The 54783-nt window shown below is 43.3% G+C and overlaps 1 long non-coding RNA gene across 1 annotated transcript; it reads right to left on the reverse strand.

Moving 5' to 3' along the window:
• Positions 1–23826: 23826 nt before the first annotated feature.
• On the reverse strand, positions 23827–28769 carry LOC106148640. The gene is made up of 3 exons (XR_001234285.1): positions 28719–28769; positions 26514–26758; positions 23827–24037 (listed from the first exon to the last, which is right to left on the reverse strand). It is a non-coding gene; the product is annotated as an uncharacterized LOC106148640 (long non-coding RNA).
• Between the last annotated feature and the right edge of the window lie 26014 nt (positions 28770–54783).

Genomic DNA, 54783 nt, shown 5'->3' on the forward strand with positions numbered 1-54783 from the left:
TTTATTCGCAGATGACATGATACTCTACATAGAACACCCCCAAAACTCCACCAAAAGACTCCTAGAATTAATCAGCAAATTCAGTAGTATAGCTGGTTACAAAGTTAACCCTCAAAAATCAATAGCATTCCTATACACAAACTATAAACATAGGGAGAGAGAAAAAGGGAAACCATACTTTTCACAATAGCATCCAAAAAACTTAAATACTTAGGAATCAATCTAACAAAAGTAAAAGATCTATACAGTGAAAATTACACTACTCTGTCACCAACTTTTACTGGATAGTTTAGCTGGATATAGAATTCTGAAAGCCATTCTCCCTCAGCCTCTGACATTGAGAAAGAAGAGATAATGTAGGGGACAGCAAATGTTAGCTTAGATAGTTTTAGTAAAAACCTAAGCCATGACTTGGGAAGCCTCCCGGAAGATTCTAAGGGCTCAAACTCTACCCGGGAATGTCTCCCTGAGATAAGGTACACCTAGGCCTAGATAACCCTCTGTGACCCTGCCTGGGTAGTTTCATCACTTTCCCTTGCCCTAGGTAAACATTGCAACCCTAAAGGAATGTACAGGTTGTAAAAAGGGAAACAAACGGAACATAATGGCAGAAGCATCTATCATGGTTAGACATGCAACTGGCAACTGACCCAGGGTCCCTCAGGATAAGAGAAAAACCATATGGCCACCTGGGTCAGCAAATGTAACATCCCAATTTGACAAACCAAACCTATTTGGAAACCCAAAACCTATTTAAGATCTGAATCAGAACTAGCAGGTGCTAACGTTTTTCCGACTTGTTAGTTGGGAGTTGCTCGGTGGCCAGTCTAAATTCAATAAACTCTGTTCTAAATAGAGTCCTTCATTCTCTTGTGGAATATAGCCTGATTTTTGCTGTTACAATAATGCTGGCTTGAAAAGTGAGGAGAGCAAGGAAGGCTTCATGAGGGGAGGCAGTAAGTAAAGAATAGGAATATGCAGAAACTGGGTTGGTGGGAGGAGATTCTGGGCATATGGAAAACAAAGGTGCCCATGGGGAGAAAAGAAGTATCTGCAGAAGCTCTACTACAGCACACAAGAGGGAGAGTGGGGAGGCTGGGGTCAGGTCCTTGGAGGGTGCTGGGGAGAGCTCCCCTTTCAGTCATTGCATGGCAGGGTTCTGAGCAAAGGGTTAACATGATCAGATCTGTGACTTGAGAAAACCAAACATTTGGTTTTACTGCTTTCAGAATAAACAATAACAGAGATGTAGCAAAAACAAAGCAAATAAAAAAACTTCTGTGAGTAGGAATCACAACAGTGAAAAGCAAGTGGGGAAATATATTGCTATGATAGAGGAAAAAAATGACAGGAACAAAGAGCCCAAGTCTCCAACAGAGAGGGTACCCCAAGAGGTGGCCCAGCAGGGACAGGCCACACAGGCAAAGTAGGAGAGGAAGCAAGCTAGTACAGGCTGGTCAATTCACCTGTCACAGTGCCACATTCTCTAGAGGTGACGGCCATAGCTCTTGACAGTTTCCGCTTCGAGAATCTTGTTAAGATTGAGTTTCCTGAGGACACTGGTTTTTTTTTTTTTTTTGTCTTTTTTCAGTACAGGGGATGATGGAACCTACAGTCTTTGCACTGAGCCTGATCCTCAGCCCTTTAGATTTTTTTTTTTAATATAGTCTCTTTAAGTCACTAAGTTGCCCAGACTGGGTCTTGAACTTGTGATCCTCCTGCCTCAGCCTCCCAGAGCACAAGAGGTGCCACCATGCCCACCTCACCTCTGTTTTTTTCCCAGTCTTTTCTCCAGTGTCTGGAAGGTGCTTAGGAAGTGTTTGTGAACCTGGGTAAGGTGCCTAAGGTGATACAGATTTTCAGTAAGGGAGTCAAAGACATCACCCTTCCTAACTTACAAGGCCCTGCCCTTTCACCATGCTCCAAAATTTGAAGCATTACAGTGGTACCTCAGTTCACAAACAATTCTTTCCCCAGTTCTGGTCATAAACCAAACTGAGTGAAAACTGACTCAAACTTTCCTATGAGATCAAGATTGAACCTAACCACTGAAGTTGTTTCAGGTCTTGTCCAATTCTGTTTGCAACCAGATTCGCGGAAAGAATTAAGTTTGTGAACCGAGGTACCACTGTGACTCTAACAGCACCATACACCTTGCTAGTAAGGCTTTCTGAATGCCATTCTGATTCTGAAAGACAGATGCTCCAGCACCTGTTGACCCCTGCTCAGGCCCCTGCAGTGTCAATAGGGCTGCCAGCAGCAACAAGAAGGAAGAGTGTGTGAATGGGAGGCAAGAGCGTGTGTGTGTGTGTGTGTGTGTGTGTGTGTGTGTGTGTGCGCGCACGCATATATGTGTGCATGTCTCAGAGTGGGGTTGGGGTTTCCATAACTTCGACTTTCCAAAATTCAGCTCACAGCCTGAACCTCTCCTGCTTCAGCAACTTCTCCTTTGGCTCTCTCTTCCTCCTGCCATCTGCAGTACTGAGGGTCACACACAGGCACACAAGGTGCATGCGCATGTGTGCACACATGGCTTAGGACAACCTGTCCACCTTGTGAGAGGCTGCATGGTGAGGCTCACTATTCATTCTGCAAAGGGACTGGTCTGGACATGGGAACAGGCATTTAAATGCCTTTTATCTACTCTGCGTGCTGCCCCTTTGACTCTGGTTTTAAAATAGCATTTAATTACCTCAAGAGGTCCCCTGTCCACCCTCCACGCTCAGCAACTTAGTTCTGTATTCTTCTGAGCTCTGAGTAAACAAAGGCTGCATTTGGCATCTTCCTTTGGAATCAGCTCCATCTGCCCCAGTGTTCAGCCCGGAAGGCTGGCACTGCAGCCCGCGGCAGCCGCCTCTCAAACTCACAGCCTGCCCCAGGCACCAAACCCTGCGTCGCGATGGACAGCAGCTGTACTCAACTCTGAGGACACTCTCCACTGCCTCCTGTCCCCTGGGCCATGGCCCAGCTTTGACCCAACCACTCCCTAGGACCTCCCAGCAACTTTGCACTTTTGGCCCCTTTGGGCCAAAGAGGGCAAAGTGTGCCCACACTCCTCTCTCACTTGCCGCTTCCACCTCTGCTCCAGGCATCTCCACCTGGGCATCCTTGGAAATACCTGGGGGACTTTCAAAATTCATCAGTACCTGGTCTGACTCTGCAACAAGAGAATGGGGATCTCCAAGGATGGGATCTGCCTGCATCAGCTTTCCAGCATGCTGGTATTGTCACCAAGCCAGCTCCAGGCATCATCCTTTTAAAATCAGGGGTTGAGCGCACCGCTCTGTGTGTGAGCAGATGTGTCTGTGGTCCACAGCAGGCTCTGTCTCTGCACAGCCCCTCCCATGGTCTCCAACACGGTTACTCAGCAAGGCCCATGGGCTGCACCTGTGCGGAAGCCTGCCCCAGACTCTGCTGCATCCACACACCCAGGGACACCCAGGAGCCTGCCTAAGACAGAAGATCAGCACCCGGGCTGGAGGAAGAGAGTATTTCACAAGTGAATCATTCTGTAAAACAATATCTGCAAGTTACAGTCAAAATAAAAAAGAACTTCTCTTGTCTACTTTTGGTTATATACATATAGGCAGAAGAGGGGTCAGTATCACAAGACACAGTCAGGGACAGTCTGTTTCATGCCCTGCTGTTTCCGAACACTGCATTACATTAATTTGGCAGCACGAGGTTTTGTGACATAAACATAGATATACAGATATCTGGTCATGAAAAGATAAGGTTAATCCACTGGACTTTAAAATTATAACTTCTGTTCATTAAAACCAAAAACAAATAACAGTTTAATAAAAGAAACAAAAGATATTATAGTTAGAGAGATATCATCTAAAATATAGAAAACCTATATATTTTAGTAATCAGAACATATAATAATAAAATTTAAAACATCAATAAAAAGACAACCAGAAGAAAGTCAGGCAAAAGATGTGAAACTTACAAGGGAGGAGGTATGAAGAGGTGCTAGCAATCCCTCACCTCCTCACTAATTCAATCCTGAATTCTAGGAGACTGAGGCAGGAGGATTGCAAGTTTGAGCTCTGCCTGGGTAATTTAATGTAAATCAAGCTAAACGCAAGACCTGACTCAAAATAATAAGCAAGTAAAAGTCTTGGGAGGTAGCACAATACGAAGGCTCTGGGTTCAAATAAAAATAAAAAGAGGTGCTGTTAGTAGTCAAGGAAAAGAAAAACTTTAAATTATAATGTGATACTATGTTACACTCATACATTTTAAAAATCAACAGAAGGCCACAGTTATGAAGACAGACTCTACCTAGCATGAATAAGAAGGCAAACGGTGGTGTGGGAGAGTATCTATCTATCTATCTATCTATCTATCTATCTATTATCTATCTATCTCATAATCCAAGTTCTACATGACTACGTGACTATTCTCTAGGAGCTACAAAAAGCCATTCATAAGAATCAACATTACTCATATATTATTTATCATAACAAAATTTAAGACAGCCTAACTCACAATTCACTAGCATCTACCACCACATAAGGCTGCTAACATACTAAGAAGCTGTCTTAGTTACTTGTTGCTGAGACAAAATACCTGATGCCCAGAATTAAGGAAGGAAAGATTTATTTAGCTCACAGTTTGTGGAGGTTTCAGGCCATACTTGGTTGGCCCTAAGGCAGGGTGGCACATGGCAAAGGGCAACATTTCTTGGCTGTGGAAAACAGCAAAAGCAACAAGAGCAAAAAGGGAGGAGAGGAGAAAGCAAGCCTCCTTCCCTCCCTTACATTGTATGTAGGCTGCTCACCCCAGGGCGGGTGTAGCACTCACACCCAAAATCCCAGTAGTGGACCATGGATCAGTCATAAACTCTAGAAGCCCACCCCATGACTGCATGAGGCTCTGGGGAGACATCCAGACACAAACCATAACAGGAGCATCCATACAGACAAAATATTACACAGTTATGAAAATGAACCAACTCTAGAGTCCCCAATTCAAAATATATGAATCTTACAAACACTGAATAAAAACAACGAAAATTCAAGCTTTAGAAGAATACACAATCAGAGTACCACTGAGATAAATACTTTAAATACTAAAACAATACCAAATACAGGTTAGGAATATTCTGTAAAGGTACAAGGAAAGGCTGACAACTTCCCAGTTGAGGCAGGTGGTGCTATGGGGGAGTGGGGAACATACCAGGACATCAACTGTATCATTAATCATCTATTTTTTTTGAAGGAGTAGTGAATATTCCAACCAGGAGAAGTTGTTTATTGAATTATAGTTTATCTTAAGTACTGAAAAATAAACTTAAAATATATTAGATATTGGAAAAGTCTATTTTCTCTTGTGGGATTAATAATAATTGAGCAATTGAGACTATATGTTGTTTTCTAGTAAAGCCTCTATTTGATAAAATAAGATGCTATATTTAAACATATATATAATACAGTCAGAATTTCCCTGAAACTTGGTAAATAAAACTCTTGAAAACTGGGTGGATGCTACGGTAGTATGGGCCTGTAATCCCAAAGTTCTGGGAGGCTGAGGCAGGAAGAAGGCCACAAATTCAAGTCCAGCCTGGACAACTTAGCAACTTAGTGAAACCCTGCCTCAAAATAAAAAAACAAACAAAGGTCTGGGGATGTTGTCCAGTATAAAGGTTCTGGGTTCAATTCCCAGAATCCCCTGCAAAAAAATTGGCTGAGACTATCAGGCTTTTGCTCAAAACCAGTGACTGCGCCATGCCTCCAAGCAACAAGAGGGCTGACGTGTTTCCCAGGGGCATCATCTGAAAGGTGCCGTCAGCCCACGGGCACCAGGGATCCCTCACCTGGCTGAAGGGTTTCAAGCTGCAAAAAGGGGAAGCAGCTTCCCTGAGGATGGGGCCAAAGTACAGCCCAGGCTGCCTCACTGGGAAGGCCTTGCCTCGTCGTGTGTCCACTCAGACCCCAGTGTGCTCCAGAGAGGCCTGCAGACAGAGTACGAAGAGACCTGAAACGAAGCAAGGGTATGAAGATGGCTTGGACATAGGCTGCGAAGATCTGGCTAAGAAACAGCAAGAGGGAGAGACAGCGCGAGCTGGGAGGTCAGTGGCATGTCTGCCATGGAGCAAACAGCCGTCCGTCCCCCTAGGAGGTGAGGGTTGGTGGATGAGGGAGGGGCATCCCACCCCACGGATGAGCCTGCCGCCTGCACCTCACATTGGCTCCCGAGCCTCCCTCTATCCCCTCACTGCGGGGACAAGGCATTCTTCCCCTGAAATGCCCTTCTGGGCACGGGGAGGTGACGGGGCTGCATCTTGCCCTGCCTGGAAATCGTGAGGAAAGATAAAGAGGCCATCTTCTTCTTAGCCCTGAAGCGGGAACTTCTGAAAATAAAAACAGAAGCCTTGCAGATGGCCATCAGATCCAAAGAAAAAATGTGGCTGGGGTAACCTGAAGAAGCCATCCCCCTGTCACTATCAGCTGAGAGAGAAATTATTTATACAACATGGTCATGTCATTTACAGCCACAAGAAAACAGTTCAGTCTGTAATCAATTATGCATTCAAATGAAAGGAAAAAATGGTGTCGACCAGTGGTGGGTGGCGAACCTATGCACACACGTAACAGCGGACACGCAGAGCCCTCTCTGTCAGCACACAAGCCAAGTCTCCCCAGCAGCCAAGCATCAGATATTCAGGTTTAATTGCAGTGCCAACACTTTGTATTAAGTGGGTTGGTATTTAAAAGGTACAGCATCACTGTTCTACACTCTAACCCATGAGATACCAGTATCCAAACAAACACGGGCCAAGGGTGCCTTAGGGAGTTCACTGTGGAAGAGAACAGGCTCACGGGCACTGTGACCCAAGATTCTGCCCAAAGGCTTTCTACCACCCACACAGTCCAAAAATCAATGCATCGAGCTTTTGTAAATACAATAATTCGACCCCAGCACCACTAGCCTGAGTGTGTAAACACAGCACAGTTCCCAGATCCAGAGATCAAACCCAGCTCTGACCGGGAGAGCAGAGGAATTTGAAGGCAATGGCAAAAACGTGACATCTCCCAACTGACTTCCTTCCTTTGATTAGGGGCACTGCTGCTAACAGACACTGCGGGATGACTTCGAGCATGTAAAATTACACTGTGGCACCTACAGCAAGCAAAACAGTCCACCTCTGGTGATTCAGGAGCAGTAATCCAGGCGGTGGAAAATCCGAGCATTCATTTCTGATCCTCATTCGACCTGCTCTGCGCCTGCTCATGCATCCCTTTCCTCCTGAATGTTAAATAAGACAGGAGAAGATGGGGAGGGTGACTTCCAATCGGTTGATTCTGCTCCCTGGCCAGTGGTTCTGGTAAACAGATTTAATGGTCAAGGAAACAAACTGTGTGCTAAATATGAGTTTTAGAGACTTCCCGTGGATTTCAATTAGCCATGTGGCCCCTGTCCTCAAGTTTACCACTGATAAGCCAGGGCTGCCTTAGAGTGAAACATTTTCCCTGCGAGGTTCTCCTGTGACCCTCCCCTAGTGAACTCAACCACATCTGATACCCCAAGAACTCCACCATGCTCATTCCTGACTCTGGTGTCCCTCAGCCTTTGTTGTGGGGCTTCTTAGAGGTGGCTGGACCTAGAGCATGTGATGCTGGGATTAAAGGTGTGTGATTACTAAATCAGTCTAGATTACTTTGGCATAGCTCTAGTTAGGATTAAGGGTGCCTCACCCTAGACAAAATATAAGGGACAGAAAAAGGGTCCTCATGGTTTGCCTGTTGCTTCCTTGCAGTTTGCTGCCTTCTGCCTGCCCTACTTTGCCATAGACTGTTTTTCCTCTGCACTGCCCCTGTGCCATGCCACCTTGCACTGGAGCCAGCCAACTATGAACTGAAACCTCTACAAACGATGAGCTAAATAAACCTTTCCTCCCTTAACTTGTGCCTACTGGGTATTTTATCTCAGCAACAGAAAAAGTAACAAGGCCCGCCTGCACTGGGATGACGTGTGACCTTCAATCATCATGCCCATGGGTCACAAGGTCCTCAAGGACAAGTGTGTGTTGGACACTGATGCCCTCTGAAAAACTAATCTTACTGAAATGAATCCCATTAAAAAGTTACCCATGTGACATCAGCTACAAAAGGAAAATGCCCCCTCTTTTGAAAACAAATTTTAGCCAGGCATGGTGCTGCTTAGCTATAGTCCCAGCACTTGAGAGGCTGAGGCAGGACAACTGCTGTGAGACTCAGGCCAGCCTGGGCTAAAACATGAGTTCAAGGCCAGCCTGAACTACATAGGAAACCCTGTCTCAAAAGGAGACAAAAAAATTAAAAATCAAAATTTAAAAAAGAAAACAAATTTTACTTGGCAAAAACATTATTTGTGACAGTTATTCACAAAAAGCACTGTTCTCATCTTAAAGACATAACACCTGAGTAAAAATTAACACTTGAACATTTTTAGAAGTGTAGCAAGGCTCCTTCTGTAAAGGTCCCCAAGCATTGAGGCCCAGCCTAAGTCCCCCTCTTGAGCTAATATGTGTAGAAGAGGAGCCCCCAACATACCTTGACTCTCTGAGGCCCGTGAGACCACATCCATGTTCCCACTTCTCCCTTAATATCATTTTTAAGACGCAGGAGCAGGGCATGGGATGGAGGAAAGCACATGGTTTACAGTCAGGGCACCAAGCTGAGGAAGGATTCCCATGGTGATACCTGGCTAGTTTGAAGGGATACAGAACAAATTTGTTCACTGGTGGAAAAAAATATATAAAACTCCCAAAGCATGGGGAAGAGTTAAAGTTAGTCTCATCTCGAAAGACCACTTCATGTTCAACCAAAATGCATTTGAAAAGTGGTTCAAGTTCACAGCCCGTCATGCTTGGATCCAGACACCTCTCTGGAAACCAGGCTGGCTACCGCACTTTGGACTAAGACAGGAAGGAGGATCAGTAGGTCCCGTTTGTTCCTGCTCCAAACCTCTGCCTACTTGCTCGTTCTGATGAGCTTCGCCTCTTACCTTTTTCTACTCAAGGCACTAAAATGCCTTCATCAGAGAGAGCACAGCTCTAAGCCAGCTCCAGGGCTCGATCCTGCTCAAGCACTGGGTAATGCAGCTTCTCACCTCCCCATCAGACACTGAGGGAGGCCCCCTCTCTACTCACATGCAACTCTCATCCCCAACATCCCCACAATGCTGTAGGAGGGGCAGAGGGTCGATGTGCTGAGAAACCCGGGCTTCTCTAGGCAGATGAAGTGTAGCACTGTTGGGTTTGTGGTCAGCTGGGCGGCCACTTCTGGTGGAAGTATGAAGGCTAAAGGAGCCAGGATTTGGAGGGGAGATCAGAAAGGAGCTGCTGTCATGATACAAGCTGTGCTTCTCAAAGCGTGGGCTCTGCAGCATCTGCACCACCTGGGCCTTACAGGGGGAAACCCTCACGCCCCGCTCCAGATGCACTGAATGAGAAACCCTGGCATGGGCCCAGCAACGTGCCCTCAGCGGTGCTTCAGGTGACAGTGACACTCACTGCAGCTCGAGAACCGTGGGTGTAGGGAAGAGATGCCCAACATCTGTACTTGTAGCAGGTATCTGAGCAGAAACAAGGGGATGAGTTAGACAAAGGGAAGACAGGAGAGAAAAAGCAACATTCAAGGATTCCAGCCGCAGTGACTGTGCAGCGATCATGAGTATCAGCTAAAGCAGGTTACAAGAGCTGATGAGCTGAGCGCTGGGTGTGCTTTGGTGGAGATGCCCCGGGCCGTCCAGGAAGCAATGAGTGTGACATTCAGGGAGAACAACACCAGCATGCAAAAAAGGCAGGTCCAACCCGGCCCTCACTCACAGGAGAAGACCACTATCAGAGTACTGAGGCCGGACAGAGAAGTCCACCAGAGCTGGAAAGAGGAAAATACGAGCAAAAGGAAAACAAGCCAGCTTGGTCACTTTCCCACTGCTAGGACAAAACAGCGACTCCCACAACTTCAAGGAGCATTTGTCTTGGCTCATGGCTCCAGTCCTGCATCTGCCAGCTCCCAGGCAGCAATGGCACGGCGGGCGTGGTGGAGGAAAGCTGTTCAAACTCTGGAACCAGGAAGCAGAAAGAAAAGAGAAGAGGCAGGGACAAGAATCCACCCTTTCAGGTCTCCCCTGCTGACCACCTCCGACCACATCCCACCACCTAACAGCATATTCAGCGACCGAGCTCACTGGAGGATGAGCCCAGCAGAGTACAGTCGTGCCAGCCCCATGACCCGGTCACATTTTAATACGTGGGGTGGGGGCGTTTTAGACCTGCATTATGACAGACTCTCCCACAACCTGCTACTCTCACAGCGTAGCTAAGTAGACTGTGTCCCTTGCTCAGAGCATCTATTTCTGTAACTTGCCACAATCACCTCGAGAGACGTTGAGACAGCATTTTCTTAAGTCAACGTTCCTTTAAAGCTTCCAGCTGCCCTCACATCTCTTCCCTCTTCCCTCGGCCCAGGCTTCCTGCCTTCTGCTTGGGGGCACCGGAATATGTACCAAGACGGCTAAGGACTGATTACCTCACTACAGCAACTGGTCAGGAAGAATCACGAGACTTAGGTTGGCCCAATACGTTTCTTTCAGGACTGTGTTAGCAATGCTGAGGAAAACCATTTTTAAAGACTTTTTCAGAAGGAAACGTAGCCAGGCCCTTGCTCACAACTTCTTTTTTCCCCATGAGAAGGGGAGCAACACCTGCTGGCTGCCGCACAAACTAGTGAATGGCTGGATCTGCTGCTGAACCAGACTCCCCACGGCCAGACCCTGTGACTTCACAGGTTCCTTTGCTCCCCAGACTACCTGGGTACCAGCAGGGCAGACAGAAAGAAAACGGAATGAGGCTTTCTCCCGGGTGGGGCACCAACACTGAAAAGATGCCAAGTCTCCCCTAAGTCGACCTGTATACTAGTTACTATAAATACTCTGGCACAACTGTTTTTTTCTACTTTTTAATTTTTAACAGGCACATAGTTGAACATATCCATGGGGTGTAGTGTAATATTCCAACACATGTACACAATGTGTAATGATCAGATCAGGGTAACAGGCACATCCATCACCTCAACATTTATCATTTCTTTATGCTGGGAATATTCAACATGCTCTTTGTTATCTATTTTGAAATATGCAACTGATCGTCAACCATAGTTACTCATCTGTGCTACAGGACGTCAGACGTTCATCCTCCTATTGGAAAGCTCCCTCAGCTGTTACCCATGCTCCACCCTCCGGCCCACGCCCTCCCCAGCACCTCTCCACTCTCTGTTTCTAGGGTGCCACATTTTTAGCTTCCACAGGTAAGTGAGAACATGCAATATCTGTCTGTGTTCAGCTTACTTCATTTACTATGATGCCTAGGCCCAATGCATGTCTTTGCACAACTTCTTGAACTTATGATTCTGAAATCTTTGCAGGAGAATAAACACCAACAATTAGAAGGAAGAATAATGAATATTTTGCTCTGCTCAAATATAAAATATCAAAACAATGTGGTTCTGGCAAAAAAATCAGGGAAGGACAACAGGAATTTGGATTATCCAAGTTGTACGTAGAGGATATTTTGTGATACACAGGACTTCAGTAAACAATGAAAGTGTCATCTCCTATAAGTGGGGAAGAAGAAGATAATTCACTGACAATGGGGAAAGAAGTGATTAACTACATGGAGAAAAATTAAGTCAGCTTCATGTATAATGACATATGCCCAAAATATTTCCAGATAAGATTAAAAATTTTATTGGGAAAAATTCATGAAAATATTGAAAAAACATAGATAAATACTTGTAACCTTCAAGCTTTTGCTAAAAGTAACATCAAAAACATAAACCTTGAAAGAGAAGGTAACTAGATTTTTTACTATTAAAAACATTAAAAGTATAGTAAATATTAAAATACAAAATAATCTGAGAAAAATATTAATAAAATATGACAGAAAAAGGATTAGCATAGTTGTTAGAATGCCTTAAAGCTCTAATAAGACAATTAAAAAGGACAAAGACCCAAGTTAAAAGTAGGTCAAGAAAAGGACAGACAATTCAGAAACAAACACATAAACAGGCTGCAAAAATTATGCAACAAGCTTGGCTTCTCTGGCAACCTAAATATGCAAATCAAAACAACGAGAGTCTACTTCCTGCTCATCAACTTCTAAAGACTCACACTGCTGATCACTGGTGCTGGGCACAACTGGGGCCTGCAGTGTTTGCCCTTAGCACACCCTACAGGTCTTCCTGTAGGCTACTGAACCATTTTGTGAATGAATCATTTGTCCATTTACAAAATCCTTACTGAACCCCATGGTGAGCCAGAAATGAAAGAGGTGCCTAACATTTTGTTATCTCATCTAGTAGGCTGGGTCATCACAGCATAAATTCTTTCTTTAGTCTGTGGCAAAATGTAATCTCAGAACATTTGACTTGCTCACCAGAAACACACATGGCAACTTCTAGATTACAGAAAATCATCATTTTATACCCTCACTTTACTACAAAATGCCCTTGTAGACACTAACTTCATGGCAAAGGATGTTTCACAATAATTTGAGAATTGGAAGGTTCCCAAGTGGTCCTCTTGTCCAACCGTTCGCTTTACTGACCGTAAAGGCCTAAGAAAGACCTCAGAAAGTGCAAGCAGCGGGGTATACCTGAAGTTGCTGCAAGCTAGGTCAGATATTCTTCTACCCTCCCCAGCTCTTTCATTCTGGTAGCTACCAAAATGCTCTTCCTCCAAAACCAGAAGCACAGGATTGCACATCTTCAAGGCTTGCAAAGAGTGTGGCTTTTGGTGTCCATCTTTCCTTTAAGGCCACTGACTATTCTGAAAGCAGCAGCCAAGAGGCTGAGCAGAGCTGCCAACCACCACAAACAGAGGGAAGGACAAAGCTAGGGACTGTGGCTCATCACAGGTGAAGGACATGCGAACTGTGTACAAGCAACAGTAAGATGCCTGGAGAAATATGTCATCATCTTGAGTATGACATTCTTTTTCTAAAATTGCTCAAATTTAATACCCAGCACTCAGTTAAAACATATGTATATGAAAAAAGTGACCAAAAGCCAAGAGTAAAAAATTAAGTGGAAGATTTAGATAATGGGTTATCATACACAGACTTTGTGGTTAACAGAGTCAAAGAATTAACAGAAGATATGAAATATGTGTAAAAAAATACCTAAACACTATTAAAAGTTCAAGTAGAAATATTAGTATTAAAAATATGACAGTTAAAATCAATCACTAAATGGGTAGGTTTATAAGGACATTACACACAGCAAAGAATTGGGGAACTAGAATTGATGTCAGCAAAAAGATCCACAGAAACAAAAGGATGGTATCTTAGTCACTTTTCTTGTTGCTGAGATAAAATACTCACTACCCACAAGTTAAGGGAGGAAAGGTTTATTTAGCTCAAAGTTTGTTTTGGTCCATACTTCAGTCCACAATTGGCTGGTTCCAAGGCAGAGTGGCTTCACAGAGGGGCATTACAGAGAAGAAACAGTTCATGGCAGGTAGAAGACAGCAAAAGCAAGTAAGCAAGAGACTTTAGTAGCTTTTTTCTGCCGCTTTTATATTATATCTAGGCTACTGGGATTAGGGTGATGCCGAATCAATCAATGGGATGATTTAGTAATCACACACCCGTAATCCTAGCATCCTTAATCCTAGCATTGCAGCAAGAAACAATCACACACTCTAGATTCAGCCACCTCTGAAAAAGCACCACCTATGACAGCATGAAGCCTTGGGGAGATATCTAAACACAAGCCATGACGGATGGGAAATATAAGAAGAAAGGTAAGGGACATTTGGGACATAGAAAAAAAGATGTCATACACATGTAATTTCACTCCTTGGTGAATTACAGTCAGAGGGGCAGAAATAATATTTGAAGAGAAAAAAATAGCAAGGCATGTTCTAATACTGAAGCAAGCCATAAAATTGGGAAGCACTATGAACTCTAAGATGAAAGAATATGAAGGAAACAGTACCTAAGTGCATTATGGAAAACCACTGAAAGCAAAACACAAGCAAAGATGCTCGAGGGAAAAGAGAAAAGAAAGAAAGAAAGGGAAAAATATGTATATATGTATACACAGGATAGCTAAGATAGTTGTACTATTGATTTTTATTGCTTTATTGACAGGAACAGTTAATGTTTAATTGTTTGAGCAATCTCACATGTCTATATTTGTTTATCTGAGCAATCAATTTGAAGATGTCAATGTGTAATACAACAACCATTATTAATTTCCTATCACCTTATCTGAAATTCTGTATTGCTTGTATTGTTTTTGTGTTATTTTGTAAATGTAAGTGTGTTCATTAATATATCTTCATTCTTTTATCTTTAAAAAAAAAAAAAAAGCCAAGGACTTTCCACGTGCCAAAGGCTAACACTAGACTTATGTCTACCACCAAGCACTAACGTCAAAATGGATCAAACAACTAAATATTAAAACAAAAACATTAAATCTACTGGAAGAGAAAGAAGGTAGAATTCCTGAAAACCTAGGGGTAGGCAGAGAGTTCATGAACAAAAACCAAACTGCGTGGGAAATACTTCAAAGAATCAACAACTGGGATCTCATCTTATTGAAAAGATTTGCACATCAAAAGAAATCACCAACAGAGTGAAAAGAAAACCCAGGAATTGGGAAAAAATTTAGCTAACTGTCCCTCAGACAAGGGACTTCTATCTAGAATATATAAAGAATTTTAAAAAAATCAAGCCCCCCCAAATTCAAAGACCCACTCCAAAAATGGGCATCTGAGATGAATACACACTTCTCAGATGAAGAAATACAAATGGCAAATAAATATATGAAAAAATGTTCAACATCATTAGTCATTCAAGAAATGCAAATTAAAATAACACTGAGTTTCCATCTCACCCTAGAAAGAATGGCTAGCATCAAGAAATCAACTAACAACAAATGCTGGTGAGGCTGTGGGGAGAAAGGAACCCTTCTCCACTGTTGGGAACATAGCCTGGTGCAATCACTGTGGAAATCAGCATGAAGATTCCTCAAAAAACTAGGATTAGAAGTCCCATTCGACTCTGCTATTCCCCTCCTGAGTATTTTTCCAGAAGAACTGAAAACACTATGCCACAGCAATGTATGTGCATCCATGCTTATAGTGGCACAATTTGTCATAGCTAAATCCTGGAAAAACCCAAATGCCCATCAGCTGAGGATTAGATAAAAAAGATGTGGCATTTTTACACAATGGAGTATTACTCAGCTATAAAGAAAGAGGTGGTATTTTTATACAACAGGGTATTACTCAGCTATAAAGGAAAATAAACTCAAGGCTTTTATAGGTAAATGGATGCAACTAGAGACCATACTCACAACCGAAATAAATCAGACTCACATGACATCATATTGTTTCCTTAGCATAAGAAACTGAAAGAGTAAACAAGGTCCCAAAAGTACAATAGATATTGTGAAAGGGAAAGAAACTGCTCAAAAAGAAATAACAAATGGGATGAGGGAAAGGAGAAAAGAAAGAAACAAGGAAGTGAAAAAAAATATATGTATGTACACAAGATAGGTAAAATAATTGTACTACTAATTTCTGTTGGTTTATTGAAAGGAACAGTTAATGCTTAGTTTTTTCTTAATTTTTTGACCAATTTTGCACACTTATATCTGGTAATCTGAACAACTACTTTGAAGATAACAATATGCAACATAACAACCATTGTTATTTCCTATCATCTTGTTTTCAAATTCTGTATAATTTTTAATTTTTTTAAAATTTTTATTTTCTTTTAAAATAAAAAAAATAGCCAAGGACAAAGACATGTTATTTTAAAGGAGCAATACAGTAGAACCTTGTTTCACAAGCTTAATTCTTTCCATGATTCTGTTCACAGAAACTAGAATTGTGGAATGAATTCTGCAACCAAAAACTTCATAAACTGAGGTACAGTGTAGCAAGACTGACTGCTGACTTTTTAACAAAAATAATGGGAGGCAGGACACAATGAAATGTCATCTTGAAAGTGCCAAAATAAAATAAAGGTTGACCTGGAATTCTACATTTATTGAAAATATACTTAAAAGATTATAAAATTTAAAATTTCAGACAAACAAAAACTGAGTTTGTCACTAGGAGATTATCCCTAAAGAGAATACTAAAGAGAGATCTTTCCTTTGACAGCAAGTGATCTCAGCTAGAGGTTCACAGATGAGAAAATTGTGAAGGTCCCTGGGAAAAGGTTAATTTGTGAGTAAACTTAAATGAATACTGAATGTAGAAAACAATAGTAATATCTTCTAAAACTTAGAAATACATAGAATTAAAATGCATGACAAGGAGAACATAAAACCAGGAGGAGAATAATTTGAATTTAAGTTTTCTAAGGTCCTTCTATTATCTAGGAGTAGGATAGAGATGTTAACATTTTGCTAATAATAGTAACTTTGTAATTTCTATTAATTACAAAGAGAATATCAACAGTATTGTTAAGCCAATAGAAGGGGGAAATAAAATATTTAAACTAATGAAACCAAGATAAGGAAAAATACAGAATCTAGAATAAGTGCAGAAAATAAAAAAAAAAAAAAACAAATAGTAGCTTAATACCATTAAATACAAATACGTATACAATACTGGAAACAAATATTCCCTGGATGGGATTAACAGCAAGATAGAGATGACAGAGGAAAAAGACCATGAACACAAAGCAGAACAACAGAAATTGCTCATTCTGAAGAAGGCAGGAAATGAGATAAAAAAATAGAGACCTGGGCATCTGTGGACAATATCAAAAGGGCTAGCATACTGGTCACTGGAGTCCCTGAGGGTAAGAGGAAAAGACTGAACATTTCCAAATGTCCTGAAAGGTGTATGCTTACCAGTTTAGGAAGTCAGCAAATCACCAGCAAAAGAAATACAAGCAAAACCACATCCAAGCACATTATAATTGACATCTAAAAGCCAAAGATACAGCAGCCAGAGAAAAACTATACATTACTTTCAAATGACCACTAAACACTCACGAGGGACTGCAGAGCCAGAAAACAGAGGATGAACACCTTTAAACTCCTGGACAAAGGAAAACCAATACAATTCATTGTCCACAGATCAATAGTACAAGAAATGCTAAAATAATCACTTCAGGTTTCAGGAAACGATACCAGAAAGAAATATGAGTGCTGAGGAGTAAAGAAGGAATATCAGAAGTGGTAAATAAGGAAGGCTCTTCTATCTGAGTTAATATAAAAGAATAAATGTAGAAGATAAAACAACACTATTTCTAAAAGATAACAGAGACTATCTTCCTGACTATGGGGTAGGGAAAGATTTCTTGGACTATATTAAACTGGTGTTCATCAAAAGGTATATTTTTTAGTGTCAAAACTGGGACACTTTTGAGTATGAAAGGGAGCACAATTAATTATTATTCTGGAAAATGAGTTATAAACTGGGACAGTTAGAAGCAAACTGAAAATATGGTGACACTGCCTATTCCTTAATCAGTGCCCAACAGGAATGTGGCACATGCACAGCAAAGTAAATGTGCAAGAAGGTTCAAGCGGCATTGCTCTTAACCACCCCCAATGGAGACACTCGCAATGCCTACTAACACTAGTACAAACAAGTGGCGCAATAATCATCCAGTGGAGTACAATACAGGGATGAAAATATTAAATACTGCAACACAATATGAATTAAGCCCTAACATGTAACATTAAGCAGAAAAAGCTAGACATAAAATAATACAGGCTATATGAGTTCACTTACACAAGGTTCAGAAAGCACGTAACACTACTTTTTGACAATCTAAAGCACTAAGAAAGGTAATAACCACAGGGAGGAGCACAAGAAGGTTGAGGCGCTTATCCCAATGATAAGAAAATGAACCACCTAATTTAAAACTGGGAAAAACAACGTCACCAAAGACAGTATGTAGATGGCAGACATGCTTAGCTCCATTTTCTGACTCAAGTGACAATCATGGACCTGTCCACTTAGTGATAGCTCATCAAGTGATATATTTAAGATTTCCTACTTTATGTTTGAATATTATTCTTCAGTTAAAAGGTTTATATAAAGGAAAACTAGACTTAAATACAGTAACCAAGCTATAAAACTCCTGGAAGATAACAAGGAGAATCTAGATGGTGTTGGATGTAGGGATAACTTAGATACAACATCAAAGACATGATCCCTGGAGAATTCATTAATAAGCTGACCTAAAATTAAAAACATCTGCTCTATAAGAGCTACTGTCAAAGGAATGAGAAGACATGTCACAGACTGAGAGAAAATATTTGCGAAATACATACTGATAGACTGTTATCTACAATATACAAAAACATCTTAGGGCCCAATGATAAGAAAATGAACCACCTAATTTAAAACTGGGAAAAACAACGTCACCAAAGACAGTATGTAGATGGCAGACATGCTTAGGAAAATATGCTCAAACTCATGTGTTCAGGGAAATGCAAACTCAAATAAGAGGAGGACACTGCTGCACATCTACTGGAATGGCAGAAGTCTGGAGCACAGCAACAGCAAGTACTGGCAAGGATGTACAGCAAGAAGTCTCACCACTCATGGGACTGCAAAATGGTACAGCCACTTTGGAAGGTAGTCTAGCAGTTTCTTACAAAATGAGACATATTCTTAGCACATGACCCAGCAACTGCACTCTCCAATGTTTATCCAAGTGAGCTGAAAATACAATTTGGCACATAGATGATTATAATGGCTTTAATTCATAACTGCAAAAACTTGGAAGCAACCAAGACATTCTTCAAGAGGCAAGTGGATAAACTGTGGTACACCCAGACAATAGAACATTATTCAGTGTCAAGAAGAAATGAGCTATGAAGCCATAAAAAGACATAGAAACACCTTAAATGCATATTACTAAATGAGAGAAGCACTGTAAAAAAAAAAGTTGTATGTATAGATTCCAACTGTATAACAATCTGGGAGAGACAGTAAAAAGATCAGTGGTTACCAGGGACTGGGGAAGGGAAGAAATGCAGAGGGGGAACACAGATGACTTTTGGGGCAGTAAACTGTTTATTGCATGTGATACACTAACACTGAATACACGTTATTATACATTTGTCAAAACTCGTGAACGTGCCTCACCAAGAGCCACTGTGCTCTGCGGACTTTGGGTGATAATGGGTCAGTGCACATTCATCAGCTGTGACCAATGTACCTACCACTCCAGAGGGGATGTTGGTAACAGGGAAAACTGCATGTGGGGAGGGACAGGATCTCTGAGAACTCTACACTTTCTTCACAGTTCTGCTGTAAATCTAAGACTGCTCTAAAATAGACCACTAACAAAGAAGCCACTCAGTGCTCACTTACCTAATTTAAAGGCACGCAAACATTTGTATTCTCATCAATAATACTGTATATCCACACTTTTTTTATTAAAAAGTATTTCAGTTACATGGAATTTAATGAGATCCTACTCCAGGGAAACGTTCCTGTGCTGTGGACCCGGGTTGGCTGGCTCTGGACCACAACCCTGCTGGCACAGGAATCCCCAGGGAGGGCGCCCAAAGGTCAGCGTAGGGTTCAAGGCCTCAGCCTCAGGATGCTTCCTTTTGTTTGGCATTATATGATTCACCAACAAGGAGTCCCAGCAGCCTCAGCCAGGAAGCCTTCTGAAGAGCTCGGTCCTACAAGCTACATCTGGCTGCTACCTGGGGCCACCGGGCAGAGCTCCAGATTCCCAACTTCCCTGAGTCAGCTGAACATTGCACCACCGGGACTCCGACTTCACTGTCAGGGAGGATGATTCACACCCTAACAGCCTTTCCCAGAACGCCAGCTGCTACTATATCTACTGCACCTACTGCCAGCTCTGCCTCCTGAACACAAACAGAGGGTCCTAGAGCAGCAGCTCCCAACCTTTCTGGCAGCAGGGATGTTTTGTGGAAGGTAATTTTCCACAGAGCAGGTGGGAGTGTGTATGGGACTGTAGTTTCAGGATGATTCAGAGGAGCACACAACACAGATTCCTGGAATGCGCCATTCACAGTAGGGTTCATGCTTCTGTGAGAATCTAACTGCTGAATTGACAGGAAGTAGATCTCAGGCAGGAATGTGTATTTCCCTGAAAATATGCGAAGTTTCACTTGCTCATCCGCTGCTCATCTCCTGCTATGCAGCCCACATCTGGCACTAACAGGCCACATCTGGCACTAGTCTACATCCCAGGGCTTGGAGATCCCTGCTTTATAGTGTCCCACAGCATCCAGACAGGGAAGGTCTCCCCCAGGATGGGATATGAATGCCCTTCTGAGTGCTCTAATATCTGACTGCCCACCAGGAACAATTCACCATGAATTATGAGCTTAGGCTCCTGAGTTCCATGGGTCCTGTGGGGCAGAGCCAAGCAGCTCATCCTGGCTGACCCTTCCTGGGAAGGTGCATCTTGCAGGTTGAAAGAGAAGGGGAAAAGGCTGGGCCCACAGGTACACGTTTGCACATGAGCCCTCTCACGTGACTGGTCCTTTGGGAGAGGGACATGTCGCCCGAATCTCAGGGCCTGCTTCTGTCTATGGGAGCCTGGTACAGAGGGTCAGAACTGTGGCTCTGGAGCCAGACTGCCCAGGACTGCTTATGGCTCCCCCTTCTACTGCCATGGGACTGTGGTTCATTAGTTATCTGACCTCCTTTAGGTTTAGTTTCCTCATCTTTGTGTTGAAAGCCATAGCACCTAGGTTGTTGTATTAAATGGAGTAATCTGTAGAGTCCCCATCAGACTCCAGTTCCCCTGGAGTCTGACAACCTCAGATCACCCCATAGATGAGTCCATGTCCAGGTAGTCTAGTGAGAGGGGAAGAGCTGGGGGTGTGTAACAGAAGCAAAACTTACAGTGGGTCAGGTTGACAATGACATGGACTTCTAAACCTGATGGTGGCAAGGCTGAGAATGTCTTCCACAAGGTTTTAGATCTTAATCCCCGGAAACTGGGCTGTGAATGTCTCCCAAGATTCCCTCCCTTCGTGTAGTCAGAATTATTCTTGTAAGAGAGAGGAAGAGAGGAGACTGGACAATGGCAGAGGAAAAGGCAGCAGAGGCTGGGGTGACATGGCCACAAGGTAAAGGATGCTGGCAGCCACCAGAAGCTGGAAAACTTCTCCCCAGAGCCTTACAAAGGGACTAACTCTGCCAGCTTCTGGATTTTACCCAGTGAGACTCACCTTAAACTTCTGGACAACAGAAACTGTAAGGAAATTAAGCTCTGTTGTTGTAAGCCACTTAAAATGTAAATTTTCACAGCTGCAGCTAGCATCTAACACACTGGACTAGAAGGCCAACAACCGACTCGAGAAGAGCAGACTCTAGGGTGAAGGATGCTGGTAAGACCATCTCAGAGCCACAGCCTCACCAAACAGGGCTCCAGGATGGGAACTAAATCAGAGCACAGCAGGCAGTTGAGGTGGAGGCGTTGTGAGCCAGCATGGAGGTAGAGCCTGGGGCTTGCCAAGCTGCTTTAACTTTAACACCTAGCTCACAGCTGCAGACCACCGCAGGTGGCCCTGAGGCCACCCTCCAAGCCCCACATCAGGGACCCCCTCCAAGTGTACTCCATGGCTGGGGCTGGGAGGGAACAAGTGCTTAGAAACTTCTAGCAATTCTGCTGCCATGACATTGTTGGAAATGTAATTTAACTGCTGTTAAATCTTCTCCTAATATACCACGGCTTACATTTTGTATGCCTGTTTTAAGAAGTCATTTATCCTAGTAAGTCGTTTTCATCATACTTATGAGTATTGATCTGCATTAAGTTGGAAATTTAATACTCACAGGCATAATGCTAGCCTCTTTAGCACAGGACTCCCAGCAGTCACCGAGCAGGCATGTGCAGGTGGACATAGATGAGCTGGCAGTGGTGGCACAGTATGCACACCCAAGACAGGAAGGGCAGGAGACAGCAAGGGCAGCACAACCCAGGACCCCCTGAGGGCCTCTGTGTCCTCGTGAACACCTGGATACCCACACTCACTCAGCCTGGGGACTGACCCCATCCACCCAGTGATAAGCAGCAGCACGAGGGCAGCTCTCACATGCATGCCTTTCTCGGGACACCATCCCTGCTCAATGAGCACACTTCAGCTGCATGTGCTTCCTCAGTACACACCCACTCAGCAGGACAGGATAAAGCTGGCCCCAGGGGGGAGGCATTTCTGCCCATAATCTGGAAAGGAAAATGCTGCAGAGGAAAGGCAATGGCCCTCCACACTGTGGCACCAATGTTGCTGGCACACAGTGCAGCCCAAGTGCGTTCTGCTTCCTCGTTCCTGCCCACGCCTCTCTCTGGATGGCTTTAGGAGACTGAGGCATCACACTCACTGCACAGAAACCCAAAGTTGGCTCAGAGGGGCAAGGAAGTGGTTCAGGGCAACAAGGCAAGGGCAGGCCTTGGAAGAAAGCCCTGGGTTCAAATTCTACCCTTCATCAACCTGCTGGGTAAGCTGGGCATTCTGTAACCTGGCCGGCCCTGAGTTCACAGACCTATAAATATGGAGATGCACATCTGCAACATGGGGTCTGCAGAGTGTGAAGAAATGCAGTGTCTGCAAAACACTTGACACCTGTTCCTGGCCCATGGGGCGCAGCTAAGGAACGGAGGATGCAGGGCCTTCTGGTCTGAAGGCAGCACTCTCTCTGCAGGAGCCCTTACAGACAGCAGGTCTAAGAGAACAAAGCTTCCGCAACATCACAAAGGCAAAAATGTAGTATAAAACGAAAGGCGCTAACTTGAGAACAGCACCTCTTTTTCAAGGCACATTCCATATTTTGTAATGTAACAAGAAATCCTGTTTACAACATAAATCATCAAAGAATTGGGAATTTGGAATTAAGTAAGCTTGTTTTTTAGGTGGTATCTCCAATGAATCTGAATTCCTTCTCAGTTTTATTACATATGCACACTTATGATCATTCCACATAATCACCAGTATTTCGTGAAATGTGACATAAGAATTTAATCACAGGTAGAACAAGAGTTTAAGAAAGCAAAGCTGTTTCACGAGGTGCTGTATATTCATTTTATTTCCGAAGCTGATAGAAATTAAAGTACTAAGCCAGCTACTGGCTACTGTAACAGTAACAGTAACATGAGCCTCAGTGCTCCCTCGCTGCCTATCATCCTGGACGGATGAAGCTGCAACACTTTTTGTAGTTACCAACTTAAACTAGTGTTTATTAGAAAAACAGAATGAGTGAGGAAGTTGGTTTTATAATATGTTTCAGTATTGGCATTAATAATATGCAAAATTGTCCACTCAAAAATTTGGAAATTTATCCCCCTTTAAAAATAATACCATGGAGTCTCAATGTGGTCGCAAGTAAAATTCCTCAGAGATACCTGGCTCTGTGTCACCTGTGTCATGGGATACAGGAGCTGAAGAACTACAATGGGTAGTCCCAAGCAGGGCCACCATTCAGGGCTGAGATTTGTCAGGACAATCAGGACGACTTCCCCTCTGCCTTTAGCCAGAGGTCAGGTTCCTAACAGCCCGAGCACAGCGTGGATGTGCAAGGCTGTGGCCCAAGAGTACTGGGCCCATCGCAGGGTGGAGGTAAATCTGAGCCTGAACTCAGCCAAGCATGCTTACAATTAGGAAACCATCAGAAGCCATGAAGACCTAGTGATGGTCCCAGGACACGGCTGCTGTGAGAGGGAAGCTGTGACAGAAAAAACGGGAGCATCTGGTGCGCTCAGCAGTCTCAGGTGCATCCACAGCCAGCCTCGGCCACAGCAGGAGGGTCACTAGGCCAGCCTTGATCAGTCTGGATAGTCCACACGCTGGGGAGACTATTCAAAACACAGAGCACTGTGGGGCAGATTTCCACTGTGATTAAGATGGTCATTCCTTACAAGCTGGTGGCTAATGGAGCAAGTCCTGCCTATGTGGAAATGTGCCCTGGGAAGTCTGCGGTTCCTATGCGTGGTGAGTAAAGAGGCAGGAGAGAGTGCGATGGGCAGCGGGGGTGGGAGGCAACGAGGCACTGGTAAGACTCTCTGATCTTCCATTTCCTGTGAAATGGGTGAAACAGGACAAAGAGAAACAGCAGGTTAAATATAAGATGCAAGGAACACTAGACCGAACACAGGACACAGCTCTCAAATATATAGCTACTTAAAAGTAAGCCTCCATTTGGGGTATGAAGCACAGAATACTACTTTCCAAGTCAAGAGGAACAAATATAGCAGTAAAATCCCCACCAAACACGCACATAAAATTTTGCAGTTTGCTGTCACCACCATGAAAAGCTGCCACCTGCTGGAGTTTGGATTGGTTTGTCTCCCAAAAGCTCGCACCCAGGAAGCTTGGTCCCTGGGGGTGGGGGGCTGTCTAGCAGGGGGTAATGAGGTCACAGGGAGGGGCAGTTGGGAGAGAGTGGGTTGTTATAAAGGGTGAGCCTGACCCTTACTCTGCCCTGACACCACCTGCCCTCGCCTGACATACCCAACAGGGCCTCATCAGAGGCCACAGGACGGAGTCACTGCAGTTGGGCTCTCAGCCTCCAAAGCCGAGAGCTGAACAAACATCTTTTTAAAGTTCCCAACCTTAGCCCGTTTTGTCACAGTAACAGAAAACAGACTAACATGCCTTCTGAAGAGTGTTACATGAGAACATAAAATAATAAACACAAACACACAACCCAGGAAAGGACTTCCTATGTGTAACAATGTAACTCTTTGCATTCTGGCAAACACCAGTCCCAGCTGATGAGGCGTTTCCTATGAATCCTTCACTAAAGGCCATCGGTGCACTAACATATTAATATATATCTCATCTTACAAAAACTAATTTTATAAAAGGAGTGATGATTTATAACAAGATAAAAATGTTCACATATTTAACTCTCAGTACAAGTTTCTGCAGGCTTCTTCTGTTTTCTACTGTATCATCCTTGTGGGTGTCTCCCAAAGGCTCCCACCCTGGAAGCTTGGTCCCCCAGTTGGGGGGGAGGTGCTGTCTAGCAGGGGGAAACGAGGTCATGGGGACAGTTAGGACAGAGCGGGTTGTTATAAAGGGTGAGCCTGACCCTAACTCTACCCTGACACGACCTGCCCTCACCTGACGTACCCAGAGAATTGGGGTCATACCCAATGGCATTAGACCTTCAAGCAGTACAAGAAGCCTTGAATGACAAGGGACATGGTGGCAACCACTGCCCTGGAGCTCATTCATCAATGTTGGGAGGTCAGTGAGCAGGACTCCTGTGTCAGGGGTGGTTAAGTGTTACGCTAGAGGAGGTGGCATCCCTGTGGGTGCAGAGGATAAAACTAACTCCCCAAGATGCCTGTAATCACCATATACTGCAATCATACACCAGTAGAAAAAAACCAAACCCAAATGTGGGCCAAGCCCACACTACACAGGCAATTCACCATGACAGCCATGCTATGTTAAGCCTGGGTCTTCTGATTTAAGATCAATGTATATGTGTATGTAAGGAAGATTTGTATCCAATATTTTACTAATGTATTCTTTTTTTTTTTTTTTTTTTACGGTACCAGGAATCAAACTCACAACCTTGCACTTGCCAGGCAGGCACTGTGCTGCTGAGCTAAATCCCCAGCCCACTAATGTATTCTTTATATCTTTATTTATATCTGGTATTTACTTTCAAATGCATCTGGGTATCTGAAGGGCTAAGAATTACTCATGTGAATCTTCACTGAGGTCACTATTGCTCAGCAGTGCCCAGCACACTGACTTACAGCAGGTGTGACCAGCGCTGAGTGGACAACTGAGGAAGGAGTGAGGGGGCAGAATGACCCAGGAAGCCCTCTCTTCACTGGATAGGTGCTTATGTAGGAGTCCCCTGTGTGCTGGGAGGAGGAAGAAACAAACAAGCATGATGATGACAGACTGTGACAAGTGCCATGAAGGCAATGAATCAGATAAAATAACAGGCAGTAATTAGAGGGAGAACACACCCTAGATGAGGAGGCTCTTGGAGGTCAGCAGCCCAGCAGAAGGATAGCAGGTGTGAAGTCCCCAAGGACAGAAAAGATTTGGCTTACTCTAAGGAACAGAAGGGAGACCAGTGTAATGTCATGTTTGACATGCCAAGAAGAACAGAGCACACAGATTGTCCCACAGAGACGACATCCAGATATGACTCGGCTCTAAGGAGTTCTACGAAGAAATGTCATGATGATAAATGATGACCACTGGAGTACTTCAGGCTATTTATCACACAAGGACTCCACTCATATCTCTGAATTTTATTTGTTACATAATTAATTCAGCTTAAAATATTCTGTTCAGCGGACAACAGTATAGATACTACATCCCACTTCACATCACTTGAGGTGTTCACACAGAAAGATAGTAGTTACTTATAAACTTGCCAGTCTCATGTGGTTGGATTTTCTTCCTTGTTGAAATATTTAAATGAACTTCAACATTTGAAGAAATGTCTTAGAGGCACTTTGCACTTGGGATAACAACTGTAACCTTCTAACAATTTCTCAGAGCTTGTCGAGGCTGACTTACTATGGGTGGGTTCCTGCAGGTTCACAGAGTGACCGGGAAGAGCTGTGCAGCAGTCAGGGCCATGAGGAGCTAAGCCGACTTCTCCGGAGTCACTGGCAGCACTGGGATGGAGTCATCAGACATTGCTTTTTTTGGTCCAGGTTTCGTACCCTGAAGAACACAGCCCCCGGCTGCGCAGGAGACAGCAGTCACAGCCTCTCCTCCAGCTGCTGGTAACCCTGCTGGTGTCTGGCCCCAGTGGGCAACTCAAAGTCAAAGTGAGAATAAATTAAGTAATATGACCAAGGCCTTATTGTGCTTAGAAAGAGAAAATGGCTGGGAAATGGCTCTTGAAAAGAAAAAGAAAAGAAAGACTGTACATGCAAGTTTAAGTGAATGTATCAATCTGTCGATGTGAGTAATAAATTCAAGAGACGAACTCCACATTGTTGACAGCGGTTACCTCTGGGGCGGGGGCTGGGGAGGGAGGGATATGTATATTTTTTCCAAGGGAGCCATTATGGTTGCTTTTTATATGTTTTTATGTATTTCTAAACACTATTTTCCACCTATGATTTCTCAGTGAGAACTGTGCCTTTTCTAACTACTTGATGAAGATAACCAGTTAAGTCATTTTTATACTTAACTGGAACCTTTATGCCCCAGAAGAATGGAGGCGTCATCTGCACTTCCGTTTGCCCTGTACATGTAGCAAGGCCCACAGCACAGCTTGATGGTGTTGCTAAGGAGACCACCACTGTGCTCGCTGCGGTACCCGAGGACCCAGCACAGCTGTGGTGTGTCAGATATGCAGTAAATACCTGCAGAATGAATGAACGAGTGACCATCAGTCTTTTGAAGAGGCCAACAGGAAAGCAACAAGAAGTGCTGGGAAACCATGAGCATTGGGCTGGATCTGTGTTGGGACTCCAGCCTGTCAAGTGCTGGCTATGTGACCCTGAGCAAAACAACCAATCTTTTCGAGCCTCAGGACTTTTATCTGTACAATGAGCACAGTACTACCTTCCTACCTCATAGGGGTTTGGGGAGGATTAACTGAGATAAAATATATATGTATACTTAAATATCTGCACTCACTACATGATAGCTCCTCCTTCTACATACTTTAGTGTAAATACAGAAACACCAGACAGTTCTCTTTTCAACACAATGTGGTCATGAAAATAAAAGCTTATTTTTATACACTATTTTATCCACCTAGAATGCCCTTCACCCTGTCTTTCTGTGAAACCTAGACCCAACCTCAAGGTCAAGATAAAGGATCACCTTTATCTAAAAGCATCATCCCATTCCCACTCCTTGGCCCAAAGTTACTCTCCCTCAGGACACATACTCTCCTGCCTCTCTTCTAGCAAGCCTCACTCTATTGGGTCTACCATCAGCTCTACTTGTGATCACTTCTTTCTTAGGTGGCAGCTTCTTAAAGGACAAAGGTAACTTCTGGTTCAGGACTGCATCCCTCAAAAGCATTTCTCATAGAGCTCTCCAGCTAATAGATATTCAGTGAATTTTTTAAAAACCAAATAAATCAACTTAACCACATTTTCCCATATGGAAAACAACATAATAGACTATTCTAGGCCTTCTTAAGAAATTGATTTGAACTAAAATGTAGAGAGAATTTACAGGACAGAAGCAGAGACTCAAAACTATACAAGTGGTAAAATCACAATTTGAGATTCTATAAAATGTATGTACGTGTACATTTTATACAGTACATTGATCACAAGGGTGTTAACAAGGCACAAAGACTTATTTATAATCCAAAAGGAAAACAAATTTATGTCATCAATTAGTTCTACCCTTAAAATCAAAGGACAAAGCTTTCTTAAAAGTGGATGAACTGGATGAATCTGGATGAACTAGTTTCTTTAAATGGATGCCTCTTCCCACTCCATTTTAGAACGGACTATAGCAAGCATGGCCATTCAAAACCTCTACATATGTGTTATCAAAATACTATGCTGAGTGCTTTAAACATAGACAATCTATAAATAAATGAAACCCAATGTTCTCCTGCCTCTCTCATCTTTGCACCCCTCCTCCCTGGCACAGAAAACCCTTAGTTAACCGTCACAATGAGCTTCTCCTGAGACCTTTGGTTATCTTCACCGCCTTGTACTGGGCTGCTCCCTCTCCTCCCTGTGTTCTCTCTCAGCTGTATTTAGTCGCATCCCCAGGATGATAACAGAAGCGAGTACTCACTGTGGCGCACTGACTGGGAGACAGGCTCCATGCCAAGAACTTCAAAGATCACACGCTAACCACGGCCTGCAGGGTGGCAAGAGGAGACACAGGAAGGTGGCCCAAACCAGAGTGGGCCTGGGGGCAGTCAAGGATGGCTTCCCAAAAGACAGAGCTTTCAAAAGGAGGTTATAAAGGTCAGGTCAGATGATGAAGAAAGAGAAGGAATGGCATGTACGAAGGGCACCGAGCTGTGAAATAACAAGACATGTGCACAGCCCTGTCAGTCCTCTGACAACAGATCGGCCAACTATGGTCTGACACTCCCAGGAGAACAGCAGCTCAGAAAATCAGAAAACCCAGAGTCAACCGAGGTTGCCTGAGCATTTGAAGTCATTACCCAGTGTCCATAACCTATGAAACAGCAGGTACAAAAACTTTCTAGGAGCTTTCTCTACCTCTATGACTGCTGCGCAACTCCCCCTCCAGCCTCCACCCTCACCCTGCTCCCCTGACCTCACCTGTGCAGAAGCCAAGCCAACATCAATTTCAGGGAGAGCAGAGGCAGAGGGCAGGCCCCGGCTCTCGCCTTCAGCGTGAGCATCTGCCCTAGGGTCTCATCAGAAGCAGTCTGGCTCCATGTGTCTGAGGATGGGGCCAACAGTCCTGTTTCTAACAGGCTCCCAGGTGCCTGCAAGTAGCAAGGTGCTAACCCTGCCAGTCACCTGACTGCACTCACGTCCCTCCTCACTGCGCCCCAGGACCGACCTGCCTAGGCCCCAGTTTTCTCACCTATAGATCAAAAAGGGGCTGGGTGAGACTCAGGAGAAAATATGTAAGAACCACCTGGCACGGGGTGGGCATCACAAAGGGTGGCTGTCACTGGTGACAGTGAACACCTCTGAGACGTCCAGCCAGAGTGGCCCTGTGTCTCTCCTTTCACTTCATTCTACCTGTTCTTGACTTGACTGCTTCTGGCAGGACCCTGAGCCACCTGTTCATTACACCATTATTTACTAGCATTTCCTAAAGCCCTCTTCTCTGCCTTCGAAAGCATTCGTCTTTCCCACCCTAAAAAATGAACTCTCTGTGGTCTTCAGTCACAGTCAACCTGGAATTTGAAGCATACCTGTCTTTGACACCACCATGCCCAACTCCTTAAACCTCTATCATCTGGATTCTACTTCCGTCCACACAGGAAACCACACTCAGCCGTCCTCCACTGATACTGTGACTCGAGAACTGCCATTCTCCTTTACTTCTTGGTATTTGTGACTCATGGCCAGAGTGAGCTGGGAAGCGGCATGACGGGCAGGTCCCAGCTATTTAAATGCAGCTGTAGTGTGTACCCTTGCAGCATGGACTCCCTTCACCTAGTAGTTTGGTCAATGTCACCCATCATCTATCACCTTACAGACTCCATGAATAGGGTCACACCCTGGGGCTGACTTAATGCCTGAGCATGCGCAGGAGATGTCTGGCTTCCTCTAGGACACCCAAGCACTCCTAACTCTCACCTGGCTGTTAAGGGAAGACTGGCCAGGAGCTGGAGTGGCTTCCAGAGAAAGTTGGACCGGGCTCCCACCAGCTCTGACAAAGGCCTCAGAGACAAGAGATGCCTCTGGCTGGCTCCTCCTCCTGCCAGCGGAGTCCTGTGTTTAGAGTGTGAGGTCAAGTCTAACAACAAGAGCCAGGAAAACTCTCTATCTTCTGTGCACACATGTCCCCTAAGTACCTTGTCAAGCAGGAAGGCCAACTAGTAAGATGATTTGGAAGGCTCAGGGTCCCTCATCCAAACACCACCAGCACATCACCTGGTCAGAGAGGAGGTAGCCATTCCAGTGCAGGAGCACAAAGCAGAGGTGAGAGTGAAGGGCTCAGAGTTAATCCTCTGAGGAAACGAGACTCTGAAAGTACAAAAGCAGATGAAACTATTCAGTGGCCAGTGGCACTCGTATCCCCTTGCCAAACCACTTCCACCATTGCTAATGACCAATCACTCTTCCACTGGGCTTTCTGTTTTATAAACCTGGTAAATAAAGATAATTGCTAAGCTAATGCCACATGTAGACACACAGTGTTCTATAAGGAAATCTCTCCAAGGGACCTGCTCATTGGTTACATGTTTGGGAAAACATCTTACTCTAATCTCTAACTAAACAATTTCCCAACCAGCCTATAGACAACTCACTGGCTCACTAAAGACACTGGCCTCGCCTGAACACTTCCTCCTGACTGCTCATGAAAGTGATCTCTTTGTGATCACTTCACACAATGTCAATGGAAGTTGACTTAATCACTACCCTTGGGTAGGGCCCAAGTCAGCATGATGACTGATAAGGCTTGCTAGACACGCACAGAGATTAGGATCAGGAGTCCGTGAGTGATGCAGAAAAGGGCATGGCTTCAGAGCTGGTGGCATGCTCCAGCTTCAGCCACCAGAAGAGAAGCCGAAGGTGGACACTCCTGGCAGCCCCTTGCAGCTCAAGGAAGGAGCCACCCACTCAGAAATGAGGCGAACTTGCACTGGAACCCACTGCACCATGTTTTTCTGCTATTTTTAATAACAGCACTGAGCCTCCAAGAAGTGGGAAGCAATGAATGAATCACTCAAAGTGATCAACAAGCAAATCTCAATGCAGGGAAAGGCATCAGGTGTGCTTAAAGGATGCAGAATGAATCAAATCCATTGTCAACTTTCAAATGCTCAAGATGAGTACAAATATTCTGATGTTTGGAACAAGAATCTTAAAGATGACGTTGACTATTTTTTCAAAAGCTCAATTCAATACCGCATAATATTCACAATTTGTCACATAAAATTCTCCAGAGAAAAGAGATCCAAGAAATAGAAAACCCCATGCTTCATTGGAAGGCATGCTTTCCACGAACACGAAGGCTCACGAAGGCAGGAAGAAAAGCACAGTCAATTCTCATCGTTTGAGGCAGCTACCGTCTTCTATAAAGTCACAGACTCAGAAGGGAGAGTTTGGCTGGGGCCAGTGTCTGCAGCGAGCCAGCGCCTCGGATGTAAGTCAACAGGGAAGTTGTTTGGTTTGAGGTTAGATTAAGAAGTTTCCTGAAACACGATCAATGAACAGATGCCTTAAAGATTTTCTTATAGGACACTGTGTACTTACATGTGCAGTGAGCTTAGTGGCTACCCTTAAAGTTACCCTAAATACTGAATTCATAAATACCGAGTCATTGTCCTTAGGGAAAATACAGGATTATGTTCTCACAAGCCTCTGGTCACATTCTTTACAGCCAATCAATACACAGCATTGTTTTACATTTGTCTCTGTCTAAAGCCACTTCACTGAATGTATATTGGTGATTTATTAACATTGAACTCATAACTAACTGTGTAACTTAGCCCTGGACAAAGCTGGACTAACATCTGGGAACACAAGACAGCACTTGAACACAGCACTTCAGGGGGCATTAAACAGTGAGACCATCAATGAAAAATCACAGCAACATGACAAACACGGCACTGAGGGGACGGAGAGAAAAGCTCAGGCACTGAGAGTGAGGGCCAAGGACAGAAGCAGAATGTCTCCTGTTCCTCAGCTTGGAACATGCGAATCAGAGGACTAACTTCACACCGCCATGCGCACGTCCACAAGCAACCCCAAAAGTACCGAGAGGGCTGGTGTTGGGTCACAGACAAACTTCGGTGAGTAGGAAAATTCCCAAGTACAGAAAGGGCACAAAATGAAGCTCAAATGTATGCCCCTCCCATCTTCAGGGCAGTGCTGTACAAAGCAGAGTCCTCACAGGCCCCGGTGCCCTCTGAGGCCGCCACCCATGCTGGGCAGGCGCCGCTTTCCCCGAGGAGTGCAGGCTGCAGGGCGCTGAGCTCTCACAGGCTACTGTTCTCCTCCGCTCCAAGCACATGCGCCTGCTCCTTGGGAGAGACGAGGACAGAGACCACGCACAGCTGTGCCCCGGGTGCACACCTCAACTGAGGGCTACACAGACAACCTCAGAGAGCATGCAGCTCAGACGCAAGGCCATCTTCCTGCAGGTGATTTAAGATGCACGTCTCTTTACAAGCATTGTACATGTTCTAATTAAATTCTAGATTGCCCAAAGATACTGTCATACTTTCTTGGCATTATGAAGGATGACCCCAGATGTTGTGAGCCGGAGAACGAAGGCACTGGGGCAGGGTAACTAACTCATCAAATCATGAGGATTCTCAAGAGGAGAAATTCTGTAATTCTACAATTCTGGCGAGAGAAAACAGTTACATTTTATGGGTGGGAGTTTTGAGAAATTAAACTCAAACTTTCAAAATAAATTCAAAGGCACTAACAATGTTTTTAAAAACCACATGATTAGGACAATTAAAATACAATTAAAAATTGGAAGGAGTTCAGAAATTGTTATATTCAGAACATTGATGAATTAGTTATTCTGGTTGAATGAAAGCTTCATCTGAGCTTTCTGGCAGCAAACAGGAAAGGGAAACTTCTAGATACACAGTTTTCACCAATAGATAAAAGCTAAAGTGCCAGATCTGCTAATCAAGAAAGAATATATTTCCTGGATGTGAACAGCCAGCAGGCATTTGTTGTGCTAGCACACTGATTATTTATGATTGTCTTGGCCTCTTGATCTGCTGGTGTCTAGGACATTCTCTGTCACCTAGCAACCCCACAGCAGCACTGTGAGCTAGTGCTGGCATGGGCTAAGTGCTGCAGTGACAGGCAGAGGGCTGGAGACCCCCACACAAGACATCTTCCAAGAACAGCACCAGTCAGTCACTAACAGTATAAGAAAGGAATAAGATGACAAATATTTGCAAAGCCTAGAAGTCCAGTAACCTGCACAAGCAGCTAGGAGAGAAACGTACTTCAGGGTCAAAAGATGTCCCTGGGAACATAGGACAATAAGAATAGTTAAAAGTTTGATACAACATCATCTGTTACAATTCTGGAGCCAATTTTGGACCAAATGGCTAGCTGATCTACTGTTGCGTCTTCTTACTAAGAATAGTAATAATAATTATCCCTGTAAAAATGATGTTAAAGGGCTTGACTTCTTTCAAAAATAAATGTATGCTTGACCCTGAGAAACTGTAACAGCTACCCACCAGATATTGTAAGTCTAGACACGTTCTCCTTACTGAATGTACTTAAGTGCTAGTATTTCCTGGTGCTCAGCTTCGTTTCTCCCAAAATGACCACCATTTCCTCTCTTGCACTATGTTGAGAGGCCTGGCAAGTGCAAGGTCCTGAATTCGATTTCTGGTACTAAAAAAAAAAGTTACAGCAGGAAGCAAGCCATTTTCCTCCCCATTCCTGTTTTGTGCATCTGCAAACTCCTCAGGAGACTCTGTGAGGTCTGGTGTGACCCAGTCCCCGCCCTTCTCCCTGGACAACTGTGGACCACACACTACCTACATGCTCAGTTCCAAACACTCTGTGCCGCTTGGAGTTCTTCTACTATGAACTCATTTCTGCCCGCTGGACCTTTGTGCTTTTTCTTTTGTCTGGAATTTGCTTCCCTAAATTATTATTAAGAAAAGAGTGTTGAGAGCTGGGGATATAGCTCAGTAGCAAAAACACCTGCCTGGCAAGCGCAAGGTCCTGAGTTTGATTCCTGGTACCAAAAAAGAAAGAGTGTTGAGATCTCTGGGCATAAATGCAGATTCACCTGTTTCTTCTTTCAGTTCTACCTATTTTCCAGTTCATGTATTTTAAAGACCTATTATGGACCTTGAGGGCTTGTTTGGAGATTCTAGCAGGGGAGCGCAGTTACTCGTATACCCTTGACCGAGGAACGGTCCTCTACTGGGGGTGGTCATCCTCTTGGACCAAGTGCACACCTTTGGGAGGGACGCACAAGGAGCATTGAGGGAGGAAGGGGACACCTGTCCAGCCATCCAGATCAGCCGAATTAACCCTGGCGATCAATGGGGTTACAGATGTCGCAGCCAGGTTGCCCTCACATCCAAAAGACCTATTATGAATTGTATAATCTTTTAGTATTTTTATATCACCTTAACTCCCTGATCTCTTTTTAATTATGAAATGATTTTATCACTGACAATTTCTCAGTTCTGAAATATATTTTGTTTGATATTTGATATTATAATCACTTCAATTTTCTTTTGAGTAATATTAGCATGGTATATTTTTGCCTATACTTTTAAAATATTTGTGTTTCAATTTAAGATGGGTATCTTATTAAGATCATATAATTGTATCTTGCCTTTTCACTTAGACTATCTGATAACCTCTGCCTTTTAATTGAGGTGTTTAAACCATTTACATGTAATATAATTATTGATATGGTTGGATTTAAAACTATCGCATTTATTGCTTTTTATGTATCTCTTCTTAGTTTCCCTTTTCTTCTTTCTTTGCCTTCTTTGGGGCTAGTATTTTTTTTTAATTTGCTAATGTATTTTATCTTCTATATTAGTCTATTATACATATCTATTTGTAATGGCTGGTTTAACTTATCACAGTCTATGCTCACTATCATCCAATTCACTGCTCTTACCCTGTTATTTGGGAAAATGTCTGGGACCTAGGAAGTTTTTGTTAAGTTACTACTGAACGAATTAAACAACAGAGTTAAGCAAACTAATTAAACACAATGCTCAAGAGAAGGAGCATTCTGGTTAACTGGATTTCTAGTCACAGGAAGATTATGCAGAAGATCATATGCTTCAACCCTCCTTTGGTTTGCAATTTTTTCTAAACTGCAAGTTGGCCCTTTATACTTCCAAGTTTAATCCAGTGGAAATAACTTTACCATACACCTTGTTATCCCCATTCTGAACATCAATGTTATTGATGTCTAAATACAGGAATGGAAGTGAAAGTGTAGAATGGAATGAATCTGCACAGAACTCAGTATATACTGTAGAATTTTTAAAAATAAAATCTCAGTGTGGTAGGGTTTCTCTGTATCTGCCTTTACCCTTAACTCATGAAAGAGAACATTCTTCCAGTTACTGAAGACAGCTAAGTTTGATTCCAAGTAAAGGAGAATATTTACTGTATAATGGAATAGAATAAGAGGAAAGAACTATTTTGGTGTCAGACTCAAAGAAACCACTATAGAGTTTTAAAAATAAAATTGAATCAGATAAGAATAAGGATGCACTAGTAAGAGCTGAATGAATAATGAACTTGCCCACACATGTAGACATAGGTCCCACAGCGCTGCACTTCTTTTGTGGCACATAAAAGATGACCTGTCTTTGCCTTTATGTGTTATTTCCAGTTTATCATCCTCCAGGGCAAAGAGTACTCTGAAGATATGCAAATAATTTTATGACTATAACTAATAATTAAGCAATGATAAGTGGCAAACAATTTCTGCAGAGATAAAGACACCATGAATTTTAATAATACATTGTCTCAACCAAGCTTGCTAAACAGTGATTAACAACAAATACATATCACTGTCTAAAATCTGAAAGCCCTTAATTAAACGAGATCCCTCACTATAAACTGTGAAAGCTCAAGATCACTGGAACTAATATTCTTTCCGTAAACCACAGCAGTGACAAACATCCACTAGCCAGCAGGTATTCTTTTGGAAATTTCAGAAGATGAGGGAGAAGGATATTAAAACAGGGTCCTCAACCCTGAGTCTCTTTGGAGCTTATTTGATCTTTGTGATTAGGCTGCACTGGTGTTACTGTATACAGTACTTATAGTGTCCTATTTTCTACACAATCAACATTGAGTCTGAATGCATGTGTGTGAGTATAAATGTGCACATGCACATGAGTGTGCACACATACAAATACACACACACAAAGAGAAAATAAAAACATGAGCACAGTCCTTCATTTATTGATGGAGTATTAGTATCCCTCCAGGAACTACTAAACTCCTAGTCAAAAGCAAGCCAGATCCCAAGCTGATCTACACCAGACTGGCCACCATGATAGACAAAAGGAAATAGCAAATACCCAAGTTAGGAATCAGTAAGGAGGCCTAGGGGTGGAGCTCACCAGTAGGATATTTGCACAGCATGTATGAGGCTGTGGGTTCAATCCACAGCAAGACAAATGAGAGGTGGGGAGGAGGCAGAGACAGAGGAGGACTTCCAGGGCCAGTACTTATTTTTCCAAGCAGGCAGAAGACACCCATCTACATGCCTGGATGTACGCGAGCCTTTGCAGTGTAGGAGGCGCTGCATCTCTCAGCTTACTAAGAAAACCCCCATGCCTGTAGGTCTTAGAATCCTGCAGAGTCAGAAGACTTGAAACTCTTATCTTTAAAAACTGGAAGGGCTGCTCCACTTACCCACTGTAGAAGAAATAACAAAAGAAAGCTTTTCTTAGACTTAAATTTTTAGAGTTGGGCATGTGGCACACACCTGCACTGTAAGGAGGAAAATACAGACCTTCCTCAGGCATCACTGGTATAGGTGGTTCTTTCTCCTGTTTTGACCAAGGATGGCCCTTGGCAAGGACTGCCAGGTCTTTTACTTTAAAACTTCCTGAAACCTCCCACAGCCTCATTGCGTTTGTGCTGAGGGCAGCAACCTAGGGACTGGGAAGGGAAACTTGCAATTCATGCAAGCAGCCAGGGTCCCTAAAAGAAAAAGACTCAACTGCAATCAGGTCTCACTACTAGGAGAAAAAGTAAGTACTAAAGGCCAAAGAAACATACTCTAAGTGATGTAATTAGAACATAAAATAAACCTTTCTAAACTAAAAAGATTTTGGAAACATTTTTAAATTCAATAACCTAACTGAAAACGAGTATTTCACTCCTGGGAATAAAATAAGTAGTCTGCAAGAAGGGCTGGAAAACCTTTCTGTGATGGTCCAGCTAGCAAATATTTTTGACTTTGTGGCCATAACGTCTCTACTGACTTGGTCAAGTCTGCCAGGTAATCGGCTATAGATAATACATTTACAAATGGGACTGGCTGTGTCCCAGGGTGATTTTATTTACAGAAACAGACAGAAGATGGCTTTGGCAAGAAGTCTGAAGTTTGCAGATTCCTGGTCTAGAAGATCAGATCTTAAAATCTATCAAAACACATGAGAAAAAACTGAAAAGCAATAAACTTAGGAGACTGAAAATGCAAAATCAGTAACTCTAAAGAAGAAAAAGGAATAGATGGTGAACACATAACTAGAGAAATGATACAAGAAAAATTTCCTTAGAAAGACTTAAATTTTTAGAGTTGGCCATGTGGCATATACCTGTAATCTCAGTCCCTGGGAGGTTGAGGAAGAAGGATCACCATTATTTGAGGCCAGCTTGGGTTACACAGTGAGTTCCAGGGCAGCCTCAACTATACAGCAAGATCCTGTGTCAATTCCCCACACACACCCCAAAAAATGACTTAAATTTTTTGTCCTGGGTTTAACTAGGTATGTTGTCCTGAAATATATACATGAACAACCAAAATAATGAGAAAATTTTATAAACTTGCATTAAGAAACGGTTAACCTAGAAAAGAACGGTTAGAATACATTAGACTTTTCATCATTAACAGTGAAAGTTATAAAATAGAGGATCAGTTTTTAATAAAATGACTAGAAATAAGATAAACATATGAAAACTAATAGTTTTTTCTACACAAGCACTAACCTGCAAGGAATAGAAAACCACTTCCATACGTAACGTAAACAATACCTAAAAATCCAGAAAGGAAACTGATAAATATTAAGGAAAGTATACATATATTTTAAATAATACTCAAACTTTAATACAAAAACTTCCAATCCAAGTTCAAGAGTTTTTAGAGAAAATAGAAGCAACTATTTTAATGTTCATACAAAAGAGTATCTTAGCATGATCAAGAAAATTTTGCAAAATAAGCGACAGTGAGCAGAGATTTGTTCCACCACATAAAATAATAAAGTTTTTTAGCTAAAAAATATACCTTTGCATGAGAATACACAAATCTATCAAACAGGTTAGAAAATGAGGAAAATCCAGAAATAGATCCAAGTGTACATAGAAAAATAATAACTTATGAAATAAGTTGCTTCATAAGCGGTTACAATGATTACCTATCTAAAAGGAAACAAAATTATATCAGGTACAAAAACTAAAGTTTATTATACAGAATACAATATTTTAACTATAAAAAAAAATTAAAGCTGTTTTGTAACCTGGGCAGTAGAGAGAATTTCTTCAATAAGCCAAGAAACACAAGACTAACAAGGAGGGGGCTGGACATATAGTTCAGCGGCATGGTGCCTGCCTGCCAAGCGCAAGGTCCTGAGTTCGATTTCCGGCACCAAAAAGAAAAAAAGAAAACTAACAAGGGAACAACAGACATATCTAATGTTAATGACTTTATGGCTGATATCAGTAAGTCAAATGACGACGGGAAATGAGGAAAATCTTGCCACATAGATGGCAAATGAGGTCAATACCCCAATTAAAAAGAACTTTCAAACTGGTAAGACAAGAATTCCAATAGAAAAACACACACAGAGGATGGTAGAAATTCACAGAAGAGGAAATACAAGTAGCTATTAGATACATGATAATTAAGAAAATGCAAATCAATATGTCATTTTCTTCTGCTGTTCATACTAGGATGAATTTATAACACTGATAATTTCCAGTGTGGAAATAGGCATTATATTTTGCTGGTGGGAGCATGAGTTCCTCCAATCTTTTTCGAACATAATACGCTGTGAGCTAAGCCGTGAACTTCCATTAGAGGGCATTTAGCATCACAAACCAAAAACTCCAGATATAAACAGTTAGTGTTTATTTGCTGCCTGGTGATAGCACTAAAAGACTGGAAACAATAGCAATATCCACCCTTAGGAGACAGTAAATAAATGATCCCAAGCCTATGTTATAGACGAGCTGTACTACGTATCATTAAAAAGAAAGAGTTGGGTCCATATGTATTGAAATAGAGACTTTCTTTTTTTTTTTTTATTTTTATGTTTTGGTTTTTTTCTGGTACCGGGACTGGAACTCACGACCTTGCACTTGCCAGGCAGGCGCTGTGCCGCTGAGCTAAATCCCCAGCCCCTGAAATAGAGACTTTCATGTTGTCAAGATTCAAGCATCTCTGCCACGGTCCGATCACTCCACACAGCTTGTGTGTATTTTCACATGTACACAATCGTGAAGACGATTTGGAAAGATTACATATATACCCACTGAAAATATTGGTCACCTTGGCAGGCAGCAGGAACAGAATGTTGACTTTTACTTTGTATCTACATATGTTGTTTATTTTGTGGCAGAAAACATAACTGCTTTTATGGTTGGGAAAAAATACAATAAAGCAAATTAAAGAAAATAAGGAACTTCCAGTTTTCCAAGAGATAAATGCTAAATGCTAAACCTGAGTATCTTCAAAAACCTTAGAAATCAACCAGGAGAGCAAAGGAAACTACCCATAACTCATCCATTACTCTATAGCCAGGGCAGGCCACATCACTGGCAGGGCCCAGTCCAAGAGGACAATAAAGGGGCCCTGCTAGGGGCAGAGGCGTCAATCTCTCCTTGCTAGGGGCCCGCACCCCAAAGCACTTCTGTGCCAGAACATGCTCTGCACTTGGGTCAGCAGTGGACAGGAGCTTGTGAGTCAGCCGTGAATGCACTGTAGCACTGTCAAGCTGGGACTCAGCCTTCCCATCCATGCCTCTGGACCCCAGACACGTGGAGGACCAGCTCAGTACACAAACCTCTGCAACACAACAGGTCACCCCTCCAGCCTGATGATCATGGGGTGGCTGGGCAGGGTTGGGGGCAAGTGGATGAGAACTCTGCCAGGGGAAGCTGGAAGGGCAGCTGCAGGAGAGAGGAGGCAGGGCTGAGCGGGAGCTAAGCTTCCAGCTCTGGCACATCCTCCATTTTCCTATCAGATCTCACTTAGAAAGCACAAAGCCGAAGATCAAAGTACAAAGAACTGTAGGACAATGGCTGCAGAGGTTTACACCCCACGCATGGGGCCCTTCTGAGAATGCGGCCACATGCAACTGCACTGGGCAAGCCTGTGAAGCAAGCCTTGCACACAGCACAACCAGGAGAGGGGATGTACTCTAAACTCCATCACAGGGAGGAACGCCAGTGCCCCGAACGGCAGAAACATTCCAGAGAAGAGCAGCAGGGGCAGAGCCCGGAACTGGGAGACATGGAAGTCTCCCAGAAGGCACTGCACCTCCAGTGAGATATAGGGAACCCATCAGATCCTGGCCACAGGGAAATGAAAGGAAGGGTGGGCGGGTCCTTAGGACCCAAAGGCCAAGCTGGGGCAGCAAGGCCATTTAGGGTGGGGCAGCACATCTTGTCCTTGGATGTTTAATCATTGAAGGTTGGGGGAGGTGGAGGAGGGGAAGCAGGAGAAGGAAAAGGAGGTAACAAAAATAAGGGGTCCTGTACAGACTCCCAAGCCAGCAGGCACTTCAGCTCACCTCTCTCCCTGAGAGGTACTATCTGTTAAAGGAGCAGCACCTTTGGGCCACACAAGGCACACACAAAGCCAGGTGCTCAGTGGCTGCCACCTTTGCCCGCACAAAACCACCTGCTACTGTGGGTCCATCCAGGAAGACGTGGGGCATTTTAAGAACAACAGAAAGCAGCAGGCACAAAAAAAAAATCAGTTAATTTTGAAGAACTGAAAAACAACAAAAAGAAATTAACTCCAATCAAGTTACAACTAGTGCTCCAACCATTAATGAACTGCATTTCCAAAATGCAGATCCGGAAGAAAAAAACAAGAGTATAAGATCAGCCTCATTGTGAGAAAGGCAGAAGCAAACCAAGTGCGTCACTGCACACCTGGTAGGGGGTTGCTGCAACGATGCAGCTAATACACCCATTAGAGAGGGGAATCCTAAAGCGGTGTGCCAACCACGCATTCTTCAGCACAATTATTTCACTGTTTTTAATGGCTGAGTTTTCTAGATCGGAAAGCATTTATTCAAGTAGTTCTGTGGTCTTCTCTACTACATTGGAATCTGTACAGGACTACTTTGTCGCTGTAGTTCTTTCCTACACAAGACTCATGTCTACTTTTAAAAGTAAGATCCACAACGTTCAAGATCTCTGTGAATTATAAGGAGTTTACACTTAAAGTTCTTTCACAGGGTTCTGTTATATATGATCCAGTTGCTAAGCAACCAGCTGCTTTTGTATCTGTGATCCGAGACAGATGAGAAGCAGATCTGAAAGGAACATTGTAAAAATTTTCAAGTAAAGATAGATCATAAAAACTATTCTACTTATTGAGGTTCCCCACTTCTGCTAACTGTTTAGGCCAAATTCATGAAGAGAATGTGAAAGCATGCTTCATATAAATAGTAACAAAAACATAAAATACAGAATATTCAAACTTCGTCATAGTCCAGTCTAAAACCATATTAAATCCATCTACTTAGGAACTAGGTATATGTTAATTTAAATAAGAGAAAATTTTTCTTTTTCTGAAATCCATTTTAATTAAAGTTCTCATATAAGACTGCCTCCTTTATAGGATTTAATTTCACATTCTGAGAGTCAAGGTTATATAATTTAAAACTTCAGGTATCCTAAGCTTTTATTGGAAAATTTTTGCTCTACTAATCTCAGCCATCTTTGGAGAATAATATAAAAAAAAACACTGCAAGTAGTCTTCATGCTGATGAATTTCAAATGAATGAAATAAATTTATATAAGGGCAATCCATTTTCTTTTTGTTTTATACTTGGAGGGTTCTTTAAGAAGTAGAATGAAAATGTTAAGATTTTGAGTGACATCTGCCATTTTTAAAATTGATTTGAGACAGGAATTTGGAATCTGAAGATGTGAAGGGAGGAACTGCTAAGAAAAATTTACCAACAGCAATGCATAGCACCTTTCATAGTCAACTATTTCTCTCCCCAAGCTCACCTTCTGAGTGAAGAACATACTTCTCAAATGCTCCCTGATTACTGCAACCCTTTATCCTTTAAAATTTATACTCACTAAAAACAAGCTTGCAGCACACTTCGAACATTGCTTTCTTCATTATTACTTTGAGCCAAGACATTCACGTATGAAAATACAAATGTCCTTCTCAGAGGAACACCTGATACTGCCCTAAAGACAGATGTCCACCAGTGAAGCAGGAAAAGATGGACTCTTGCTCTTTGAACACTGATTAATTTTTTTTGCTGATTTTCCTTAAAATGTAATTATTGAAGGGAAAACAATTCCATCCCATAAATGACATTTGTCCTTTAAAGATTGAGTGCTTTGCTCCACAACAGGATGTGATGTCATATTGAAGGGCCTAGAATTGGGGAAAAAAGTAGCTTCCATGAAAGTACTGAAATAGAGAATCGTTCATTTAAATTCCAATGCCCTGAAGTTGGTAAGAGAACAATAACAGAAAATATTGATCAGAAAGATCCTTTTCTACCAAAGCACAAGAATTCTACCATTCAAAATCTTCTCACTCCTCAAAGACTGTCTCTGCCACAAAATGAGGGAGTTATTTCTAGCCCTTTCCAAATCAATAAATATGTACCAACTCCTTTCTACTCTTTGTGAAAAAGAAACATGGGCAGGCAAAAGGAATCTCAAAATACCTTCTCCAAACAAACATAGTAGGGCCACCAACTTCGTATCAGAGTCAGAGAACTTTCACTTCTAGTCTGACACACTAGAAAATTTAGATCAACATGTCCAAAGATAATTGAAAACACTAGATATTTTTAAATAACCTCTGAAAAGCTTCAAAGAGGTATCAATATAGTAAGAAATTACGAGGTCAAATTCTAGAAGCTCAGAACCCAGGTATGTAAATTGAGTACCTAAGCAGTATTTACAAATTTAGAAGAAAAAGTTGTGAAGCTGAGCTTATTTTAACAACATCAAAGGGAAGAGGGACTAAAGTAAAAGTTAGGACAGCAAAGGTGGAGAATGCAGTGAACTTCCAAGTCAGCCACACCCACAGCTCAGGGAAGGAGTGACCCCAAAGTGAGTCTTGGGTGGCTTTGTGGTCCACCTCCCTGCAACAGGAGCCCAGGGTCCCCAACTCAGGTTTTGAACTCAGACTGAGCCCATCACCACCAGCAGAAGTGAAAGGAAGGCTCTGCGAAAGTCAGCCCGTGACAGCACACTGCAGAAATGTCGGAAATATAAACTGTCCTCCGATACCACCAATGCCAGCTCCGAACCATAACACAACTATACTTATAGCGTCCAACAAAGTTAAAAGCAAGGCCTAAAATGACAGTGGACAATTGGAAACCATCTTACAAAACGGTTCGGCAGACCTGAAAGATTAGAAGTTCTAGATCTATAAAACGCAATCATCAAAACTAATAAATCAGTAGAAGGATTTAACAACTGATAAAGTACAACTGAACAGAGAACTAGCAAGCTGTGAAATGTGAGAACTATACAGAGTATACATACCACGGAGATGAAATTGTGGAAGAGAGCAAGAGTAGCAGTGGCTGCAATGAGCTGATTAGAAGTTCAGGAAGGAGATGAGGAAGAGACAGAAGTCCAATGGGAAGAGCCATGGCTGAGAATAACTTAGAATCAATAAAGGACATTAATCCACGGATTAGGAAGACTAGTAACTGCCAAGCATTGTAAATGAGAAATACCCTACACACACACACACACACACACACACACACACACACACACACACACACACACACACACCACAGGGAAAGTGCAGGAACCAAAGACAATCTTAAAAGCAGCCAGAAGGGAAAATACAGATGACCTCCAATGAGTCATCCTCAGAGTGGCCACTTCTCAGCAGCTCCCTTACTATTCTCATTTTACTGCCTAGGAGACCAAGGCAGAGGAAGATCAAGAAAACTTCCCTGGGTTACACAGCTACCCAGAGGTACAGCGGGGCTGGGAAGCCAGGTGGCCTGACTCCAAAACCCATGCTCTTAGCCAGTTGTTAAACAGCCTTCCACCCTTTGAAACTGGGGTGAAGCCCCACCCTGTGGCAGTGATGTGCCAGCTACTCAGAAGTCTGAGGCAGGAGAGTAGCAAGTTTCAGGCCAGTATAGGTAACTTAATGCAGAGACCTTGCCTCAGAATAAAGTTTAAGCAAATGAAAAGTGCCAAGAATGTAGCTCAGTGGTAGAGCACTTGCCTATCCTACATAAGGCTCTGTGTCCTATCTTCAGAACCAAGAACACACAAACAGAAAAGAAGCCAGATGCTTACTTATATTCTGCTGCTACAGATGCTTACTTATAAAACAGGACTCATGTTCGGTGCTTTTACAGCTTGGTCTACAAGGAAAATCCATTCACAAAGTTCACCCAAAATGCAGCATCTCCTTAGCCTTCTGCCTCCCTCCCTGCACCTAAGAAGGGAACTGCGGTGGCCAAGGACACGTCTTCTTCTCTAGACATGGCAAGGAATCCTGACCCTGCCTACGACCCATGTTGCAAAGTCAAGATGATTACAAACCACCCACGACTAGAGAGAGGCTGAGAGCTCTGCACACCCCACCTAGGTCTGGACCCTGGAAAGAAAGGTCTCATTGGGCAGGCCAAAAAGCAAAGTCACCCCCACTAGGGAAAGAAGCCTCTAGCTTTAACTCAGGGAGATCATTAGATACTGGAGATGGGTACTTTTATTCAGGAATCAGAGCTTGGAAAATGTCCCTAGCCCAGGTCTCCTGTTTGCTTACAGGCTGGGGGCAGGAGGACCTCGCCCTTTCCCGAACCATTACAGAGGGAGAAAAGGAAGGGCAGTGAACGGGTCCCATTGACAGCCAACAGCAAGGATTTCTCAATCCTCTGACCTTGTTTCAATTTTCAACCTAGCATGAGTTCTTTGGCAATTCTCTTTCTTAATTTGTCAACTGTGGATAACACAGAAAGGCTGCGAAGAACAATGCAACAAACCCATCAGAAGAGCCCAGCACAGAGCCTGATACAGGGTAGGCTGACAACACACGACAACCTGTGGTCTGATGAGAAAGAAGCAGTGTACGGGTGCCCGCTTCCCTGCAGGTGCTGGTCCTATTATGCTGTTTTCTTTTTAAATGGAGGCAATTGAGAAAAAGCAGTAACGCCACAGCCTAGTTGAATTTGTGCCGTTTGTGCTGCAGAGACTAGGTAAGTACGGAGATTTGCTTTGTACAGTCCTGGAGGCTGAGAAGTACAGGATCAAGGGGCTGGCATCTGACAAGGCTCAGTTTGGGCATCATCTCATGGCAGAACATGAAGGGCAAGAGGCAGAGGGAAAGGGCTCCCCTGACCCTCCCATACTGGCACCAACACCATGAGGTGGCGCCCTCATGGCCCCACCACCTCCTGAAGAGCACTCCCCAAAGGCAACTGAACTACAGCATGAGTGTTGGAGAAGACCAGCACTCAACCACCTGCTATGGTAAGTCGGTTCCCGTGCTGCGGGCGGACAGGCAGCCAGCAAGGGCACTATGCATATACATCTCTTCCAAGCCCAGCGTCCACTGCTCATTGTTGTTTTTGCTTCCCAGCTTTTCTGATTTCTGAAGAATCATACTAAAGGCTGCAGACACTCCAGCCAAATGGTTTCTTTTGTGCAGGAATGCTTGCCCAAGAAACTTAATTCCTCTCATTTTCATCAGTGGAAACTGAAGTGCTTCTAAAGGGGCATGCTCCAGGCAAACAAAAGCAAACGGCCTTGACAGGTGATAAGTCTGGAAGGGACTAGCACCTTCCCCAATCCTTCTTCTGCCTAGTAATTGCTGCAAAGGTGGCATATGCAGCCCACACATTGCCGAGACGTTCGTTACTTCAGAAAATACTGTCAGGTAAATTAAGGACAAAGGCAAAACCTTTGTTCTAGATATTCCTTATTTCTCCTTGGGTTACACTGCTTTATTTTGAGCTCTTGTTTGTCACTTAATAAACATGGTCATCAAAGGTCAAAGAACCTGAAAAAGAATCTCAACCATGTCCCTGAGCCTACACGGCTTTGTCCAAGAGGCAGAAGTGTCGGCTGGGGTTCAGTTTTGCCACCTATAAGCTATGTGGCCCAGGGCTGGGGATAAAGCTCAGGAGCATGGCCCAGGGCTGGGGATTTAGCTCAGCAGCATAGCACATGCCTGGCAAGCATGAGGTCATGAGTTTGATTCCCGATACCGAAAACAAAAACAAAAACAAAATAAACTATGTGGCCTGTAGACAACTTGTTCAACCTCTCTGACCCTAAATCCTCTTAGTTCTAGCACTGTACTTCTATGAGAATTAAAGCAGGACAGTGTTTGTGGTATGTCTTCTTGTTAACAAACAATTAAATGCAGCTTTTCTTTTTGTAAAAATATGGGTCATTACACCTGCTACTTATTTTGATTTATAATCTGTTACCAGTGGCATCATTTGAAGAATTCTGCTTCTGTTGTTGTAGATTTAAAGACCTACACACATACTAGTTGTGTACACAGATAAATACCAAGAAACTGTGTGTGTTAGTCCACTTGGGGCACTATAACAAATACCACACAGGTTGGGCAGCTTATACATCAGAAGGAAAATCCATTCACTCTCTCCATTTGGAGGCTGGAAAGGAGGCCTGGGCCCTGGTGGAGGCTCTCTGGCCTGCGAACAACTACCCACAGCAGGGAGAGCCCAGTCTCTCACGTCTCCTCCTGCAAGACCACTGATCCTTCCAGATCAGGTGTCTACCCCATGACCTAATTTATCATCATCACCTCCTTTAAGGCCCTATCTCCTAAAGACAGTCCTATGGGGAGGTGGGGCTTCAGTGTATGAGTTGGTTGGGAAGAGATGCAATTTAGAGCACATACCACATCTGATGTCCAAGTCTCCCATCATTATCTGGCATGTATAGATTTCCTTCTCCCACAGACCAGCAGGGCCTGCAAGTGCCCCTCTTGTGGGGCCCATGGGGGCGATGAAGCCCACCCTTCCCCATGAAGTGTACATGGTATTTTTCCCAGAACTGATGTACACCAAACTGATATACACAGGAAGTTCATGTCACTCAAGGCCAATGTTTCATGTTATGAATGAGGAAGAACTTGAAGCACAGTAAGCACACTACCCACAAAAACTAATTAGACTTGGAGGTCATGACTGCTGAGGACAGAAGGTGCCCCAGCTGGTGCACAGCCACACTCTCTCCCAACAGGAAGCTCCAGGTCCCTATCTGCACCTGGCTGCAAAAGGACTCTCTAGAACTCTAGCCAATGTCTTATGGGTACTCCCTGTGAGCCCAGCACCATCGTGGGCCCTTGGGATCCAATAGTGAGTGAAAGCAGGAACAGTCCCCTCCGCCTTAGGCTGTGGTCTCATGCACACTCATCATCCCTCACTTGTCGCTGTGGTTCAGAGTCTCAGCCAGGCATGGGACTCAGGAATAGAAGACTCAGGAATATGGCTTCATCTCTTGGCATCTCTGTTCTCTAGTCTGATGGGGGATGAGCAGGCCTGGCTGAGCCACACTAAATCCAAACTCTCCCTGGCAGGGAAAGTGCCTTGGAGTTTTCTTTTTTCATCTGCTTATAATCTTAAGACTCCCCTGTTTGAGCCCTCTCTTTATGAAGGTGTTTCCTATGAGATAGGAGCACTTGTTACCTTGATTTTCAGGAGAATCTGCCCAAGGTCACACAATGGAGTGAGACCAAGCCCAGATCCCATGGAACTGTGAGCCAACAAGAGCCCGGGGCCACCTGCTGCTTCCTTCACCCTTGTGAAGCTCAGTCCCTTTCCTCACAAGCCCTCTTTCTCCAACTTGCTCCCACCGACTAGGGGCTGGCAAACTTTCCCTGTAAAGAACCAGACAGTAAATATTTTTGTTTTTGCAGGCCATTTGGTCCCTGTCACAACTACTGAACTCTGCCATTACAGGGTGATAGCTGTCACAAGCAATAAGCAAATGAATGGGTATTGTTGCGTTTCAAAACATATTATTTATGTTCACTGAAATGGAATTTCAGATAATTTTCACCTGTCTCATGCTAAAGCCGTAAGTCATGAGCTATACAAAAACAGGCAGTGGGCTGAATTTGATTCTCAGATGAAGTGTGCAGATCCCTGCAGTAGATAGTAACTAAGCCAGACTCTGCCCTTCTTTTCTCTTCCTGACCTCAGATGGTCAAGGAGTCCCCATAAACAACCTACTGTTCTGGACCCCCTCTGAGAAAGGCTCCTATGCCCACAGGCCCCACTGATATAGTCATATGTAGAACAACCAGGTGCACCCATTGCATGCAATGACAAATATATCAGATGACCTAAAATACTGCTCCTAGTTGAGAGGAAGGATAAGAGGTAATGGCAGAGAGAAGAGGAAATATACACAGTGGTAAGAACACAGATTCTGATAAGAATGACCTTGGATAAGTTACTTAAACTCTAGTCCTCAGTTGTTTTTTTTTTTTTTCTGCAAAGTGAAAATAATAATATACCTATCTTATGGGATGCTGTGCAGATCAAGTGAGATAATGCATGCAAAATGCCAGCACAATGCACAGCACTTAGTAAACACACACATACACACACACACACACACACACACACACACACACACACACAGTGTCCCTATGAAATGAAGACCAAAGAGAAAAGGGAAATGAAACAGGCACAGGAGGCCCAAGGATAACCATCTCAGGCTAGATCCTGAACCCCGGGTTTCTACAAAACTAGGTGTCACCTTCTTTATGATCAGGAGACTGTGCCTGCTCAAAGTGAGTTAAGCTGGGCTTTCAACTTGATTGGTTTCAGAGGTAGATCAGTAAAGCACACCTTCTGCATGTATCTGTGTGGCCGTGGAGCTATGACCTGGGATACAGTATCTGGTCGCTGGCTCCAGTCTCTGGTGCTATTCCCCTGCTCTACTTTCCTGCCACCTCGAAGAGAGCATGAGAGCTCCAATGCACTCTTCTGTCTCGATGTTCCTGCCTTGGAGCCAGATTACCATGGACTAAACCTCTAAAACCACGAGCCACATAAACCTCTCCTCCTTTAAATTGTAGAGCCAGGTATTTTGTACCAGCAGAAGGAAGCTGCCCAATACAGTCAATAAATAGTTATCACTGGTGATGATCTTAACCACATGCCTCCTAAGAGATGCATATAAAGTCACTGAAAAATCACAAAGTATTGATGCTTTGGTTTCAACACAAGTTTTCATTTCATTTAATGTTCAAAAAAAAGATAATTTTTAAAAATTTTATATATTATTTATTTTTTAAATCTTGTAAATTGGTATAATACCATGCTAATTTGGAGACTGGGGGTATCATATTCAAATTGGTGGAAGCCAGGTGTGGTGGCACATGTCTGTAATCCCAGCATTCTGGGATTTGAGGCAGGGGGATTCCAAGTTTAAGCCCAGCATGGGCAACTTATCAACTTAGTCTCAAAATGACTGCGTTGGAGATATAGCTCAGCATGATGGTCCTGGGATCAACTACTAACATACCAAAGTCTCTTCTCTCTTAACAGCATGGCTGAGGCTTGATGGACCACTCACATTAGTGGATTTCCAGGATGAAGCTTGCTTCTACAGCATTTTCACTATGCAACTATTAAAGGCAGCCTGTGGGTCTGTGTGGTTTCCTTGGCCCAGCCCTGCAGTCTTTCCTCCATGACCAGGTCCCACCTCCATATTGGATCCCATGTCTCTGTCAATTACAGGTACCCAGGGCTGTGGTCCTGCCAGGTTGGGGTCCAACTGTGCCCAAGACCCCATTTCAGAGGTCAGCACCACCAACCAATTCGTCTTTACTCCCACTGAGCAGTTTCTGAGGCTACTAGAGCCTTTATGCCATGCAGGTGTGTGTGGTCCTTTCCTCACCTTCGCTGGTATGCTCCAATCCACTGCCCCAGCACCTTCTGCTAAAGATGGGGAGGCAGCAGAGGGTCTTCCTGAGCCTCCTTAGCACTCTGCTTCCTGCTCTTAAGCTCAGGCCAAGCATGAGCCATTTAATCAAGAAGAAAATAATACAATGGTGCCAGAGGGTAAGCAGCCCTCTGCTACAGGCACTTTGGAGAACAATTTGGCAGTATCTTAAAAGGGCACCATATAATCCTGGTTCCACCCATATGTATCTATTCAAGAGAAATCACGAAAACATACATCCACACAAAAACTTTCATGAAAATGTTTAAAGCAGATTTACTTGTAATTGCTAAAAATTAAAAACATCCCAAATGTCTATGAGCTGATGAATAAATAAGTAAAATGTGAGATACCCATGTAACAGAATTCTACTTGGCAACAAAAAGAAGCGAAGTATTCTGACAAGCTATGCTGTAGATGAACTTTGGAGATAGTATGGTATGTGGAAGAATCCAGGTAGAAGAGACTACATATGATATGACTCCATTTATATGAAGTTTCCAGAAAAGGTAAAAACAACAGAAGAGCAGAGATTGCCTGGGTCTAGGGGTAGGAGGAAGCCCAACTATAATCAGGTCCTGGGATCCTTTTAGGAGTAACAGAAACGTTCTAAAACTGGCTGATGGTGACATTTGCATCCTTGTATAAATTTACTAAAATTCATGGACCTAAACACTTGAAATGGATGATGAGCTATCTGGTATACAAGTTATACCTCAATAAATCTCCTATGGGGTAAAGAGTACTAGGGGTGGAACCCACAGCCTTCATAGTGAGCTACATCTCCAACCCTTTTTGTTTTTTATTTTGAGACAGGCTGGGGCTGATCCTTCTGCCTCTGCCTCTGCCTCCCAGAGTACTGGGACTACAAGCATTGCCACCACACACAGCCAGAAAAGCTTTTCTTTCAAAAGCCTTATCTAACTACAGAGTAATTTTTCAGTAGTATAGATGGTTCTGCCCAAAGTTACTCCATTTCTTATCCATGGCTATACCATAGTAGGTATCTCCTTCACCTTAGTTAGGCCTCAGCTGTTGAATTATAATTACAAAGTTCACCATAAACCTTTCCCTACCAACTTCACTTGCAAATCTTGATTAAAATAGACCACTGTCTAAAAATAGAAGAAAAATGCTACAGTTTACAAAGTACAATTGATTTCTTGCTTGGCATATGTTAGAATGCTAAATTTAATGAGAAAAAAATATATGACAGCTATTTCAATAGAAACCTTCTAACAGAAGGGACTGACATCTTCCTTGAGGTCTCATTAATATAGTCTAACCATGATAAACTGGGTCTCCAAATCATGCTTATTATTTTGCCAAACCAGAATCATATCTAGTTTCTTTAAGTAGTTTACGAACAACTTGATTTCAGGCAGCACTGGCTGCCCACTATTTCTTTCCCTTGTGTCTCACTCCTGCATCCATAGCGTTCTTTACACGACTTTAAAATATGCTGATGTAGACAAAGTGGGTTCAGCCAGTAACTTTGAGCTTCTCTCTAATCACTCTGCTGCAGATCTCTGGCCACCGTTCTTTAATTCTGCAACTAACACCACCAACCTTTGCTTTCCTTTACTGGATAATTGCAGTGCGGACAATAATATCCAATCCTTCTGAAATTCAGTTCCATACTTTCAATATAAATGAGGTCATTCTCACCCCTGTGAAACTTAAAAACTTTCTACATCTCCCTAACAGGTTCCTCTGCTCTTCTGTGAAGAACTGGGATGAAGGGGCCCCCATAGGCTCCTGTCCAGAGCACCACTCTGGTCATAACGCAGGCTGGTCTCTCCTGCCTGCTCTTCTACTTGGGAGGCTTTTCAAGCATGTTTGTTTATCAGTGCTACCAGCCCATTACCCCAGGGAACACAGTGTTTTGTAGGGGTCCTGGAGTGGAGCACACGGGCAGTACTTGGACACCAATCCCTCCAAGTACATCCAAGTTTAAGTGTTTTGCTTCCTTTATCAGTACTTTTCCTGTGATCCTTCCACTTCAATAAGCTCCCCAGTGACAGCGCAGAAGAGAAACACAAATGAAGACATTTTTTCTATTTTCTCTTAGTCATTCAACTGAGAGTTTTTCAGAAGGGCAATTTAAATTTTAATTAAAACTCAGGGCTCATAAGAGGTCTTGCAGATGAGATTCTCCTGAAAATAAGTGTAATCCACAGCATAGCCTAGGCTTCTATCTTATATTGATCAAATAATTCTATGCTAATGTCTTCTAGTTAATAATATATTTCCAGCAAAATATTCAATATAAAACATTATACCCACACTAATTATTCAAAAAGATTCAAATTTAAATTAAGTGAACCCACAATTACTCAGTACCCTTTTATGCAATATTTGTTATGAAAGAGAACAAAGAAAAAATACAGAATTTTTACCTCTAAGAAGCTTCTTGATTTACATTTCCAAAAAAATAAAATTATTTTGCCTTTCAAATACAGGTTTCCAAAGATGGAAGGATAACATGTTTTAGGAACCTTTCAAATAACATGTCGCTACAGCCTAGCAGCATTTGGTAAGTAAGAGTGGTACACAAAACTTCCTTGGAAGTGCTGAGATTATTATTCATTTCAGTAAACACATACATTAATTTAAAAATGAAGGATGCAGAAGAAAAAAACTGAGGCAGTTACAAGCAAGTCATGATTAACAGGGCCACTTGCAAAAAGATTTTCCAGGTACTGTGCTGCTAGTGGAGCATTTGCAGAGGGGCAGCTCCTGGAGAAAACATCCAGAAGATGGGGTGTCATGCTTGCTGTGACTTCTGCACATACGTGACCTTGCTTCTCTTCAGTAAGTGCTGACAGTAACTCACTGTTCCACTCAAAAGCCTTTCAAATGCTTTCATTACAGAAATTCCACAGTTCAAAGTGTATTGCCCTTGAGTATCAAGAAAGAATCTTACTTGATGTTTACTATGAACTGAAACACAGACAGAAGAGGGATTAGATGCCATATAGAGTATTTCAACAGATTAAAAGGAATCCAAGGGGACAAATGGGCACAGTCATTTCACTTATGGTACTAAGACAATCGCAGTGAGAATGAGCCCTAACACTTATTAGGCAGCAGGTGGAAGTGATGCCCCTCTACCTCGCAGATCACACAGCCCAGCCCTCTCAGTGCTCCTCTTACGAAGGAACAGAGGTTAGCGGGGCTCTGGAGCCTGATGGAGGTCAGGCCAGTTCTCAGTGAGGAGCCCGAGACTGGGTCCAAGTCTGTGAGGACCAAAGCCAGCTCCACCCCTCTTCTGGTCTCTCTCCTTATAATGTGCTCACTCTCACAGCAAACACATCAGCCTGTGGATGATTTCTCTGTGGAAACAGAGAAAGGCCACATTGCTCTGCTCAAGAAGCCACAAGTGTCTGGCCTACTTGCATCTCAAGCCTGCTTGTAAAGTCCCAAAGTTATTGTAAAAAGAGCTGCTGCTGCTGCTGCTGCTGCTGCTGCTGCTGCTGCTAACACGCCTCTGGAGAGGATGCCAGCAACAACCACCTTGTTCACCGCCACCACGAACAGTCCTGAGACACTCTATGGCTCAAATCTTTTCTTTGCGGAGATGGTGGCAAATCAGTGGCACATGTACTGCAGCAGGCTGCTTGTTATCACTGAAAGCTCTAAAAGCTATGCCAATCACTATAATCTAAAGTATCCAGGGGCTCTAGGTCAGGGTAAGATGGAGTAGGCACAATCCACTCCGTCTCTCCAATCTAAAGCACTTATAACACCAGAAGAGGTTGCATGGAGCAGTTATTTGGGAACCCTGAAAAGTAAACAGTAGGCTGTGGAGTGCTAAGAGAGTCAGAATTTGAAGTACCATCACACTGACACTGAGTGTAACGTTTTCCCCAAGGAATTCTTCCGCCTAGATTCAGTACAGCCAGAAAACCGTCAGTGCCCTCAAAGAGAATTCCAAAATCATCCTTAATTCTGACTCAAGAACAGGAAAGAGGTCTCCTAACAAAAGGGAAGCCTCCCCATATGTTTTTCTTCTTTCTCCATTCTCCATCACACCATCTCTTGTGTTATCCTGTAGTGGATCGGCAACAACTCATAGAAGACGTGAGTGTTCCTGGTTCCATCACCTTCAGACTTAGTGAGACATTCACACTGACTTCCCTGGTGCTCAGGCCTTTCAGTTTGGACTAGACCTGGCCCTGCAGCTTGCAGACACCAGACTCAGAATTCTCAGCTTAGTTTATAGATGGCACATGAAGAATCCTCAGCTCTATGTTTGTATGAGCCAATCCCTTGTAATAAAATACCTCTCTCTCTCTGTATCCCCCATTCTGTCCCAT

This window comes from Chinchilla lanigera, unplaced genomic scaffold (assembly GCF_000276665.1).
Source record: "Chinchilla lanigera isolate Chin_1 unplaced genomic scaffold, ChiLan1.0 scaffold00024, whole genome shotgun sequence".
NCBI lineage: Eukaryota > Metazoa > Chordata > Mammalia > Rodentia > Chinchillidae > Chinchilla > Chinchilla lanigera.